This window comes from Candoia aspera, chromosome 1 (assembly GCF_035149785.1).
Source record: "Candoia aspera isolate rCanAsp1 chromosome 1, rCanAsp1.hap2, whole genome shotgun sequence".
In the NCBI taxonomy this organism is placed as follows: Eukaryota; Metazoa; Chordata; class Lepidosauria; order Squamata; family Boidae; genus Candoia; species Candoia aspera.
Window position 1 is genome coordinate 182,504,966 of NC_086153.1, and position 72,089 is coordinate 182,577,054.

At 41.3% G+C, this 72,089-nt stretch overlaps 1 protein-coding gene across 1 annotated transcript; it reads right to left on the minus strand.

Annotated features, from left to right (window-relative positions):
• Positions 1-20,564: 20,564 nt before the first annotated feature.
• On the minus strand, positions 20,565-56,371 carry NAB1 (NGFI-A binding protein 1). Its single transcript, XM_063318063.1, has 7 exons — positions 55,543-56,371; positions 47,735-47,868; positions 46,623-46,674; positions 32,635-32,751; positions 24,872-25,013; positions 24,060-24,209; positions 20,565-23,464 (listed from the first exon to the last, which is right to left on the minus strand). Exons 1-7 carry the CDS (start codon positions 56,359-56,361, stop codon positions 23,373-23,375), a joined length of 1,506 nt encoding a protein of 501 aa, XP_063174133.1. The 5' UTR covers positions 56,362-56,371; the 3' UTR covers positions 20,565-23,372.
• Between the last annotated feature and the right edge of the window lie 15,718 nt (positions 56,372-72,089).

The window sequence follows — 72,089 nt, forward strand, 5'->3', positions numbered from 1 at the left end:
ATAAATTGCACGGCGCCCCTCCCATTTGGTGATGGATAGGGGCACACAATTCACATCCAAATTCTGGAAGGCATTTTTAAAATTAATTGGAACCAAGCAAGCACTGTCCACGGCTTGGCACCCCCACACAGATGGCTCTACGGAGATTCTTAACTCCACCCTGGAGCAATTCTTACGCTCATTTATAAATGATCAACAGGACAACTGGGTAGACCTACTACCCTTTGCCAAGGTGGCCTACAACAACGCAGTGCACCAGAGCACAGGTCACACCCCCTTCAAGGTCGTATATGGTAGAGACTTTGTTCCAATCCCGGAACTGCCCCAGCCAGACTCCCCGCCCTGTTCCCCAGACGACTGGGCGGCACAACTGGCCACGGTTTGGCCCGACATCCAGCTGGCTCTCTCAGATGCCCAAGCAACATACAAAATGTTCGCGGACAACCACAGGGTGGCGCAGCCAAACTTCAAGGTGGGAGATAGGGTCTACCTCTCCACCAAGTTCATCAAGTCTCCGCAGCCCTCGAAGAAACTGGCACCCAAATTCATTGCCCTGTTCCCAATCACGGAAATCATCAACCCAGTGACTTTCAAATTGGACCTACCACACAACTTAAGACGCATACACCCAGTGTTCCACTGTGCCCTACTGAAACCGGTCACCTCTTCAAAGTGGCACAATGAACCCCCCCCCCGCCCCCACCCATCATGATAGATGGACAACAACATTTCGAAATTAAGGAGGTACTAGACTCCAGAAGACTAAGGGGCACCTTACAGTACCTCGTCCATTGGAAGCATTTCCCCCACCCGGAGTGGGTGCAAGCAAGAGAGTTATCAGCACAGCGGCTTGTCAAACGCTTCCACGAAGCATACCCTGACAAACTGGCACCCTAGAGTTTTTTGGGGGGGGCAGTATGTCATGTTCCCCGTTGCAAGGCATCCATGCATCACAACGGGGAACATGCCTTTCAGGAAGGAGGAAGGGATAGCCCTAATCCTTTAAGCACTCAACCACCAAAAGCAATCAAGGGACAAAGGAGGCACACCTTTGCCAGAACCAGAAGGGCCATCAAACAGATCGGCGGAACTTCCACACATTACCCCGGGGCATGCACCTGCAACGGATAAGGAAGAAGAGACAGAAGAAACCAGCGGTGATCACCCTAATCACCCATCAGCAGACCGGTATCGCTTGCAGATTGCCCATCAGGGATCCGGATCCAACTTGTGGGACAATAGAGGGTGGAGGGAGACAAGGTCTGCCACGTGGGTATAAACGGGGCACCCCGCTGCCACGCCTGCATTCCCGGCTTTTTGCGCGTATGCACTCTGTATTCAATAAACGGAAATCCTTAGCCCGTCTGAGTGAGTCCGTGCCTTATTGGGTAACAAGGCAACCGTTACATCCCAAGGATTAAGCGTCTTCTGATTTCCTGACTGCAGTCAGCATCTGCAGTAATCTTCGCACCTAGAAATACAAAGTCTTTCACTGCTTCTACATTTTCTCCCTCTATTTGCCAGTTATCAATCAAGCTGGTTGCCATAATCTTGGTTTTTTTGAGGTTTAGCTGCAAGCCAGCTTTTGCACTTTCTTCTTTCACCTTCATCATAAGGCTCCTCAGTTCCTCTTCACTTTCAGCCATCAAAGTGGTATCATCTGCATATCTGAGATTGTTAATGTTTCCTCCAGCGATTTTAACTCCAGCCTTGGATTCCTCAAGCCCAGCATGTCGCGTGATGTATTCTGCATACAAGTTGAATAGGTAGGGTGAGAGTATACAGCCCTACCGTACTCCTTTCCCAATCTTAAACCAGTCCGTTGTTCCGTGGTCTGTTCTTACTGTTGCTGCTTGGTCATTATACAGATACTTCAGGAGGCAGACAAGATGACTTGGTATCCCCATACCACTAAGAACTTGCCACAATTTGTTATGGTCCACACAGTCAAAGGCTTTAGAATAGTCAATAAAACAGAAATAGATGTTTTTCTGAAACTCCCTGGCTTTTTCCATTATCCATCGGATATTGGCAATTTGGTCCCTAGTTCCTCTGCCTTTTCTAAACCCAGCTTGTACATCTGGCAATTCTCGCTCCATGAATTGCTGAAGTCTACCTTGCAGGATCTTGAGCATTACCTTACTGGCATGTGAAATGAGTGCCACTGTTCGATAGTTTGAACATTCTTTAGTGTTTCCCTTTTTTGGTATGGGGATATAAGTTGATTTTTTCCAATCTGATGGCCATTCTTGTGTTTTCCAAATTTGCTGGCATATAGCGTGCATTACCTTGACAGCATCACCTTGCAAGATTTTGAACAGTTCAGCTGGGATGCCGTCGTCTCCTGCTGCCTTGTTATTAGCAATGCTTCTTAAGGCCCATTCAACCTCACTCTTCAGGATGTCTGGCTCTAGCTCACTGACCACACCATCAAAGCTATCCCCGATATTGTTATTCTTCCTGTACAGGTCTTCTGTATATTCTTGCCACCTTTTCTTGATCCCTTCTTCTTCTGTTAGGTCCTTGCCATCTTTGTTTTTGATCATACCCATTTTGGCCTGGAATTTACCTCCGATGTTTCTAATTTTCTGGAAGAGGTCTCTTGTCCTTCCTATTCTATTGTCTTCTTCCACTTCCGCGCATTGCTTGTTTAAAAATAATTCCTTATCTCTTCTGGCTAACCTCTGGAATTTTGCATTTAATTGGGCATATTTCCCCCTATCGCTGTTGCCTTTTGCCTTCCTTCTTTCTTCGGCTACTTCTAGTGTCTCAGCAGACAGCCATTTTGCCTTCTTGGTTTTCTCTTTCTTTGGGATGTATTTTGTTGCCGCCTCCTGAACAATGTTGCGGACTTCTGTCCATAGTTCTTCCGGGACCCTATCTATTAAGTCCAGTCCCTTAAATCTATTCTTCACCTCCACTGCATATTCCTTAGGAATATTAGTGAGCTCATATCTAGCTGATCTGTGGGTCTTCCCTAATCTCTTTAGTCTGATCCTAAATTGTGCAAGAAGAAGTTCGTGATCGGAACTACAGTCAGCTCCAGGTCTTGTTTTTATCGACTGTACAGATTTCTGCCACCTTTGGCTGCAAAGGATGTAGTCAATCTGATTTCGGTGTTGTCCATCTGGTGAAGTCCATGTATAAAGGCGTCTCTTAGGTTGTTGGAGATATCTTGCTAGATTCATAAAAATGCTAGCAGAATTATTAGAGTTTCACATATGCTCCAAGTAATAAAAGAAAGGGGGCAATTCATATTTGGCCAAAATTTCTTTCAAGAATTTCCACTGAATCATATCAAAGGCTTGTTCTGCATCCAATAAAACCATCACTGATGATATCAGTTTTTCTGAATCTATATCCAAAAGGTCCATTAATAATCTAATATTATGAACCAGATTGTGCAGGTTGGATAATCAAGACAGAATGATTTGTGATCTACCTGTCAGGACTGCAGTAGTCTTTTGGCATTAACATTTAACAAGAAATCAAACGATAACTTGGACCATTAATAGAATTTTACTAGCCACTGAAACGGCAGTTATATAAGCCTTGCTAGAGGAGGTAAGAAAAACTTTATTCAGAAAAGCAGGATTATAAATCTGTAATAATATTTGGGAAAAATCAGTACATCTCTTAAACCTTGCAATAGGATAATCGTCACGACCACTCTGGGTTCCTGTTTTCACAGGTTTAATAACATTAATTATTTCTTGAAGTGCTAAAAGTGCAGCTAACTAGGCAGCATGATCACATGTAATCAGTGGAACTGCTGTCTTGTATAGAAATCAATTAATTTTCCCCCCAGTAACTTCTGACCTAGAACTTTTGACTCAGAATAAAAATAATAAAATGTTGATTTATGAACTGTTATTTTGTACTTTCCCCTTGGTATCTTTGGTAGTAGAAATAATATTTAATTGTAGACTAGTGCTTTATCAGATCTTTCCCCTTGCTTCCAATATCTTTGTTTTGTACAATTCAATGAACATTCCTTATCAAGTGTGTTCTGTATCAAGAGAATTAGGTTTTTATTTAGCACTCAGTAAAGCTTTATATAACTCTGATGTTATAAAAAGTTCCTTAATGTTTTTCCCCAAATTTTCTTGTCCGAGTTTTTGTTTTTGCTTTTCCTATGAAATCAATATATGCCTTAAAGCCTTCACAAAGAATTGCTAAGTTTAGAGTATGTATTTATAGAATTCATCCTTCAAACTCTTGTTGAATCTGTTTTAGAGAATGTGGATCCTTTAATAATGGTAGATTTAAATACTCTCTCCCCACACCCCCACACAAAAAAGAATGTCTTTTTCTTGTAATAGTGTTCCTGGAACATGCTCAGATATTGCAATCAGTCCTATATTATTGCATTTATCTATCCTTTCAATTAAGAATTGAAAGAAATAACACAGTATATCCTTATTCTGAAGCTTTTAATATTTTGCCAGTATTAGCATTAAATTAAATGTAGATGGAATAGTATTACAATCTAACAAGAAATCTAAAACTTGATTAAAATCTCCAGAAATAGTTATCTGGTCCACAACTAAGATGATATATATGAGAGACAAGAAATTGGATATATGGCAAGGGATATGGAGGGACACAGGGGGATGAGTCATCTGACTCAGAATCCACGTATCAATGGATGTGTAGAAAGCAAGGGGGCATGTGTGGAGCAGGACATATGTGAGTGACCGATGAATGACCCGAACTTTGCCAGGCTAGAAGGCAGAATACATTAGAAAAATAGATTAGGGTGCCTGCCGGATAAGAGGGATGCTGTTTTCCAGTTGGATAGGAAGCCCCCAGGAAATCACGGGGGTTAGGAGTTTACGTTAAGCAGGTGTATGCCTTAATCAAATGAGTGCTATTCATAATCAGGAGTTAAGAGTTCATGCTAAGCAAATGGAGGATGTATGGCATGAGATAACCACTTTAAACTTGTATAAAAGAAGCTGCTTGTCACATGTTCAAGGCTTCTTCTCTCTTCTGTTGCGGAGAAGAAGTCCTCCTTTATATAGACGTCTAAATAAATGAGTTCTCTGGCTCTGCGTGGTGATTGGCTTATTGCGCCAGGCGAACGGACAAACAGCGATTTGCGGCCAACAATTTTGGCACCCCAGATGGCACGGGGCCGGTTCCTAAGGATTCTGGATTGGTGACTGCTGGCAGCACGCACCAGGATGTTTGACCCGGGTCAGACTCGCCAAGACAGAACCGAAGGACCCAACAGCAATAAGTCCTCCAGGAGAATCATTAATAGGGGCTTAAAGGGGAACACACATCTTGGGACCACTGGAAGATCTCCACAAGGGTAATCATAAGGGTTCTCTGCTTCCTGGGGAGGGGTCCTGGGAATACTTGGTCCACAAGGGACTGGGCAAACATTAGGGGCTGGCCCTAGGAGAAGCCCATAACCTGGGATTTAAAGCGGGGAGTGGCCCCACCAGGTCCTTACCCCCCTCCATCACTGATTCAAAGAGAATCAGCATTTAAGTGAGGAGGGACCTCACTAGGCGTTTTAGGTCTCCACCTTTCCTGATGCTGAATTCCAGCTTCTAAGTGAGGTGGCCTATCGTCCTGACAAGGAGATAGGTGAAGGAGAAAAATGGGGTCTGGCCAGACTAAGGAAACAAGGGGGAAAACCCCCAGTAGTCAATTTTAATGATTTTAATGACTTGAAAAGAAAGGAAGAATGTGAATGTTGATTGGAGGTATGTTTTGCGTGGCATTAGGTCAGTGGATCTGAGTGTGGTAAGCGGATTGAATGAGGTATTGATTGAACAAAAGGAAGTCTGGAGGAAAAAAAGGAATACCTATGTGAATTTGTCCTTTTAGGAGTTGGATGTGAGTTTGTCCCTTTATGGAACTAAATTTCTCCACAGTAAGGCAATGCTTCAAGTTTTTGGAGATCCACAGCTCTGGCCAGGCTGTGAGTCTTCCGATTTTTTGGCTATGCAACCCTTTCTGTTAATTACTGTGAATGGTTGGACATGGGAGTTGATTATACCATGTGTCATTTGCACTTCCTGTAGTTGAGTAAGTTTTGTGTATGTTTTGTAAGCTGAGTACATACAAGAAGAAAGTTGAGGGTTTTGTTGTTCGTTGTTTATATGTATATGCCCTCTTGAATGTTTGCCACCCTTGGAAAGGGAAAGGGGGAGGAAAGAAAAAAAGATTTCCTGTGAAAGGTTGTGTGTGTATACATGAGAAGCTCTTTCTATTTGTGTGTTTATTGGGAGCCTGGCCAAGGTACACACAGGGAAATTGGCCATCGTTAGGATCCTTAAAAGGAAGCACCATCAGAGATCTGTATGAGACCTTAGGAAGACAAGTGCTGTGTGAAGGATCAACAATACTTAACACTGTTTGCAATGCTAGCAGAAAATGGATTGCTGCAATTAGACTGTCTGCAGAGCCAGAGGTTGTTAGAAAGGCATGGGTAAATTGACCCCCCTTACCAGAAGTCACTGAAACTGTCAGCATCAGCACTGCCTGAGGGGAGACAGATAAGGGAGATGGAAATACAGAAATGAATTTGTGATGTTGAGATGGCTTGAAAGAAAGTTGGAGTGTATCACAGGGAAAGAAGAGAGAAGGGAAGAAGAAATGAAGAGAGAGGGATAGAGATTTTAGGCGGAAGAGGAGGCGAGGAGGGCTTAGTGAAAGAGATGGAGTCCTTTGGATGAGGGAAGGACAGGCTTAGGAAGAAACCAGTGCAGAATTTGCAAGAGAGGATGATGGGAAGGTGAGCGCCTGCAGCATGCAGTAGGGGGGCACTCTCAATTCCTGACAGAGATTGGGTGGTACCTGGAAATTTTAAAAGTTGCATCAGTAAAAGCTGACAGGTGAATGCTAGTTGCTGGGACTGGATGGCTTTTGCTGAGAGGTCCTTAAAGGGGAAGGTGATGAAAATCACAGCCTGAAGAAAAAGAAGTAAGAAACTTCAGGAGATTAAATTGTTGTTGGTTTTGAAATGTGTGTAAAAAAAAATCTGGTTTATTACTGTTGTTTTTGTTTTTGTCTTGTTCTTAGAAATGCATTTGAGGGTATTGAAATGGTTTGAAATGCTTTTGTTTTATAATTCAGTGTGTGCATTTGGAATTCCTTGCCATTGCAAAGGGAATGGCAGGTTGTCAAATGGGGATGGCAGATTGTCAAATGTGTGTACTTCATTCTTTTCTTTCTTTTGAAGCCAGGGAAGGGAAAGGCTTCTTACTTTACTGTAAAAATAATTGTAGTAAATGGGCTGGACTTTAAGCCCATTTATCAGAATAACATCTGAATTTTACGTTTTCTTGTCTTTTCCTACAGCTGCTGCTGTTAGGGACATTCCTCCTTTTGAGGAGACTGAGGCAGCCTCGGAGAAGCAATGATTTGCTTATTCCCATTGCTTATCTGTTATGCTCCCTTCAACAATGCTTTGCATTTTTTTACCAGCAATCTCACCCCTTGTCTTGCAGCAAGAGTCCAACATTGACTCTAATGCTGGCTCTCAGAAGAGAGAGAGAAAAAGGAGGGGTGATGACTTCATATGTTTTAGCTTTTAAATTTCATTTGTCCCTCAACATAGCACATGATGATAAAAGGAGGAAAATATATATATATATATATTAGGGCAATTTTTGCTACAGCCTCCATGGACTGGTATGGTCTATCTCCAATTCTACTTTTGGGAAGTTACGGGACATTAATTGGCATTGAAGTTTTTTTTTTCTGTAATTGAATTGTATAATGCTGTCTGTACCTGGGCAGGAAATGTCTTGGAGCCTTTTCTTTGTGTATGCATGGGGTTGGAGGCCTGATTGTGGGAGTTTTAACTCAATTTCCAGAATCTTGGAGAAGACCTATTGCCTGCTTCTCTAAGCAACTGGAAAAAAAAATCAAATGGCAGTATCAGGCCACCCTTTCCCAGTAGTCATACTTTGGGAAACAGTTGAAGCTGGTGCATTGTGTGCAAACACTTCTGCTCAGAAGGTTGAGGTAATTGCCTTAACCAAGGCATTGGAATAGGCCATGGATAAAAGAGTCCGTGTTTAATTGCCTTTGAAATTTTAATTTTATTTAATTTAGCATTGTGGGAAAAGCAAGATCTCTTGAATTTAAAAGGAACAAAATTAAGTATGGGTTAGAAATCAGTTGCCTATTAGAGGCAGGGTAAACAGAGGTTTCTGCTATGCATGTTAAAACTCACTCATCAGAAGACACGGGTGTGGTGAGAAGAAACATGAGAGCACGCACAGGGAGAGGAAACACATTGGGAGACTGTAGTGCAGAGATTTGTGAGCCCAGTCATCTATCAGGATGCCTGGGGAGTGGTTCAAGGGTGCACAATCACCCCCACAGTGGCAAGAAGCCCTCATCAGGATGCTTGGGGATGGGTGTAAACCCTGGAAGTTTTGGGGAGGTGGATTTCACAAAGCTACTTCGAAAGGGGGGTTTCAATGTCTGCTAAGTGCTTATGGATAGCCTTTCAGGCTGGGTAGAGGCTTTCCTGTGCCAGACTAACAAGGCAGGGGAAGTAACAAAGGCCCTACCCCTGTCACCAGCCTCAGCTCACCTTTCACCCTTACGTGTTAGGGGACAGATCAATGTGCCAATATATACAACAGTTATCTGCAGTAGTCTCTTCTCTTTCCAAATATTTGCAGGTGTGTCAACTGATTCCCTTGGAATACCCAGTGCATCCCTTTCCTCCCTGGAGACCAGACATTGGTGAAAGCCTGGGACCCAGGTGCTGGACCATTGGGAATCAAGACGAAGGGACCGTATCCTGTACTTCTATCCACCAACACAGCTGTGAAGCTCAAGAGGATCAAGGTGTGGATCCACCACAACAGAGTAAAAAGGGCGCCAGCTGAAGAGTGGACTGTTGAGCAACCACAAGGGGATGACCTCGGTCTTAGGCTGCCTGCTAATTGATACGGGACTCAGACGCCCTTTTTGGGTTGGAGCAAAGATTTGTCACCCAGCATTAGAATGATTAATTTTAGGGGAAGAAATGAGAGGCTTCCCTTGCAACTGGGACAGCATCAGGGTTGCTTTCTGTTAAGATTCACTTGCATGCAGTTAATGTTCTTTGTTTTGTTTTGTTTTAGAACGTTCTTTGTTTCATTCTGTTTTATATGAATGGGAGGTAACCCCTAAACACCTTCCCTTGGGGTTAGACTGGACCACATCCAGCGTATGGGACTTACAACCGGGTGGGAGTAACTACTAGGATAAAAAGGGACACATATATTTTTAACCCAGTAATTTTCAAAGGCACTCTTGATCCAGCCCTGTATGATTCGGTGAACCTACAGGTGGTTCAGGTTAGAGGACTAGATGGACAATCCTGCCCTGTTTGGTAGACAGTAAAGGTAGGTCTGGTAGCAAGAGAGCCTTAAAATGAGTGCCTTATGGTTCATGTTATCCTTCTTAGTCACCATTGGGGAGAGATAAGCCTTGCTCTCTTAAGCGGCAGATTTGCCTTTATAGATGGTGCCGTGGTGGGACAGCACTACCTCAGGAAAAACTCTCCTTGCAATTATCCCATATCAAGGATCACTAACTGGTTGTATTACAGGGAGCAGCCTGGCTGTTCACATTAAGAAAGTATTGGCACAAGGTATGAATGGGAAGCAGTACAGGTGACTCAATGTGCCTGGACCTATAATGCCCCAGAATGCCAACAACCTAGGGTGGTTCCACTGCCTGAATGGTTTTGGTTGTGTGGACCCTTGGGGCTCTGGTACCAGCTGTGAGCATGCAGCCTTTCTCCCAATTGCAGGGATGGCATTGCAATCACCCTATTTGCCTCCCTCGATCTAACTGCAACCCTTTCGTGGAATGGCAATCCCCCTCCACACTTTGATAGTTCAATTGGCGAATTGGAGTTTGCCATTCTTAACATCTCAGCATCCCTTGAATGCTACGCTAATGCAACTGCTGATGCACTAGCAGGGTTGCAGGAGGAAATTGATTCCGTTGCATACGTGGCAATACAAAACCGCATGGCATTAGATTTCCTGTTGGCGAGCCAAGGGTGTGTGTGTGCCCTGATTAATTCCACATACTGCACATATGTGGATCGGAGTAGTAGGGTACTGACTGATGTACATGAAATCATGAAACAATCGGCCACTTTTCATAAAGTTGCCCAAGCTGACCCAGCAGCTCCCTTTTTCCACATATGGGAGGTCCTCACCTCTTGGCTACCCAGTTTTGGGTGGCTTAAATCTTTGTTTTTGCTAGTTATCTTTATCACTTCTGTAATAAATTACTTCTGTAATTACATAGCGCTATACTATGTTTGCCCATGATCTTTCAATGTTTCTGGAGCCTGGCCCTATGATCCAAAGTCACCTGCCAGATTGGTCCTGTCCAATTTCACTTCTCCAAATTATGATGATGCTTATCCCAGTAAATGGTCAAAGCATCAAAGGGGGGGGGGAATGAGAGACAAGAAATTGGATATATGGCAAGGGATATGGAGGGACACAGGGGGATGAGTCATCTGACTCAGAATCCATGTATCAATGGATGTGTAGAAAGCAAGGGGGCATGTGTGGAGCAGGACATATGTGAGTGACCGATGAATGACCCGAACTTTGCCAGGCTAGAAGGCAGAATACATTAGAAAAATAGATTAGGGTGCCTGCCGGATAAGAGGGATGCTGTTTTCCAGTTGGATAGGAAGCCCCCAGGAAATCACGGGGGTTAGGAGTTTACGTTAAGCAGGTGTATGCCTTAATCAAATGAGTGCTATTCATAATCAGGGGTTAAGAGTTCATGCTAAGCAAATGGAGGATGTATGGCATGAGATAACCACTTTAAACTTGTATAAAAGAAGCTGCTTGTCTCATGTTCAGGGCTTCTTCTCTCTTCTGTTGCGGAGAAGAAGTCCTCCTTTATATAGACGTCTAAATAAATGAGTTTGATTCTCTGGCTCTGTGTGGTAACTGGCTTATTGCGCCAGGCAAACGGACAAACCACAATTTGCGGCCAACAGATAGATAGATGATGGATAGAAAGATAGAGATGGATAGATGATAGAATTGTAACTGGATAATCTCTAGTGGGATCATAATAATTAATACATGCAGTATGTTAATTGAAACAGTTAATCACCATTATTAGAAAAATATCCTTTTAGATTATTTACTTTCTGTTTCAAGCCAAACTTCTGTTAATGAAAATAATTACACTCCTAGAAGATTTGAATTCCCACTGATAAATGCTTGATGAACCTACTTCCTAGATACAAGATGATTCTCTTGTAAAGAATGCGAGTTTCTTAAAAAAAAACCCAAAAAACTTAAAACTTCAGATTTTAAATGGCCAGATTTAGTAAATATCTGTTTCCTTTGAAAGGACATCTAAGGTCTTTTACATTACTTGAAACAAGTAAGTCATGATGCACTAAAACTCACATGCAAAGACCAATATTTCTGTAGGGCAAGAAAAAAAAGAAAGAAAGAAATATTGGGGACTGACATACAATCAGAAAAACCAAAAACTCTCCCAAAATTGCTCATGGAAGAGTGGAAATTATATCTTTAACTGGTCCCACAGAATGAGACATTACATAAGCATAAACATAAGTGAACATCCAGACAATTTAAGTTACTGTTCATCTCCTTTTGTGCTATTTCTTTCTAGAAACAGAAAACATTTAAAATAAATGAAAAAAAGTGTTAAAACACATTTAAAAACCTGTGAACACTGACAGTACCAGGCTGGGTGTGGGTAAGATGAACAGTTCAGGAGGAGAGTTACAATTATATGATACTACTGTATCATGGTTGTGCCTCTGGGAGAGAGAAAAAAGATTGCTCCAAGATAGATATCTAATAATATGCTTCCTCTTTCTGAGAATTGCAAGCTAAAGCTGGAATCTGTAATAAAAATCTAAAGCCCGGGTTACTTGCATCCACTAGAAAACTGGTGAAATCAGATAAAATAAATATTTAAGAGAAAGATAGGTGGAACTGAATTACTGTACTGTTGTTAGAAATAAATACTTCCATTCCAAAACTACTGATGTTTCTTTTTATTTTTAATCAGACTTGTTTTTGAATAACTCAGATGACATGAAAAATATTCTTAGAACCCTATGGGCTGGGATGATGGGAACTATAATCCAGTAAATTTGTGAGAACTGTCATTTGCAATAAATGGCAAATTATGGAGCAGCAGGCAAGGAGAAGGAGCTCTGGAAAAGCCACTCAGCATTCAGTACCTTCTTTTATCAGATCATGCAGTTTGGACTGAGGCTCGTCAGTGTTTAAGATTTTAAACTTTTTTGAATTCTGCGTTTGACCTGCGCTTACCAATACTTACATCCTATTTATATCAGGAATCCCAGCGTAGCAGACCTAGCAGGCACAGGGAGAGTTTCATGATGGCTTGGCTTGGATTTCTATATGGGCGCAGCCAAACTCTACAGTTTTGGGGGTAAGGATATTTTGGATTTTAAAAAACACTCCAAGGAGAATTTTCAGCTCTGAAGTAGCTGTTGAAAAGAAAATACAGTTTTGTATTTAAACTAAAGTGATGCCAGCTCTGAAACAAGTCTCACATATTTTAAAGAAACACATGATTTTTTTGTGAATAGGGTTTCCCTCATTTATTTAAAATAAAAGACTAATTTTGGTAGACAGTCTCATTCACTTCAAGATATGATCAAGCCCTCTCAAATTTCCAGGAAAATCACCAGCTGCATCTCACGTCTTATGGAGCTCATGAGGAAGGGATTCTGTTATATCCTACCCCCTCAACCTTTTCTTCCCGTGTTTTTGAAGACTTCTCTGGGGTCCTATGTCAAGGGAGCTTTGCAATTTTGTCAGGGGTAACAAACAAACAAACAAACCTTTACCTTTAACAAACATGTAGATGGATCAAAAGATCCACTCTACATATTTTAATTGTACTTTTGTTTTATAACTCTTTTCAGTTCTCTCTTAGATTCATAGATTTACAAAAGCAGCATTATTATTCCTTTTTTGAGTTTCCATTGAGAACACAGACTTCTCACTTTTATTTCCCTTTTCTTATTCTACCAATATATCCTTCCTTCATAGAACCAGCATGTAATTATTGATAGGAACCATGGGTAGCAATGATCAACCTGTGAAACTATAAAAGCCCCTCACAAATTCTAGCCATTCTCAATGGTGTACACACACACACACATACACACCACACACATACACACTGCTATCTTGTAGGACCCCTGGGAATCATAGATCAGTTCTGGCCAGATCAGGATTTTTGGCATACATGCAGTACAGTATGAGGGAATTCTACATGCAGAAACTTGTCTAAGAGGAGTGAAACAAAATTTACGCATTGGGTTATGATCCTTGTTCATGTGTATTCACTTAATTGTTTCTAGAAGTAGTCACCCAGGGTGCCGGGTTAGCAAATGATCTAGAACAGTCCTCCCTAATGTAATCTGAAATATCCAGCTGGGTGCAGACGTTTCTTCCCAAAAATGCTCCTAGCTTAAACACTGTGAATGAAATTCTAAGTACAGTGAGTTTTAGGCTACATTTATATATTCCTCAAGACAGAAAAACACAATGTACAGTACTGTACTATACAATGCTTAGTATTCTGTACTATGCCAAAAAATGGTTTAACTTCACACTTTTATTTTCTGTCTAAATTCTCTTTATGTCTCAGAATATGAAAAGCTGGATTGGGGGTGGGGCAGGTATCTAGTGGTGGTGTTAATTCAAAAAAGGTTTTCCACTTGATTTGCAGTCCACCTAGCATATTGACTCTTTGCAAACGGATACTATTGTCCATAGAGCTAGCTGGCCTCTTCTGTTACGATCTTGCTGTGATCTTAACACGAAAAGAAAAGCAATTCCCCTATGGTAGCAAAATGTTCAGAGCAAATGTTAATGAAATATTTCTTTAATGGGAGGTTTACAATAAATGCATAAATAGTCACCATCCTATAAGAGTGCAGCAGAGTGGTGAACAGTGGGAAGGTATATAGCTTTGAGAAGGAACCACAGTTCTTAAACTTCTTTTCCTCTGAAAGGAATAAAGACACAAACAGGCAGCACAACAGACAAGGAGCTGCTACTGTTCTATCACTAGCACAGACAATGTTTCCCAATTCTTTTTCTGGCTGTGCTCCTGGGTGTTTAACAGCTGTCTGAGAGATAAAAATCTGGCAGTGGAACCTTTCCCCACCTATTCACCAGTGTGCAGGAAGCTGCTTCCACGTCTGTTGTTAGGCGGCTGTCAGGCCACCATTAGAGGCACAGGAGTCCTATCAGAGAGAGAACCCACTTTAGGCCAAAGGACTCAGACCTTCCTTCGCTGTAATCAAAATGTCCACCTTGTGCGCTCTCGTTCTGTCTCTTGGTCTGTCATGGGCCTAGCCACATCTTTCAAACAGAGTAACAGTGTCAATGGAAAACTTTCCCCCTGGATTTTTCATTTTAAGCAAACCCTATCTCTTGTCCAAAAGAGATGTATACCTATGACTAAACAAACAAAACTAAACACTAATTCATGAACATACATCCAACCAGCCTTCATCCCTGTCCTGGTGGGACCTTTACGTGAAGATCTCAAAACATGAAATGTAGCACTCCTCGGCTCTGAAACATGCCAGTCATGCCACTGGACTGTCAGTCTTCCTGGGAACAGGGCAGAGCTTGAAGTGGGGACCCTTTGCAGGTCATCTGTTGCAGATAATCTCTCTGTACTCACTGTTCATTGACATCACAGTGTGTCTTTGAGACAGGACAGAGGATGCCCAATGAGACTTGAATCTGGACTGCTACTTGCAAATCCATGGCCTCAGCAGAGCTTGGACCTGGAGAAACACTGCTTTTCCCAGTGCTCCAGACGTTCCTGACAGCATCAAAGGTCTGTCAGCACATGTCAAGACATGCAGTCAGTCTTGACTTCTCATTGCTGCCAATTCAGCAAGAAACAAAAAAGGAAGAAGAAATAAAAGAGGAATGCAAGAAAAAGATTTTTGTTTCTATTATGCATGCTAAAGAAATGGCTATAAAGTAAAATTGAACTCCATCTTCAAGTAATCAAAGTAAATGTTTGTACACACGGACATAATAAATGCATCCAACTCACTCATAATCTCCCCCCTCAAAGGAGGACAGCCAAATAAAAAAGGGAAACACTGAGGGATATTTAGCTTTTTCAAATAAGAAAACAATCGGAAATTAAATATAAAGAGTATTTGCTGAAAAAGGTATCTTAAAAAGCTAAACAAAAGAGATAATCAGGTTTTCATCATAAGACGTAGACAGACAACAGAGACAAAGGAGAGGCCTATAACCCCCTGAAAACCAATGAATTTCTTACCATATTATATTAATACATTACACACTGTATCAACCCATCACCAGTCATCTTTTCAGGCACCAGATACTATTCTTTAATGGTGCTGGCGTTATAATTTGTGTGCGTTTGTGTGTGTAGTCATAATTTCACAGGATTATCAAATTTCACAAGAAATTCTTGTGTGAAATCTTGTGAGCTGTTGGCATTCTTGTTCAAAACTTTGCAAAAGTTTTTAAAAATATGTTAAATTTGTTTCTATTTCATTCTGAAGCTCTGGGGATTTTTTCTGGGTTTCCTAATCCCTTCCTTGCCCCTTGCTTTTCCACTGCAAATTCTTCTTTCTTGTAATTCCTGTCATTCTGCCCTATTTTGATAAAGTTTATTTTTAAAGACAAATGTCTAAGAAACGTGAATTTGCTAAAGAGATGATGCAAACTGTTTTGGAAATTTGGTACTGGACTGGACAAAATGATACCCAATCAAATACTGCCTGTTATATATTCTACTACATAGTAGCTCACTTCCTTTTTGTGTTACTTTCAGAGTGGCAACCCATCCAAAATTCAGCCCCAAATCTAGTTATGGTTGTGCTGTGTTGCTGAGAAAACTGAAGCTTGCTTTGTGGCTTAATGTCCACATATTGATTGGTTAATGGAACACAATGTACAAATCTATCCTCAAGGATGTTCCACAACAGCCCAGCCTTTAGTAATGTTGGACTGCAATCCCCATCATCACTGCCAAAATGTTCATGTTGGACACAGTCTCTAGTGTGATTGTTATTGCAGCAGAAACAGGTTGGCCAAAGTATTGCGTCTCTTCCTATATTCAAACTTCCTTCACTTTATTGTGGTTAGTAGCTATGTGGGGCCTCACAAATGACCATCCAGATCGACTGTGGGTAGCAGTGAGATTCCACCTACAGGCGTATCACTCAGTTTGGTCCTATGCACTTATTCCTGAGTGAGCGATCAGTCAGGCAATACAACAAGAGAATACAAGACTGGGCCTGCCTTCCTAGGATCCCGTGGGTGTAACACGGCATTTTTGAAGCAGTTGAACTCCAAATGCATGAAGTGTACACTTTTCAAAGCACATAAATGAGTCACTGCAGGATTTCAAAATGTGTCAATATGATGCATATATTAACTCAACTTGCCTCTGATGCTTCAGTGCTAATTTGTTGGGAGGTATTCTGTGTGTATAGTCCAAGAAGGCCTTTGAGATTACGGTGCTGTAGAATATCTTGCTTTTTGAAAAACCAAGATTTCTCTGACTTCCTGAAGTGGCATAGGAACAGTTAAGAGATTTGGGTAGGTTTTGGAAAGCTGACCATTTACTGCTAAAATGATGACTTGCTGAAGAAAAGAGAGAAAAATTAAAATGACTACTTTTTCTCTCCCCCACCACATTATTTCAGTGAGGCAATTATCTCTAATTTTTTAAGTAGCAGAAAGAATGACGCTTCTCTGAAATTGCAGAAGTTATGAAAATTAAAATATACATTTTGAAGACATAATAGGCTAAGAAATAAATGTTTGATATCAGCAACCACAATTCAATTAGTGATGAGAGAGAAAAAGTCTGAATGTTGAGTTTGGTTGGTTTAATTGGCTTTGGTTTCCAGCCTAGCTCAGACACTGGATTACAGAAGATGGACAATTCCCAAGTGACTTCTACTTCTGCTGAGTATTTTGAATGGTTGGACCATTCTTCTTCTTGGACTATTTCAGCAGGCCATACAAAAGGTCCATAACATGCATCTATAGATAATTATTATCCCCACCTTGCAGCCAAGGAACTGAGGCTCAGAGACAGCAGATGCCTTAGGCCCTATTAGGCTTCCATGGTGATTTGATCTTCCTTTTCGAAGCCAATTTAGTGGCCTGCTAGAACCACTGAAATGGAGCAGGGCTTATAACCCAGCTGAGAAGCTGGCACAGAAAAAGAATTATCTTAAAATAGCTTCAATAAGCATGCCAGAGAAACACAGGTTATTGCTCTTACACATTCAGCTCTCCCAAGCATAAAGAATCACATGCTTAGACACATTAGGTTGAGATAAGTAAAATAATTTCTTACTGACTTTAATGTTGCTTCTGCTACATCCATCTTGGTGGAAAAGATGGAGTTCCTTTGTTCTTCTTTTCTTTCTAAATACTTAGTTTTGCCCTAAACTCTCAGCCCTACAGCTGCCAAGAGCTGTGTGGAAGAAAGGGGAATTCCAGGCCCACCACACGGTGCCCAGAATGGAGGAAAGTAGCACACATCCGTGTGCTTGCTTCTGGTGGAGAAGAAGGAAGAGAGAAAGAGGAAGTGGGAGTGGCAACAAACAGCTTCCTCAGAGTTGCATTGTGGGACAACTTAATTTACATGTTAATTCACATGCAAATGAGGCATGCTGGATTTGCCAGAACTTCCAACACTTTTCTTAACCATTGCCTAACATTATGGACCCTCTAGAGTCCATTGGAGTTGGGCAGCTAATAAATTCAAATGAATAAGCAAAAGAAAAACAATAATATTCATTCATTGATATGAAACATTTATATAGCTGCCCAAATTGTTGTGGGCGGTTCACAACCAAAAGATAAAACATCTATATTCAATAAAAAAATATTAAAACCACAAGTATTAAAACCAAAACCAAACCAAACCAAAACCCCTGGCACCATAATTAAACTTTCACATGCCGCCCACAAGTTCATCTCATCAATCTCACCCTATCCCAGCGCTTGGGGGAAAAACCAGGTCTGAAGGGCTTTTTGGAAGGTTAAAAGGGTTGGGGCCTGCTGAACTTCAGGGCGAAGGGTATTCCATAGGGCAGGGGCTGCCAAGGAAAAGGCATGCTTCCTAGGCCTGTAAGAGGCAGCATTTAAAGGAGGGGAGTAGGAGTGCGCCCACTCTATCCAATCTGGTAGGATTGACAAATGTCCTTAGGGAGAGGCAGTGCCGCAGATAACCTGGTCCCGTGCCATATAGGACTTTAAAGGTAATAACCAGCACCTTGAATTGCATCCAGAAGGAAACTGGGAGCCAGTGCAGCTTGCGCAACAAGGGTGTAACGTGGGTAAACCTAAGGGCCCTCATCATGGCATGCACCACCGCATTCTGGACCAGTTGTAACTTCCAGGTGGTCTTCAAGGGCAGCCCCATGTAAAGCATGTAGCAGCAATCCCACAACAATAATAATCAGGCACTGTAAGGCAGCTTCCTCAAACAGCAGATATTGGGGATGATAGCAAGCCAAGAGAGGATTGGTAGATGTGCCAGAACCCCTACTCTTGCCTCCTCTAAACTGTGGTTCTGTCTTCAGGTATAGTTGAAATGTCTTTCTTTTGAATAATATTTGAGTGAGTTACCAAAATGTCTTAAAGCAGCTATATGGACAATTCCATAAAATGCTAGTGGGCATTGTAGCATCAGTATCTGGAATGGGGACCATGGCACTGCAGAAATCTATGGGAGGATCAAAGGGGAACAGATAGCGAAAGCAACACCACACTACAAGCTCTCCCCTTTCAGACACACTTTGTGATGTTGCATAGGTGAAAGGAGTGGACTTTGTATTGCACTGGCCTGATGCTACTCTCATTTTGATGAAACTATTGGAGTGTGCTGACGTCTCTGCCTGGCTCATGAGACGTTGCTGATGGACAGTCCCTGTCATTGTCACTCAGAAAGCATGCAAATGGCAGAAATTTGCATGTAGGCAAACCTACATTTGTGCATTCTTTTTGCACAAATGCCTAAACAGGGAGCAAACCCCACACTCACTAGAACTGATGATGTTACCTAGTTGGGTAATGAAACATAATACATAATGCATTATGAAGCATCAGAATAACTTCAAAGGAACAAAGAAAATTAAATCCAATTGAGATGTGTTCATTTCTGCAGATATGACCCTTTGTATTATTCCAGGAAGAACATCATCTAACAAAACTTATACAGTCTAATCTGTAATGTTAGACTTGAAAATGGTTTTCAGGGAACCCTTTGTCAGTAAAATATATGTATAATGCTAAATGAGAGCTTGCTGTAAATCAAGCAATGGCAATTTAACATGTTGTATCTGTATCAAAGGGCATTAATTTAAATTATACCACTCACATACTTTATGGAACTTTTCATTACTTCAAGCTACCATTAAGAGATGGTTGTGGACTGGATGTTGGAAATGTGGGTGTATATACTGTATGTGCATGTTAGAAACAGCCAGGGAGGTCTCTTAGTAATGTGTTGTTAATTCTTCTGTTTAATTTCAGTTCTATCAAAGCTGCATTATATATACCAATATGGAAACAAACAGCTCAATTTACCAGAAAATGTAACTTCCAAGGTTTATATGCCAGTTACATCACTCTGGATATTGTAAGCAAATCCATGTTCACTGGGAAAAATATCATTTTGCAATTTAGAATAAACTTTTATTGTCATTCCACTATACACCAGGGGATGAAACTATTGCCTGATCTAGCTGTTCTACATCGAATGCAGCAGAACCTTTTCCCAGAGGGTAACAAGGAGAACAAGCCATACTGGGGATGGAAAGGGTCACTAACCATGTTTCGGGCTCTGGACAGACAGCATGTATGTGCTATATCCTGAATGGGAGGAAGTGAGATCCCAATTATCCTCTCTGCTGCCCTCACCACCCTCTGCACAGACTTCCCATCCGAGGCACTGCAGCCTCCAAACCAAAGAGAAATAGAGTTGGTCGGTACACTCTCTATGGCACCTCCATAGAAAGTGAGGAGGATGGGAGGTGGAAGATGGGCTTTCCTCATCCGGCGCAGAAAATGCAAACGCTGCTGTGCCTGTTTTACCAGGGATGCAGTATTAAGAGACCAAGTCAGACTATTTGTTATCTGCACCCTCAGGAACCTAATGCTACTGACTGACTCCACAGCTATGTCGTTAATAAAGAGTGGTGTATGGCTGAGCTGGTTCTTTCTAAAATCGATTTAAGCCTCAAAACTAAGAAACCCCATAAAATAGCATTCAAAACTATACTACGTGATGAAGGAAATCAATTGTGTTGAATGATAATCTGCAATTTCTGAAACATATGCCACTAATTGGTTTGTTTAACCTTAAAAAAAATAGACAAGGAAAAAGTTCACCAAAGTGATTTTTATTTTATAATCAACAAGGCACAGAAATTCAAAAAACAAGAGTACAAATGCAGACAAACATATATCACACTTTGGTTACAATCCCCCCCCCCCATTTCTTTAATACACCACCACCACCACCACCACCAAAAAGTTCAGAAACAAGACATCTGGCTCTATTGCCATCAACTGGTCTCTTCGTTTAGCTTTCTACAAAGAACCTATCAACTGGCTTCAAGGGGACTTTTAAAACAAAATTACAATCAAGTACCTTCTAGAGGGTGCAACTATCATTCTCATCACCTCCAATCAGCTTGCTCAGGTGGAGAAGGAGTTCTAGTCCAACTCATCTGGAGGGCATTAGGATGGGGAAGGCTGACTCAGAGCCTGTTCAGAAAAGTGCATGCTGAAGTTAAAACTACTCTGAACACACAGTTCTTCCTCGAAGGTAATTTTTTCCTGTATGAGGAGTGGGGTTTGAGGGAGGTGAACCTGCAAACAATTCTCCATGTGCTTTCTGACATCATAGGCTTGAGTGGAGGGTTCTGAGTATTTTAATCAAGCTCTTATTTCTATAATAGTATACATCAAGTAGTTGAGTGTTGGATTCCTACGTTGCACTAAATCACAATATTGTTAGCTATGATTGGTTGAATAAACCACAAATGCCTGTTTCACAGATCACACGTTGCCATAATCCATGGTTTACAAACTACAAAGGCTGTTTTCACAGACCACATGAAGACATAAATAAGCAAATCATGTAATAGTGTAAAACAATGTGTGCACACAGTCACCATATTGAACTGCTTCAGCCTGCTTTCATAGAAATAAACATGGCTCTATTCAACATACTGCAAATTAAAGAAAAAGAAAAGTAAAAAGTCTATGTTTGGGGCCTGAAATGGTTTGCTGGACTGTATTAAAAAAAAGCAAATACCTCATTGCTTATATCATAGCTAAATTAGGTCGTACAACTAAAAAGAAAAAAAGGTATCTATTACATCACATTATATTGGCTTTTATTAAACAAATGTTGTATTGATAGTTATGTGTGCTTATTCTCCTGTAATTACTGCTATACCTTGTGATATCACTAATATCAAGCAGCACAACATTTGGAAACATGGACATATATTAATGTTATTAATTTACGCAACAATGAAACTGGCCATCTTAAGTCAAATATCATGTTGTTTTGATCCACTAAGTTGCACATTCTTCTCATTGGAATATATTTTGTTACCAAATGGTACAATGCAATTCAAGAAACATCTGCTTTAAAAAAAGCTTTCTTGCTGCAAAATAAAAACATGCACTGGTGTTTCTACTATGAAACCTTTCCCCACAATCAAGTTATATAATTATTAAAACATGTTTTACATTGATCCCAATTGAAGCATGACAAAGTTCACCTCACACAACATTAATAGCTTCAATATGGTATGTGGAATGATTCTGTAATTGCTATTATGTAGACCACAATCTTCAGATATGAGGAGCAATATTGCATTATGCAAAATTAACGAGAATATGCAGCATTTCCATTATCAACCATCACAATCACCCCCTGCAAGACAAATCTACTGTAGGCAAATTCAGCTTTTTATAAACCCAGGTAGCCTTTCCAACTCAGTGCCCTCCAGAAATACTGCATTGCAACTCCTATCACACACCAGGTTGGGGAAGGTTGAACAAAGGTATTAAAACCTTATTTAATTGCACTAATATAACTACAGAATTTATGTGCACAGAATAAAGGGATCTTCTTATGCAAAATGTCATACCGGTATTATGCATAATGTGCAGGAGCCTGGAAGAGAAACAGACATCTCTTCGTTACTGTAAACCAAATGGGGCTAAGTTATTCACACAAATGAAACCCTCCAATAAATAAATAATGACTACAATTCTTCATTCATACAAAACAAAATATATTGGTATATGATAGGCAGGATATATGAATGAAATCAACAAGGTTGGTAAATCCCACGTCCTCCTCTACTAGTGGCATATCCATCCACTATTCCTCTTTTACTGATTGTTACCCAGCATGTAAATTCCTTGGATTGCTTTTCCACTGCTACTTTTATCTGAAGTATTCCAACTTTTAAGGAAAAAACCCCCCACAATTCTAAGGAATGTTCCAGACTGGTGACAGCACTTCAGCTGCTCTGCCAGTCTTAAGCTGAATGTCTACTCAGTCAATTTCCATGGGATGAATTTTTGTTTCTTTATTTATTCCTTCTCTGCTTAATTTATAGTATGAAACAATTTTTCTTCCTCTCCCCTTCAGTCCCTAAATAGCAGACAAGAGTACAGTGTAAATAAATACATTACAGATAAGTCTCTGAGAATGTTACACACTGAGCATAAAAATGCCTGTTATAATACAGTCAGCTGTTTTAAATGCTATATTCCTATAACATTTTACAGAATTGCTTATTTTTTTCACTTTAAAAAATAAACACTGCAAACCTGCTCTTTAAGTGCCTTACACTATGTTCCCTCCCCCCACCTTTCTCTACCCATGTCCCAAACTAAGATTTTTTTTAAAAAATTGGACTCGTAACTATTGAAAGTAGATACTGACATTTCAAGTAAAAATAATGGCAGCCACCTCTGCTGTAATCGATATTGTGACACTTGGATTTGTTTAGAAACATTACGTTGCTCAAACATATAATACATTCTTAAATAAGAAGGCCCCACAGTATTACTTTGTGAGCCTTTCCCATTTTCGGAATCCCCTTCCTCAGGTTCGCACCTGCTTGTGCTGCAGATTCGCTTGTCTCTCAGCTGCTTGCTGTGACTGTTCCAGTTCTTAGGCTTTGGCTATGGGATCCCCTTTTCCCATGAGGCAACACTGGTTATTAAGGCTTGATTTGTTTTCCATTCGAAGCTTTATTTGGACAGTACCCTTTTCCAACAGCAGCATGTCTATCTTGTATCTTCTGGCTCAGTCTTTATGACCTTCCGATCAAGGTTGTTGAAAGCCGAGTGAGGAAAATCTTTCAAAATACCAAGACCTTCTGCAACAACAACAACAAAAGAAAAGAAAAGTAGTACTGTTGAAAAACAGTGCAAATGGACAGACATCTGTAATATCCAACGTAGCCAATGGCTAGCATACAAAATCCTGGTAGCACCATATTGGTTGTGCTACACTGTACTACTGAAAAGATGGAAACCCATCAAAACTACCATGGTGGGGATATTATGAAGAAAAGGAGCAGGCACATCCGTGATCAAGGAGGTCATAGCACACTCTTAGAAGCAGTGACCCTCAGAACTTAGGTTTCACCGGGGCCACTGATGCAAGTCTGGGATGTAATCTCACAGTTCTGCCATTCCATGCATTTTCCTGTTAAAATGCTGCCTCTGTGCATGCTAAGTATCAGTGGATGTGGCATGACTTACGTATTATAAATTGGGTACAACACTTCATTAAGCTAAAGATGCTTGGAAAGAGAACTCTCCCACCTTTGTGGATAGCAGTTATGGGAGTTGCAGACCCAATCCAACCTACCTACCTACCTACTGACCTGTAGGCTAATTGTGGGCTTTTTTTTCAACAGAAATTTCTTAGTATATTCCAGATACAGCACAAAGAAAAAAAATCCTTACCTGGCAATTGTGATTTTGCCTCACTGCTGGCATATTGTCGGCTCAGGTCAGTGCAAAGGGGCTTCACTCCAGGAGGTTCTCCATCTAATGAAATGTGTGGCATGTGTCTGTTTGATACACCTGATATGCGGAGATTTAAAGGCCTTTCACCTAAAAGATATCAGCACATGCATGTTCAACAGAACGGGAACCACTCTAGCTTCCAAGAGACAAGTCCATTATAAATAGTATCACTTGGATGTTATTTACAGGAGTCCTTCTTTTCTGGTTGGTTCTCCATAGTACAAGCCTTCCATCCATGCAGTTGGTTTGGCTCCAAACTGCATTTTCAACCATTTCTTGACTCGACAGCCATCAGAAGCATGATCTGGGGCTCACAAATCACCTGAAGCACTTGGGAGGAGAATGTGTGTATGAACACATAAAGTAGGGACAACTGCAATCACTTTGCCTCTACAGCAGTTTTAGTAAATCAAAGCACAGGCTTCAGACAACTTGTTGTTCACAAGGCAAAGGCTACACATTTGAAAATCACTTGTGTCCTTAGAGTCCTTCTAAGAACTCCTTAAAACTCAGCAAATTTAATTATATAGAGAGAGGTATTACTATATAATACAACACAGGGTTGTTGTTGTTGTTGGGAAGATAGGAGGCAGGAATATTAGGTATGTTCGCTGCCTTGAGTTATATATAAAAAAGGTGGGATAATAATAATAATAGCTATTATTATTAACATGCTGCATCAATATCAAAAATACTAACTATAAAAGAAATGTATTATGGCAAATACATGCCTGAAAAAGCAACAATACCTTGACCATCAGCAGGATCTGGAGTCAGTCCATTGGGGCTGTTTTCTTCTGAACTTTGCCTGTAAAGACCTGTAGAAAGTCGTCTTTCCAAACCAGCTTGGTTGCAAAGGAACTCCATTTGCTTGGCCATCATCTTTTCAGGCTGAAATGAACACAAGAGATATATGCACACAGCATGATTATTAACTATTTTGCACCACCAGCCAGGTGCTAACAGCAATACATAGTCCAGAAATGGCACACTCCCTACCAAGCACTTTATAATTTATAGAGAAGTGAAAAACAGAGGGGGTGATTGACAAGTAGCACTAGAGACAGAATCTCTGCTGAGTATCTCCAATAGCAAGAAGAATCAAGGAGTAAGCTACAAAAGTTAGAACATTCAAATACCCTCACACTTCCCTTCTGGCATTTCATAACCCTGTCGAAACAGTGCTATTTCACCATGCTTTTAACTAGGATTAAATGATTCTAGTGGCCTGGGGAATTTAATTAGTTGAATATTAGTTGAATTTATTTTCTGTTCCTATTCTTTACTATTACTCTGTTGCGTGTGTGTGTGCATGCATCTCCAAGTCAGTGTTGACTCCTGGCGACTGCCTGGATTAGTCCCTGACGTTTTCTTGCCAAGATTTTCAGAAGTGGCTTGCCCTTGCCTGATTCCCAGGGCTGAGAGAGAGTGACTGGCCCAAGGTCACCCAGCTGGCTTTGTGTCTAAGGCAGGACTAGAACTCACAGTATCCTGGTTGCTAGCGTGGTGCCTTAACCACTACACAAACTGGCTCGCTTTGGGAAATTATGAAAGCCAAAATCCAAAACATATTGAACACATAAGATAATTGTATGTAAATTGTTAACTGCTGCTGTGTACTATTTTCCCAGTGCTGACTGAATTGTACTTTTGTCCATCTTGAAGCCATTCTGCTCTCCTTTTAAAGTAAGCCTATGTAAACACTGATTAGCCATCCCTTTTGTAAGACAAAGAGCCAGACTTACTTCCCTGAATAGTTTAAATACATAATTTGAAATGCACGTGAAAGGAAAAGTTTAGGAATTTGGAATCTTTGGTGTTTTTTTTAAAAATGCTGAGAATAGATGAAGAAAAATAGAATTGAGGTGATTCATTTGTATCAGTTTGTTCATCATCTTGTTGGCAGCATTAAATAAATATGAATCTCGATTTATATAAAATGTAAACAAAGACAACATCCAACTAATACTAGTTTTAAGCACTAAACTGCATGTTCAGATTAACATGCTAGATCCTTAAAGAAGGGAAGAAAGGATAACTGAAGAATGTGCAAACTCTAAGATGTAATGCGTATTCGGTCCACATATTACATGCTATAAAATCTATGGGATTGTGAGCAAGAAAACACACTCTTCAAGGACCAACGCAGGCCACACAGAAACTATGATAAAAGTGGCTCCACAAACAAAACTGCATCTTAGTTAAGTGTTGATAATGTAGTCTTGTTTTTCCCACAATCCATTTGGCACTGTTATCCATTAAAAAAATGGAATTACCTGAATCATTCTGCTTGAAGAAAGGCTGTTTTAAAGCAATTGCTCATCAAAAGGAGGTTGGGGGCACAGGGACATCTATCTAGCTGGGCATTAGTGCAATCTGTTCTTGCCCATGGCAATGTAGGGAGTTCTCAATCATTTGGCGACATTAATACTGTGACTTTAATAAAGTGCAAAATCCATCCTCACACTTCAAACAAATCCATCATTAAGCATCACTATTCTTCTAAATAGCTACATTTATCCTAAAACACCTGAGCTTTATCTAAACTTGGATAGTTTTGTTTCTAAAAATATGGCTGGCATGAACTCTTGGCATAATTTTTCTGTTTTTTTAAATAATTATTTTAACTAGATATTTGTCATTGCTCTTGAGCTATTCTTTGTGTGCATATATGTGTGTGTATACACATGAGCATTTCAAAAGGATCACTGGATTTTGATAATTAATGTTTAAAATTCACTACCACCACCACAGGAAAAATGTCAACATTTCACTCATGCTTTATTTCTGGTTACAGTACTATCCAAGTTTAAAAAAAAAACCCAACAATCTGTCATTCTGAAAAGTGTAGGATGACAGTTTACTTGTGGATAATAATAAAGTGCAAAATTTGCCTGAATAAAGAAGGAGGCCTTATGGACTACAAGAGAAATATAATTAAGAGGCCACAGAACTTGTTAGAATATAGTCTAAATGAACAGAGCTGAGAGAACACTAAATTCTAAATATGTTATTTTTAATTACAGGAACAGTTCATCAGCTGGAAAACAGCCAGTGTGTGCCTATTTAAATGAGACATACAATGTTTGAAGGAAAATGGATAGAAAACAAATACATAGTAATGGGATGAAAAAAAGTATTTCCAGTTTCTAACCACTGAACGTAGTGGGCTGAATCAACACATTCCTGGCACCACAGAATTTCTGCAGCCCTAAATGGGGAACTCCTCACCCCTGGGATATTTTCTGTGCATTCTAAAGCTAGAATGCAGTGGCACTTGAATTGCTCCCTGCCAGATGTTTTGAACAACTCTAATAAGGCTTTGTGAGCACAATCCTTCATGAGATCTGGAAACTGTAAACCCAAATATCTGGAAGGCAGTAGTTCTGTTTCTAATTTAAAGAATGTGAGAAATATATGTTTGCATTAAAGAGCCAGGAGTAATTGATTCTATGACAGCATTTGTATAACTCTGGTATATTAGATGCTCACCTCATCTCCCTTATCAAGGTATGTTAGAAGCATATATTATAAACTCTTCTGTAATGAACACTGATACTGCTTGATATAAACATTCCTTATATTGTCCTATTCTATATCAGTGTGTAAACCATCTTCATTGGTCTCTGCTCACTTTATGTAGAAGAACAAAGGATACAACACAGGATTAACCAAGGACAGTTACTGAATTTTTTTATAAGAATTCAATAGGATAATTTGTTGCTAATTCATTAGTAATAAATAAAGTAGGATAAGGGAATAAATAAAGTAGGGATAGGAAGAGTATTGACGCTTTTTAAATTTGGTGTTAGAGAAGACTCCTGAGAATACTGTGGACAGCTAAGAAAACAAGCCAATGGACAATCAAACAAACCAATCCAGAGTTCTCACTCGAGGCACAAATGACCAGGCTCAAATTATCCTACTTTGGACACATTATGCGAAGACCCAGCTCTCTGGAGAAGGCTCTAATGCTGGGAAAGGTGGAAGCAGGGCCGCAAATGGGTGGGGCATGTGCCCCGGGTGCTGTGCTGGGGGGGCGCCAAAATGAGCACGGGGGGGGGGCGCCAAAATGGGTGTGGAATCCATGTTTGGCCCGGGGTGACACAGACCCTCCCTGGGTGGAAGGAAAGCAAAGAAGAGGAAACCAGCAGAATGGTGGATGGACTCAGTTACAGTGGCACTGGGTGCACCATTGGGAGACCTAGTTAAAGACTAGGTTAGGGGCAGATTGTCATGAAGAAAATCTATCTACGTGGGTGCTAGGAGTAAAAAAAAACCCCTTGATGGCACATAATCAATCGAAGTAGGATACAGCGAGCTACCTCCAACTTTGCTTTTTCTACTGAATGAATATTCAGGCCCTCTCTCAGAATTAAGATCCTCCTTCACCTACAACGCAGGGAAGTAAAGCTGTAACAACATGGCCTGAGAGTAAACACCCACATTAGGTCAAAATCTCTCAAACTGCATGCAGGCAGAAAGACCTGGCATGCTTTTCTTCTTCACAAAAGCAGCGCTCTAGGATTATTCCAGCTCCTCGTAATGTCATAGACATGTCCACCTATTTTGGCGACAACACAGTAGTTTGCTAATCCCTTTTCCCGGAGTTTTATTTTTCCTTCAAATTCCCAATCTAGCTTAGAAAAAATCTGTGATTTTTTAATGGTCTCCCATCCTAGTACAAACCAAGTCCAGTCCAGTGTCAGACAAGGTTGGCTAAATGCCGTCACATAGCTGGGTATTAAGAAGTGCAGTGGCTGTTTGTTTATCTCTTGTTTCTATCCCTCTCTCAGACCCTACAGGGTTCCAGATTATCTAGCCAGTGTACCTGTGAGGGGCATGGAACACATTTCTGTTTAAAACCATTCTTTTTCAGTGGGCCCTTTGTCCAAGGAAGAAGATTACCAGAAGAAGATAGCTTTTTCTGCTTATGTTGTTTTGTTTGTTAATTATTTCATATACCACCCAGAATCTGAAGATTGGGGTGGCATGTGAATATTGTAAATAAACAAACAAACAAATGTGCCAAGGATAACACCAGGCCCCCTCCCAGTTTGTGCCATTCAAAATGATACATCTGTGGCGAGGGCCACAAGTCAGCGACAGGTCGACATACGATCTTCTCTCAGTTACTGTAAATTGCAGCTGATTCATCTGAGATGGTTAGACTGGAATGGTGGAAAGAATGTGGGGCAGCAGTGCAAAGAAAGATCTCCAGAGGACTGCAATCACTTGATATTAAACTAGAGAGATCAGCTGGACATTTTCACATAGCATCACAAGCAAGCATCTGTTTTTACATCTCAAAAATCCAGAAAGGAGGGTTACAGCACAATCAGTTCTTTCCCTTTCTATGTATTTTCATTTGGACTGGGGTGGGTATAAATGTAACAAACAAAGAAAAAACAAATTTCTCTCCATATTTATTCAGACATAAGCCCCATTATATTAAATGGGACTCAGTATGTTAACTGCCATATTAGGCTCTCATTGTATCCATCCCTCCCCTAGGATTGCACTTTATTTAATGTTTTGTATTTCTGAGAAGTCAAGGCTAGGATACACTCAAAAAGCGAATAGGGTATAAAGGAAACTGGGTGGGGCCAGAGGAGGAAAAAGGGCAAGCGATAACAGTTTAATAAATTAATGTAGGAATAAATAAAAATACATCAGTGATCTAGCAGATGCTTCAAGGAGGTGCAGAAAAATGAAAGCCTTAGAAGACTCAACAATATTTTTATTTTGATACCATTACCCTTCAAATTACAGATAAATAAATTAAACACATTTAATCTACTTTGTCATCAAATGAGGCATTTAAAAAAGAAAAAATATCCAGGAACATTACAAATGCAAACAGTTTCAAAGTATTATTAATGCATTTTATATGAAGTTCCACTTATTTTTCATTTAACTTTTTTCTAATCATGTTATAGTCAGCTGGAAGCTGTTTCCAAGTAGTTTGTTACCAACATTTGGAGGTGATGGTGTTGCCAAATTAAGGTGGTAAATGACAAAGTGGTCCTGCAGGCAGAAAAGCAGCCAGGGAGATGTCCCCAGATTAGATGGCTGGACCTCAAGTGTGTGTCTCTGATCTTCTCCAGCTCTCTCCCCTCTGGAGTTAGGAGTGTTAGGAAAGTTATTTTCAGCTACACTGATTTTCAGGGAACCCCCAAAGCCCCAAATAAACTATTTGGACAACTATCCCTCACTGCAGCTCCATACCTGAATTATCAGCAGAGAACAGAGGCTTCTTTGGTATTTGGTAGCCAAGGAAATTCCAAGCACTCACAACCTGCACGAGCCCAAGGAGGGCCCAGCAGGAGGGCCCAGCCCTCCTCTCCATGCACTGCTACCTGGCTGGTGGGGAGGACTGTTCTCCTGCTGCAGCGTTTGTTTGCTTGTTCTGTCTCTGCATCACTGTATGCCACCCCTGTCTTGACTGAAGCCTCCTGCTGCCCCCCAGCCCCAAGCCTGGAGGGCTCATGAAGCTGGAGTGAAGGAAGGCAGCAACAAATCAGTGGTACCAGGTCCTACAGGGGAGATGGGGAGTGGAAAGGGTGTGGCTTCAGCTGTGTGGGCAGGTGGGCTCTCAGATCAGGGTGAACTTGGCCACAGAGGAACCCCCAGGACAGACCCAACCAGGCAGCCTTTGTATTTTGGGAGGGCCCTCGGTACTTCTCTCATCGTGGTGCCATGGGCAGAAGGGCCAGCTAGGTGGGCAGCAGCCAATTTGCAACCAGGATCAAAGCGCTGCTTTCTTTCCTCCTCTCTGCAGTCACTGTTCTTGATCCCCTACATGCCCTGCCCTTGAAACTTCAGAGTAGAACAGATGCATGATGGTGTTAAATCATTCAACACTGGGGCAGGCAGAACATCTGGCAGCTGACAACTTGGTCTGTTTCCCAACTCTGATTTGGTTAAGTAATGACGAACCTAAATCTCTATAAGGATTTGCAGGAATCATTTCCAATTTATAGAAAGAGTTTGATTTTAAGGCACTTAAACCACAATTTCAGCTTTCTGCACCATTTGCTATGGAAACTGACAATGCTGGACAGGAAATACAGAAAAAGCTTCAGTATTACACCACTTTGAGGCAGAAGTACTGTGGATGTTGGAACTCCAGATATTTAGAATACTGGAATTCCAGGTTTTCACAAGTTTGCTTCCCAAAAAGATTCCTCAAATTACTCACTGCTTCCCTAAGGATACCAGCAAGTAAAGTACTTTTATTTAATACGTTTATGTTTAATGGCATACTGCAATGCTCATTACAGGTAGTCCTCAGTTAACTATGGTAACTGGGACTGGGAACTCCACTGCTAAGCGACGCAATCACAAAGCATGTCACATGACCGCACCAACTTACGACGGCAGTTCCGGCAGTTCCAGTTGCGGTCATAAGCCGAATCCCACGGGGTCCTTAGGCACAACATCACATGATTGCCATTTGCAACCTCCCCATTTACTCTGCTTGTCAGAAGCCAGCAGGGAAGGTTACAAATGGTGATCATGTGACCACAGGATGCTGCGACCATAGTAAGTGCGAGCTGGTTGCCAAGCACCTGAATCATGATCATGTGACTGCAGGGATGCTGTGATGGCCACAACTTCAAGGACCAGCCGTAAGTCTCCTCCATCATAATTTTAAATGGTCACTGAACAAATGGTTGTTAGTCAAGGACCTGAGGACTACCTGTATTTTTTCTTTTTTATCTCACTACAGATTTTTGTATCACCGCAAGAAAAAGCTAATGAGCCAGTCCTCATTTGCACTCATGACAATTTATTGAGACCTGCTTTAATAAACCAGGAGGAGTCTGGTAGCAGCTTTTCCGACTAACAAATTTCATTAAAAAGGCAAAAGCTTTTGTGAGCTGTAGCTCGCTTCTTCAGATGCACTGTGAGCTGCAATGCATGACAGCTTTTGCCTTTTAATAAAATGTGTTAGTTGGAAAAGGTGATACCAAACTCCTTCAGATTTTTTGCCACCATCGACTAAAACGGTTTTCCTCCTACAGTGTCTGTTTTAATAGGTTTCCTTTTTCTCCAAATGTAACATGAAAGGCATTTAAACATTCCCTCAGCTTCAGTAGATGGATATTGCCTCCCCCATCCTTCAGTTTAGAAGTGAACATCTTTTTAAAAAGGTAGAATAATTTCATGAGTTATATGCTTACATTGGGAATAATAACCTCTAGCCTGATCTTAAGGATTTTTTTAAACTGTAGGCTTAGGGCAGCATAGGGATGTGCAAAAACCAAAATGTCCTGTTTTAAGTTCAAAGCAGCTGTTATTATTTTATCAGAAATGTCCTGATGCCATTGTGACTACACTGTAGATGTTCTGAGTCAAAACAGCTCTGTCTGAGCTATTTCGAACTTGAACTGCTTTGAATTTGAAATCTTTTGCACACCACTATAACAGAATATCCTGTTAAAGAAAGAAGTGTGCCCGTTAAGGAACGAACATTAATCGGATGCCCGTTGGCACGTAATTTGTTTACCTGGGAACCAAGTGCTGCTAGATCTTCACACTTCCCTTTTGACAATGCTTGCTGTAGTTTAACTGGATCTTCTTGATAAAAACTCTGGATGGCATCTTGGAAATCAGGAAAGCCAACCTATCAACATGGAAGATGGAGAAAAGAAGCAATCAGTACAGCAGAATTTTCTATTTGTAACACAGAAAAAAAAAGTTATTACTATTAACTATTGTTGATAGGAAGAAATGCCTCTTCAACCAATACTGTGTTCCAAAAATCGTGGGGAACTTTAATGGCCAATGAACTGGAGAAACATATGCTTTCTCACTGTTATGATGTCTGCATTTGCAGCTTTCTGGAAAATCCGAATGATTATAAACACAATTTAAGACAATTCAATTTAGATAACACAGTCTTATTGACTCCAAAAAAAAGACAGTTTCACAAATTATAGATTTTCAGAAAACCAAATACCATGCAATAAAAACATAAGATCCTCTTAGTTATAAAGCTCATAAGATTGGGGGGGGCGGGGCGGGGGAAGGGGGATAGAGAAAGACTGTGACTAGCAATATCACTGAGTTATTGCAAAGATTAAAAAAATAAGATGATCCCTTCTATATCTCTCTCCTTAAACTCTTTGGGAGGCATACCATAGCCATGTAGATATACATTTATAATGAACAATCCAGAAAGAGCTGGGTACATTTCTGAAAACACCAAGGAATCTAGAAAAGGGGAAACAAGCATACCAATTAAGCTAAAAACAAAAGTATAAGAACTAAAAACTCTCTCTTCAAGGCTGTAGGTAGACTAATAAGAGCCTAGAGAAAAAACTGTGGCTTCACTCTACGAGCCAAGCAGCCTTTCAAAATTGATCTGATTGTTGGAATTTGAAGAAGGGCCTTGAAGCAGCTATAATGAGTTTGCACTAATCAGCCTCTTCAAACTGATACCAAGTACGACTCTCAAGTGAACGCTATGCTGATTATATCTTGCAGTATTGCACTTGTGATGACAATGCCGTTGACAACAACTGGTATAACACCCAATATGTTCTCAGCTGGGAAAACTGCAGGCATTCCACCTTTGGAGACAAGTCAGTGTGGATAAAAATAAAACAGCTGTGAAGAAGGGTTGGTCTACAGAATGGACTGAAGCCTTGGAAGAAATCACAGATGGCCAAGAGCCTGGAGCCAATGAAACTTCAAAGAAGAGTCCAAACCAAACAATGCACGGAGAAACCAGAGCAGAGTACAGTAAGAGCAGGAGGTGGACTTTTGAAGAAAAACAACCAGGTGCTTTTGGCAAGAGGTACAAACTGGCAAGGAGAAGATCTATTTGGAGGACAGAGGACAAAAAAATAGAAAATGGCTAGAATTAAAAATAGATAGGATTGCTGCAGTACCTTTAAAGGGGCACAGAGGAGAAATTCTGTTAGGCTCTGTTCTACTCTCACTGAATCCTGTTCAAAAACCTAGTAACTGAAGCAACGTTTCAAAAAAAAAAAAAAAACCCCAACAACCCAACCCTAAAAGGGCATGAAAAGAGCTACTGTGTATTTTGCACATTGGTCTAAACTAATCAGCCAAATAATTGCCTGCAGGTTTGTAATTTAGTTGTAAAGTACTTTTGTCCACCATTATTCAAAAAGGCCACTGTGATTTTCCCTCTTAACTAAATGAAGGTAAAAGAAGAAAACTGAAGTCCAACATAGCCTTAACATCAAACAACTATGGGCACCATTCTAAAATGTGGACTCTATGGAAATCCTGCTCTCATCCTTTTCCATAAACTTTTCAGGTCATAATCCATCTGCAAACTCTACTGCAATTTTTCTATTCAAAATATTAGATGGCTTAGGCAGAAGTAGTCATGAACGCCGTCTGTCTGAAATTGCTCCAGTCCAACAAAAACGGTGGCCACGTCCAGCAAATGGCTAATTGCACTAAAACATAAACCTGGTTTTGTTTGTTTTGGACTTAGTGCATGTGTGCACCCACCATTTAAGACCTGCCCGTCTTGTTCAACAAAACACGACTGAAAATTTGGAGATTAGTGTTATGTGTGAATGCAGATGATGTGTAATTCCTGACCGACTTCAAACCCTCATGAAATGTGCCAAGCTAGAAAAGTGCAGCAATGAATGAATGTGGCTGATTGACGGGGGAGCTGCCTTGCAACTACTAGCCGCAGCATCACTCCTGTTCTCTTGGCTGCCTTGGGATCACGCAGCAAACATCTGGGGGCTTCTCCCTCAGAAATACAACGGATGCAGGCCTAGCTGCAGGTAGCAGGTATTTATCAGGCTTTTGCTGCACACCACCTTCTTCCTGAGGTGCTAACCGAAATGAACAAAGGTCATGAAAGTCTCTCTGAGCGGAGAGAACCTGCGAGCCCACCATTCCTTTCTCCTCGCCGGTGCCTGTGGTCTGCTCGGTGAAAACACCCGCACACATGCCATACTTCCTTCCAACTTGGCTGTTCTTAGTGATTTCTTAGCACAGATGTTCTCAGTCCCACAGGCCTTTTCTTCCCCTCCGCCAACCCTGCTCTCTCTCTCTCTCTCTCTCTCTCTCTCTCTCTCTCACACACACACACACACACACACACACACACACACACACACACACGAGACTATGGGGTTTCTGGGATGCTGCTTCTTTTCAAATCTTCAGGGAGTGAAAGAAATCCCACTCTCCCCCTTTTCAACCTCACTTGACAGTGGCGTGGGCAGGTTCATACCTTCTTTTTCCTTTCTCTCCCATCCTATCTAGTGCTGACATTAATGCTGCACTTCTCCCGCCGCCCCCCCCCCGCTCCTCCACTTTTCCATTTCCCTGTAGGCCTCTTATTCCCACTGAGCTTTTCAAGCGTTGAACTTTGCATTAGATCCCCTCCACCGCAGCTAGGTCTGGTTTCACAATGCCTTTGTACTGCTAGTCCACAGGAGGGCAAGCCTGCAGAAGTCCCCACCCCCGCAAAGCATGCTTACACACACGCACACGCACACACTTTTCCACCTCTTCCCAGCTGCCAACACTAAATTTGGAAAGGAAACCTCTACCCACACAGCAGATACACAAATGAATAAAGCTGATCAAAGTTAGCCTGTTGTTCCTCCCCCAATAACGCATTCTACTTTCTCACAACTTCCCCACCCCAACAGCTCGCACACAGGTGGGGAGGTCTTGAGAGGTGTCCCCTGTTCACGTGGAGAGGCTGGGGGTCACCTCCAAAAGACAGGCAGAGCCCCCCTTGGGAAGGAAGTAGCTGCGTGGAGGAAAGGGGACAGCTTCTGTGTGGAATGCCGGCACTGACAGTTCGAGGGGGAGCCAGGGATCCAAAGGCATCTCAAGGCTTCCTTGCATTCCTTCCCCCGCCCCCTCTGCTCCCAGGGTTTGTTGTTTTACTGGATTGCCACCCCCTCTTCTCCCTGCACGCCTTCCTCCTACGCCACACCTACCCTCTCCGATCAACAAAAGGGGAGGCATGGCACGGGGGAAGCACAAGAGGCTTTCACGGGTAATTGGCGAGCTCCCACCGCATGTGTGCATTTGTGCAGCCTCTGCAGAGCTCTTGGCTCTTGCGGAGGAGATGGTGACAATGGTGGCTAGCTGAAGCGCAGCATTCGGAGCTTTGCCCACACAGTTCTGCTAAGGCACCCCACTCTTGAGCCGTGTGTGCGTGCGTGTGCTAAAATAATGAAAAATCATTTCACGTTGTGCCTCAGACATTCATTTCCACCTATGGAAAAGAGGTACTAAAATGCCCCTGCAAGATCGAAGTGGCAGCTTTTTACACCCACCTACCCACCCATGTGGACGAGCAGAAAGCAGAATCCAAAGTGGTAACAGCCTGGATTCCTGCGTTTCACACCTCTTACCTAAGGAAAGGATTTCCTGCAGGCAGAGAAAAATAGCTCAGTGCTTATCTAAGCTTTAGGCAGCTACTTACTCCTCCTAGAACACTAGTATTTAAAAAGACACCTGCCACAGAATGGCACATTTCCCCCAAGACTGTTTGCAGAATAAGCCCTTGCACAGGCTGAAATGCCCAAGTTACCAGCTCTCAGTGAGAAACATGTCATTTTTTTTGGTTCTCCTTAAAAACAACAGAAAATAAGCCACTTGGCGTCAATTGCTGCGGCTCTGTCAGAAGGCGGAAAATTAAAAGCATGGAAGTTCAGTCTCTCAAGAAAGGGCTTTGGGGCCTCTTCTGCCCCCCCCTCCGTTATTTCTGTTTATCTCAGATATAAAATAAAGATACATAAAAGTTAGATATTACTGTAAATCACATCCTCACGAACAATCGGACAGAGTATTTTATTTTTGAAACTTAAAAAATAAATAAATAGCCGAGTACAGCAAGCTAACATCTTCCCCCATTTTTCGCAGGCTTCCCTTTCCACCCATGCCAACTCCAGTACTCTTCTCTTCTTCTCATTTTCCTTCCAAGGCTTTTCCGAATACATACATCCCTTCCAGGACTCTTGGCTTATGCAAACCATACTATTATGCCCTGCAAGACATACCAGATTCCGCATTTTTATTCTTTCCAACATAACATTAGAAAGAAATGATGCCTGTCCAAGATCAGAGAAAGAAGGAAAGCACACACACACTTCATTTTGTTGCACAGATGAAAATAGATGCCCGTTATGGCCACTGCAGGTAAAGAGACTGCAAAGAATTTCAAAAGCCGCACTCTGCCTGCTTCCTACCTTGTTTAATTTCAGGAATGTCTTTTAAGACAAGTCCAGCTCCTCAAGGCAAATACCACAGACAACTCTTTCTTAGACACATATACAACCCTCATTTTATGCACAGGGCACATTGCTCAGACCCTATCTTACAGCAACACGGGTTTCTTAATCAACACCCCAATGGCCTCCCTACAAAGGTGGTATCTTCAAAATATGGGCGTGCCTCTTTCAAAAGCATGTGGGTTGATTCCATCAAGAGCCATCTGAAGTTACCAGCTTGGCAAGTTATCTTGTACGGCACATCAACTCTACTTGGGTCAGCAGTCTATAATGTCTAGGTTGATCCCACTATGGGAAATGCATATGCTATCTCAGCACTGGTTGGACTGATGTTTAATAAGTTAAGTAAGCTTTATTTACAGCCAAAAGACCCAAGTAGCAAATTACAAATATAATCTAAAATTTGGCATTAGATAAAACAATTTAACAAATAAATTATTGGATAAAGACTACATAAAACATTTCAAACTCTAGCTTACTGATGTGTTACTAAAAACCTTGTTTTTATAGCTATAGTTAAAACTTTGGCTGTTGACTCTGTAATTTTAGGATTTTCACTTGCAAGTAAAATTTTAAGATACTCAGAAATATCTCTTCCTGGTCCTCTTAAAATAGACCAGATAATATCCTGCCAAAAACTCTTGTAAAATTCACAATCCAATAAAATATGATCCACCATTTCAAGATCAATACCATTACAGGTACAAAATCTTTGAGATGGAGATCTTTTGAAATCTACCATATAGCATATTCGATGGTAACACATTTTTTTAATGGTAACTGTATTAAGTTTTAAAATAGAGAGATAAAATCGAACAGAACATTTTATCTGGCTTTTGAAAAAGCTATTCTGTATTTATTTAAATGTAAACTAGTAACATATATTGGGACCTGAAAGTATATCTGCAATTTCAAAATTTACAAGTGAACACAATATTCTGGCTTTTGCCATTAATTCCTGTACTGAATTACCCATAATCTTTGTTTAATGCAATAAAATGCTGATGTCATACCCTTGGAAAACAAATAATCAGGATCAATGCCAACTGACTAACCTTTTGGGTCACCTGCTTATACCATGCATCTACAAAAGAATCATTTGAGATTTCAGGAAGCAATTCTTCCTTATTTTTAAAAACATACAGTATATTTGCTAGCAAAACTTAATACAGGTAAGTCCTCAGTTAACAATCACTCATTCAGTGACCATTCAGTGACCATAACTGTTGGGGAGAGATGGGCAGTGAATAAATTTATAAATAAATAAATAAATAATGACAGCACTGAACAAGTGGTACATATGACTGGTCCTCAAAATCCTGGCTGTCCCAGCACCCCCCCGTCACATGATCACAATTTGAGCACTTGGCAATCAGCTTGTACTTACGACAGTTGCAGTGCCCCACAGTCACATGATTGCCATTTGCAACCTTTCCTGCCAGCTTCCCACAAGCAAAGTCAATGGGGAAGCCAGCAGGGAAGGTCACAAGTAGCTTGTGTAAGCTGCTTCCACCACTTTCCCGTGCGCCTTCCCACCCACTGGAGCCCTGTTCTGTGCCCAGTCATGTTCATGCCAGGCCACAGCGGCCACCTACACGCCATCCTGCCTTCCAGAGGACCCACTCTGCAGCTGGCCAACCTTGCACCAGGCCACAGCAGTCACTTGCGTGCCCTCCCACCCTCCGGAGCACCCACCCCATGCCAATCCAAATTGGAGCTCCATATAAAATTTAAGATGCAATTTTTGCATTAAAAACCTGCCCTGCAATGCTTAATAAGAACATCTACCATTATAAAGAACAACATCAGGGGCAACAGATTACAATAGTAATATCTCACCATCATTAGAGCAGTCAGTTCCCACTAATAATACAGCAAATAGAATCCTATGAAAGAATAGACAGTGCCATCAATAAATGTATGAAATTAACGGGTACAACATTAAAACACAGGTCTATGCACTGAACAGTATTTACTCTGATAGGCAAAGCCTCTACTGGCTATCATGCAAAGTATTTTCTGAAACCAGTTACATTGGCTATTTTAAAATTAAATGCAAAGAAAAAAAGATAACTACCACAATGGTGGCATCCAAGTCCTTGACCCATGGTGGGGTCAATAATAAATCTGAAGAAACAGCTTAACAGTCCAGATGCTTGTTGGTGGGTAGCTTGAAATGGCAACAAGAAACATTAGGCTGAACATTACTCTGACATTAGGCTACTAAAAATCTCAGAGCAGAGATGAGGTGTTTTAAATACGGCACTCCAAAATATCCAGTTGGCCAGCTGCTGTGGCACATCTGCATGACTTCTCAAGTAAGGAGAAGTACCTTCAGCTGTTGTGATACAGTCCTCCCGGTTCCCAAGAAAATGTGGAGAAGACAAGGAGGACTCAAGATCATCATCTATCCTCGCCTATTTGGGTTCTGCTCTGGTTGTACAGATTTGATCAGATAGGGAAGAAGTCTCCCTTCTGGTCCCAAGAGTCTCATAGGGTTAGCCAAGTATTGTGGGGGGCAGAAAGTTTTCTGGAAAAAGAATGTAGACAGAAGGAGGGTTGTAGAATAAAAACTGTTCTGGTTTATAGGAAAAAGTATCTGCCTGCTTCTTCTCTCAGCTAGATATTTAAGGGATAGGACCATAAAACAAGGAAATAATTGTGTCCACCTGACCTGGCAATGTGCAACTCTGTAAAAGTTTGTAAATGTTCCAAACAATGTTCTGCCTTTCTGAGTATATGGTGCCAATGCCAAAAGGTTTCTTTGATGGTCAAATGCTCTTATTAAAAATATTGTAATTTGTTTTATTGGAAAGAGCTGCCTGGAAATAGTACTGGGGAACTGGCATACAGTATTGTGAAAGTACAGCTCCCAAGGTGATCATCATATTGTGCAACAAAGGGCCGTGTCAGATCTGGAGGATGGGCTGAGAAGTGAGTGAGTGTTTTAGAAGGAGAAATTTAGTAGAGTTGTGCATCAGAATCTGACTTAAAAGGAACCCCTTGCTTGGTAAGACGAATCAGTGATGTTGTCAGTGCCGCAAAAGTAGGAACAAATTTACTATTAAAAACGGCAAAGCTCAGAAAATGCTGTATGTCCTTCATAGTGCATGGGTGGAGAGTAAGATCCTCCCAAAACAGAAGAGACTGTACTTTAGCTGGATCCATCTGAATTCCTTTCAGAAAAGATGATAGCCAAATAGACCAGTATGGGCAGGTAAAGGCATATTTCTCTAACTTAGCCTAGAGATTGTTTAGTGGCACACAAGGAGTGCCCGAACTTGTTTAGTGCAGAGAGCAGGATGCTTATAATAAATGAACAAATAGTCCAAATAAACAACCAAAACATCACCCCAAAGGTCATTAAATGTTTCATAAATTGTATGAAAATTGAGGGACTAGTTCCTGATCTGAACAGCATTACCATATATCTATATGTTTCTTAATGAAAGTAATCCAATATATAATGCAATCCAGTATACTATACATGCCCCTGCTTTGTATGAATCAGATTATAATATTCTCTGAGATCTAATTAGATAAATATGCATGCCTTCTGCAGCTGTTCCAAGAGCTCAGAAACAAGGGGTAGAGATTCCTAATGAGGACAGTAAACTTTTCTCTTTAAGAAAAGACAGAAGCACTGGTAGGGGATAAGGAGAGGAATTTATGGGAGGCCAACTCTGCATGTCCCCTTCTCCAAACACATCACCATAGCCCATATATTTCACACCCAAGGTAGGATTGATTTTTTACTGCCGGACAATAAACTTAAGGCCCTACAGGCTGTGAGGTTTGCATGTCAGAGAATCCAAAGGTTGTGTTATCCCATGAGTATCCAGATTGTGAGTGTGAAGCCATTCCACTCCCAAAACTACTGGAAAATGACAAGGAAAAGCTAAATAAAGTTGTTGGGACTCTTGACCATTGCTGACGGTGAGAGGGAGAGATTCAGGGAAGTCTCAAACCCAAAGAGGAGTTTAGATAAAGTAAGAAGAGAAAGCATGTCTGATTGTGTTAGAGGATTTAGTGAAGTCATCAAAGGTGCCAGATTCTATCTGGACTTGCAGTTGTATTTTCAAACCTATCTGGATCTGTAGGGTAACAGGAATGATTAAATGTTGACATGAGACTCTGCACAGCTGGGGTCCATTTAATTTCTGGGTGCCTTTGAACCCCTGGAAACTGGGACAAACCTTTTTATCAATAGGCCAGATCTAGAGCATATGGGGCATCTACTTGCGAAATGCCCCCCTTTCTGTCAGCCCCACTAGGTAGACCAGATCCAGGAAGTCTATTCCACAGGAGGGTTAAAACTACTTGTTAAATCTTATTGTGCTGCACCTCCTCCCCTTCCTTATACTCCTGTGAATTAGGGAGGTGTCTCTTTGGGCCTCTTCTGAATATTTTCTGTCTGTTAATAGATTTAAGAGAGTTTCACCCCTCGTCGCTTTGGTAACAGAGCTTGCTTATCTCCATCAAAGTCATCTTCCTTACTTTCTACACTTCCCCACAAGTATGACACTTAATTGATGCTTCAGAAAGGGAGTGTCATTGTCCAGGGCTCAGACTCTGAAGAAGCTGCTCCAGCTGAACCTGTGTAATGTCAGCCTCACGAGAGGCTGCTCAAATACAGGCACTATCAGAACAGCTGGATCAGTCAGATGATGAGGCACGGCCCCCAAGCCCTCATACTCAGTGAGTAAAGCAGAGAGCAGAACAAAGACCTCAATGAGGCTCCTTGCCAAGCAAGGGAGTAACTAACCTAATTAAAGTTAGCCTGATTTTAGAGGCAGCCCTGACCTATGTTCCTCGTCAGAAACAACCATCTGATCTCCAGCTCTGAACCCTGAAACTCTGACCTTTGGACTGGCTGACAAATCTGACTTGGCTCTCTGAACTTCAGACTGGATTTTGACTTCTTTTCTGCTTGTTCCTGCTGAAAGGGAAACTACCCAGGTAAGCTTTCTTTACCAGAGGCTCTTGTTTTGATTTACGTTCCTTTCCTTGTCTGCTGGTTATCTACTTAGGTAAAGGTAAAGGTTTCCCTTGACATTAAGTCCAATCGTGTCCGACTCTAGGGGGCGGTGCTCATCTCCGTTTCAAAGCCGAAGAGCCGGCGTTTGTCCGTAGACAGTTCCGTGGTCATGTGGCCGGCATGACTACACGGAACGCCGTTACCTGCCCGCTGAAGCGGTACCTATTAATCTACTCACATTTGCATGTTTTCGGACTGCTAGGTTGGCAGGAGCTGGGACTAGCAACAGGAGCTCACCCAGTCACGCGGATTCAAACCGCCGACCTTCCGATCAGCAAGCTTAACAGCTCAGCGGTTTAACCCGCAGCGCCACCGCATCCCTTGGTTATCTACTTAGCCTTGAGTAAATTGCTATTCTCATCTAGCAACTATGTGTGTGTGAATTTGACACCTGAAACAGGACAGGGAGGGCTTAACATGGTACTGGTGCAAAGTGGCCAAATTCTCCTTAATATAAACACAGGCCTTGTCAGACTGCTGCGACTTTCCTCCAATAGATACATGGGTTCAACTTTTGATGAGCAGGGTGGGGAGGCAAGAAGGCAATTGAAAAGGGCAATGATATCTGGTGTCTTCCCTTCCCACCCATATTTTGCTGCAATTCCTCAAGTCTCCCACTGATACCTGAGCAGACCTGCAGATAAAATCTCTGGGACCCCCGAGTTTGTTCCATATTTCATCTGATGGTCCTGCTTTGAACTGGTCAATTAAGCTTCATTCATTCCAGCAAAATCCTGAGCTGTATACTCCTGCACCAAATGTTTATCTCATTGGAGCTTTTACTGCAGACTGACAAACACAAAACAAGAATCAACTCTGGTTTGTGTGGGTGGGTGGGTGTCAGCAGCAATGTTTAAATCCCAGGCCTTTTCTGCCTCCTTTTCAAGTCAACAGAATTTCAGCCATTTTTTCCCCAGCCTGAAAGTTGGAGCTCCTTGCTCCAGATTTATGTTGCATGTTTACATAACAGTTCTGCCTGGCCTGAGAATTGGTGATTCCTGCCTTACCAGTTTCAATCCTTATGCTAATAAACAAATTTTGAGGTAAGAAAATAATACATGCAAAGTCCATTTATCCCTGTGAAATTCAAATACTGGGGGGGATGAGGGATGTATCTGAATTAACACATGTGGCCAGCTGCCAGGCATCAGGAGCCTGAAAAATTGAAGTATGTCTATTTGGATCTATTTCAAGCTTGTATAAAGAATTATAAGCTGCTGAAAAACATGAGTCAAAATACATCCAGCAAATGTAAAGTGGGGCAATATGCTTATGTTACTGTCAACATTTGTTATTTGTGATCATAAGAAATACAAAAAAGGAACAGTGGAAATGTGTTTGGAAAGAAATGTGGTACTCAGCACTACTGAACACTTTACTTAGGTAAATCTTACACTTAAGACTTTCTGTTCAGTGCAATATTGGAGTAAGTCCTTCAAGTGAGTACAAAAACAAAGAAAACTACCAAAGTGCTGTTGAAAAATAGTCATTGGCCTTGATAGATAGAAATAAATAAGTTCCTATATATTTCCTTCATCCCAACTCCCTTCTTTTAGCCCATTTTAAAAAATCCACCCAGAGCAAAGCAATCAAATTAAAATTTGTCTTCCCAAAAAGCAGAAACAGAACAAAAAATGCTGAACCTGTGTATTATTATTTTTAACTATAACATATTCATTCCCAGAACACTGTATATCCCTCTCCATAACACAAGCAAAACAATGACAGATTTTTTCAAGGCCAATTCATAATACAGTATAAGAGTTATTCAAAAGAATGTCATTTAATGTGAATACTCAGTATGTCCAAACTATTCTGAATTTAATTCATAAAACCAGCTCAGCGACAGAAGTAGCTACCAACAGAAATTCTTGTCTGTATTTAAAAAAAAAAAAACTTAACAGGACAAACAGCTAGTGAAACTTTAGCTGTGGGTTACTTTATGCTCGCTTGTTTGTCTAATTGATGCACATGTGACACACATCAAAAACGGGACAAGCTTCAACTGCACAGTCACAGCCACTATCTTGACATGTTTGACATCCCACCCACCCACCCATCATGCATTTGGTCCATACAAGCTGATATACAGGACAGGGGCAAGCCTAACATTTTGAAGCTTTGCTGAAAATAAAAGAATATTCTCTACACTCGGTGCAGTCTGGTCTCTAGAACTTAACATCAACAGTTTTATTTAAAAGAAAATCTTAAAGGAAAGCTCCCTTAGCTTGCTATATTTAGTCAATATCCTGAAGAGAGAAAAAGATTTCTTCAGACACTCAGGAAATACTCCCCCCAAAGTAGTCTAAAATATTTCCTAAAACCCAGAAGATCTGAATGAGGAAATACAGTTCATTGAATTATCTGAACAGAAGCAAGGTTGTTCCATCTACATTAAAAAATAAACAACCCTAATTCCATTTATGCCATGATTATAGAGCAAGACTTCAACTCAGTCCATGATTCAGCACAGCTTCCCCAATCTGTCACCCTCTGGGAATGGCAGTCACAACACACTGGCAAAGGCCCCTGTTGGGGAAAACCGATTTAGCTTAACAGTCCTGTTCATATGTACTGGTAAGTCAAAACTGCCAACTTAACCGCATTTAATTAAAGCTTAATTGCAAACTGTGGTTTGCTTTAACCCTAGTTCCAGGTTTGTACACAGGCAAAGAAATGGATTACTACGGCATTGTGGCTTGTTTCTGTAACAGCACAAAAGATGTAACCAAGCAGAAATTAAGCAGTTGTAACCGTTAAAGTTATGGGCAAACACTGCTGATTATGAAATGCCAGGAAATATTTGTGAAGTCCAACTTTCAAATAAACAATACTGGATAGGGTCTTGTAGCAAATAAAAAAAAAAGTTAGAATAATGTTTACTTCATGTAGAATTAATTCACATTACTGCAACTGAAGCTAGATAGGATGCTTATGATAAAGAGATTAAATTTAATAGCATGTGTCCCAATTTCATTTCTAAAAAAGATTTTCCAATAAAATTAGTTACATATGAAAGTACATCATCATCGTGATGTACATCATTTGCATTAAAACGTCAGGCAATTGATGCAGATTAGTGTTATTTGGCAATAACGTCATTACACAAATGATATAAATTATGTAATCTGTGGCATTTGCATAACTGCAGACAACATTCTGCAAATTACATATATCATAAAATGATGATGAAATGAATGTAAATATAACTGCTTCATCCAGATTATTCTGGATGCAAAGGACTTCTCTGGTATTTGGGGGGATGTACAGACAGAAATTTGGTATATTGTATCCCAAGCCTGCTAAATGGAGGTTCATTAAACTAAGGTTTTACTGTCTTTGCCTTCACACTTCAAAAAGCCAGTTTGGTGTAGTAGTTACGGTGCCAGACTAGAAACTGAGAGACCGTCCGTTCTAGGCCTCCCTTAGGCATGAAAGCTGGCTGGCTTACTTGGAACCAATCATTCTCTCTTAGCCCAATCCACCTCACAGGATTGTTGCGGGGAAAATAGGAGCTGGGAGCATTATATTTGCCTCCTTGAGTTGTTCAAAATAACGACTGGATATAAAATCAATAAATTGATGCTTTCTCTCAGGTCTTGCCACAAATAATGTGTAGATTTCATTTTGTCAAGGAAAAAAACTACTGTTTTGCTTGAAGACCTCAATTTAGCCATAGTGCAGAAGGGTTCTCACTTCCTCTTTTTCAAAACTCTGTTTCTATATGTAACAAAGGGCCAGCTATGCATATATGATTACAAACAGAAAACAAAGATTGATTTGTATAGGCATTTTTTGGAATTGCCATAAAAACAATTAACAGCCATTTTAAACCTATTTTATTTATTTATTTTTATTGAGAAGCAACTGCAATCTATTTCCGTTTTAAAAACCTTACACCACCTTTTAAGGTACTTTACAAGACCATTTTTATAAATAAAGTAAAAAGCAACGTTATCTTAATCCATTTTCTTTCTCCAATGGACTCTACAAACTTCTTTCCATTACTTGTGATGATGTGCAATGTCTACAGAACCCAGCCTTAGGAATATTGGATTCTATTTAATTCAGAATGTTTCTGGGAATCTTTTAGGGAAACAGGTCTCTTGGTTAAGTGGTCTGTTTGACTGTTTGTTTGTTTGCTTCCTATTACACAAGTCAGTTTCAGCAGCCACAGCTAAACAGAACAAGTTAAAAGTACGATACCTCTATCTTAATTCTCTTTGGTGACAGCTCATCCCTTTCTCCACATTTAGACCTAGGAGATGAAAACATGTTTTTTTTCAATGGAACGTATACACTATGTTCAGAAAAATGTTTGGAAGAACACTTGTCTTGGAAATTACACTTCTCTGAACTTCTCTTCATTTATTAATTCATTCGCTTGTTTGTTCATTTGCAGACATTTCCTACTGTCCCAATCTGAGACTCTTGATTTTAAGGCAGCTTCACAAAGAACAGTCAGATAGACAATGTACATGTAGTGGGCCAAGGGACAAGAGGAAGAACTGCTACCAAGACAAGTCAGATAAAAGAAATCTGAGTCCAGTGCTGAACTGTAACTTGAGAAAACATCTTAGACAAAACCCTTCCTAGTTCTCACAAAGAGGGAGGGAGGGAGGGAGGGGGAAGCACACTGAGACTTGCAAGACTGATGTCAGCCCTTCAAGGTAGACCAGAGTAGGGAGGGTCTTGTCTGAGACATTTTCTCAGATTTCAGTTCTGCCCCAGACTGTTTCTTTTATTTGACCGTTGTCTTGGTAGCAGTTCTTCTTCCTATCCCTCAAGGCCATTCCCTCCTCCCACTACAGTACATGGTCAATACAGGAGGTTCACTAACACTAGACTGGACCATGTATGGTGAGGGGAGAGAAAGTGGGGTTTTACAAACAACACTCCCTGTATAAAAAAGTCTAATCGCGTGAGGGATGGGAAAGATTTTTAGCCTGAGTACACCATAGTAGTTTACTGATTTTAAAAATGCAACTTTCCACAACGCTAGCAAAAAAGTGCTGTGGATATGTGAATTTTTCCATGTTCGCAACAGAGACCATAAGATGCAGCTGTCTACAGTTAACTTGTTCAATCCTCTTTGCTCAAAATGGCTGATATATGACACAGAATGGGGTCAAAGGTCTAGCGTTCTCGGTATGGCAAGAATGTACCAACATTTACACCTCCCACCTGGTTCATTTATCTGGTTCAGGCTGGTGAGAGCCATAACCCGACCATAGGGCAAGAAGATTGCAAACTGATTTCTAATTCTTCACCATGTACCCATTTAAAGTTAAGTTACTTTTTTAAAAAATGTAGCTTACTTGGAAGTCCGGTAAGTATACTTGTATGTAACTTCTCGAGAGATCTGCCGTGCCAGAGCAAAGAGTTCATCCCTCCGGGTTAATAGTGCATTATCCTTGACACATAACTGAGCAGCTGCTTCATTTACCGTGAGCTAAAAAAACATACAAAAAAAATATCATTGCCTCATTAGCACATCAGTCCTGGAAAAGAGAACTAACCTCTTCCCCTGTAACCACATGTAGCACTGCTCAAAACATTAGGGGCATCTGTGGGAAGCTGGATGACTATCTCCAGCTTTGTTACAATTCTATAACAACTTTTCATGGGAGGAAACAGTCCTTCCACCCACCCATCCCAACATCCAACAGGTCTTAAAGTTTTTTTTTTAAAAGAAAATCTATATAATATCTAGATTTATAGTATCTAGATTCCTACTGAAACAATTGTATACCAACAAAACCTAGTTCTCACTGAGAGACTATTTTTTTTTTTTTAAAAAAAGGGTTCCAGACTTACTTGACATTAATTATGTACAGTGTGTGAGAAAGCAGTGATGGGAAGTAATCAGATTTTTTAGGTTCATTTTTTGTTAGAATCATGTCTATTCTGCACTTTGAAGCCAAGTGCAAAATAGTAGCTGAGACTTACAGTCAATTAATGATTGCATTTGCACAGGAATCCTCTGCAGACACAGGCACAAATCTATACTGTACTTGTGAACTACCAATAAGACAGTCCACCATCCCAGTTTAAAAAGTAAAAGATCATCTGTGGTCTGTCACTATTAAATCTGCTGTCCTCAATATAAAGTCCTTGGGCATGAAGGACAAAAACACCACATTAGGTTAGCTCTGTCTACTTTTAATGTTCTCTTAATGTTCAAAAAAATATAATCAGGAAGTTAGAATGCTGAAAAATAAAGTGCCCACTTCAAGCATAATCTTTAATACAAGAATGCCTCTGACATTCATATAAGATCTAAAGGCATTCCTTAGAAAATGAAAACAGCAGGCTTCACTGGCTGTGCAGCCATTTTGTGGGAGATGCCGTTAACATTCTAAGTGGACTCACTGTCCAAAAAATGTTGGGCCCCCCGAAGTTAAGCAAGTCAGGAATCAGAAAATCTGTTCAGTCTACAACAAATTACACAGCAAGCAACTATACAGTAAGTCCTGCCCAGAGGTGGACAGAATAGAGCATGTCTGTTGACTCCTTTGGGTAGATGTAAAACTATTTGATAGCTGAAAATCTGTAGCTGGAGTGTTGTGCAAAAAAAAAAAAAGGGCGGGGGGCAAATCAGAGAAACTCTACAGATTGAACAACCTCTTTCTAAAAATAATGTATGGGACAGTGCATGTCAAAAATCAGCTCTCACACACAAACCAACCCGTGCCTTGTTTAAATATGGTTTAAGATTTGTCTATTGGTCTGATGACCACAAATGAACAGGTTTGTACCTGACACTAAGCAGAAATCTATCAAATCACATTATGGTTTAGCACAGTATAGAAAGTATGTCAGTCTCTCTGCTTTACTCTTGATGATCTTTAGCAGTGCAAATATACCACAGCCTTCACCTGAGTGCAAGTGAAGGGGAAGGGCATGAAATGACCATGGCAAAGGTCTGAACCCACTATTTAATCTCTCTTCCAAACTTCCAAGCAGCTTCACTTTAGATAAATATTCATGAGCTCATCTCCAAAAATCTCAACAAGCAAGCCTAATGTGAGTGAACCGCTGAATCGCTAAAAACCTCTGCTTAGTCTCCTAGCAGTCTGCAATACCCCCTGGACCATCTGCAAGGGCTGGATTTGGGGTGGGATGGGGAAGGACTGTTCTCAGTGGTTCTCCTCCATCCAAAGCATGTGGATCCAATCAGGAGTAATGCGGGCATGAGAGGTCAAGCCCTCCACTGTGGAATGCCCCAAAAGTTGACACTTTTCCACCTCTTATTTAGTATCTACATGGAACTATGGGGAAGGTCATCCACTGGCATGGAGTCAGGTGTATCATCAATATGCAGCTGATGCTCAGTTGTATATCTTAACTCTGGGCCAAACAAGTGATGTGATGGCGGATCTGTCACTATGTCTGGAGTTTGTGAGGGTTTGGATGGGAAAGGACAGGCTTAGATTTAATTCCAACAAAACAGAGCTTTCGGTACAGAAGCCCACTGATTCTAATCTGTGGATCTGGATGGTGATCACAACCCCCATTCAGAGCTGGTTTGTAATCTGTGGGTCCTCCTGGATTCACAGTTCCTGCTTGAAGGGCAGGTGGCAGCTGTGGCTAGGAGGACCTTATGCACCAGTAACAGCCTTACCTGCACTGGGAGGCTTTGCACATGGTTACTCAGGCTTGATCACTTCCTGTTTAGACTACTGCAATGGGTTCTATATGAAGCTACCCTCCAAGACTTTGAAATTGAGAGTGATCTGGAATGCGGTGGCTGGACAGTTATGGGCACAAGGCAAAGTATCCATGTGACATCTCTGCTGTGAGAGCTACCCTGGTTACCAGTTTGCTTCCAGGTGTAATAAAAGGCTCTACTTGTCACTTGAAAAGCCCTTCATGGCTCATGACCTGGATATCAGTGAGACCTCCCTCTGGGTCCTTACCCTCATGGAATGTCATCCCTTGCAGGGATTCCTGGGTCATGCTTCCTCAACTGTAGCTCCCCTTCTCTGGAACAGCATTCTCCCTGATATCAAAAGGCCCTTGAACTGGTTAAGGTTTCATCATTACTGTTTTGGAGATCAGTCAGACATGATTGGAGCAACATATAAACCAAATCAATAAATAAGAGCCAATGCACTGGTTTTAAGCTAGAATTTTTAAACTCTCACTTTGTATTGTTCAGTCTATCTGAAACAAGATAGCAGAATATGGGAAATTTAATATTGATAAGGAAAGCCAGTTTGGTGCAGTGGTTAAGGCACCAGGCTAGAAACCAGGAGACTGAGAGTTCTAGTCCTGCCTTTGGCACAAAGCCAGCCAAGTGACCTTGAGCCAGTCACTTTCTCTCAGCCCTAGGAAGGAGGCAATGGCAAACCACTTCTGAAAACTTTGCCAAGAAAACTGCAGGGACTTGTCCAGGCAGTCTCTGAGAATCAGGCATGACTGAACAGATAAAAGAAAAAAAAAAAGAAATTCACATTCTCTGGGCATCAGCAAATAGCTGATGGCCTAGAACAAATGATTATGTTGGCAAGGATGAAGGAAAAAGAAGTAGGGATAAGGTGAATGGATAGAATCAAGATTACAGGACTATCTTTCAAAGAATGACAGTTTATTAGTAAAGACAGGATGCAATTATGAACAATCTGTTTTGTCACCACCCAAGAAACTAGAAATATGTCATATCTGTACAAATTCAAAGATAATTGTATTTAATTTTTTAATCTTTATTCCAACATGTTCAAGTACTCATTCCTTTTCAAAAACAGTATTTCATCAGAACACTAATCCATATAACAACAGAGAAGAGAAGAAGAAACTGGAAGCAATAACATCTGTCTCACACTTATCTCTGTTACTGGACATGGTCTACAGAATTTAAGTGCTGCCAGAAATGTATAAAATAAGCATGAACAAAAGAATCATTCAAACTGCAGATTTGACTCAATCTATTAAGAGCTAATAAAATGAAAGAGATGGCTAAAATGCCTTTATATTAAGCCCGCCAAAACAGTGAATGTGCTTAAACTCCTGTTTAACTGAAGTTAAGTGCATAAATTTCTTTTTTGTGAAAGAAAGTTGTAGGAATGTTAAACTCTTAATGTTAACTGGTGCATCTAACCAGGAATGGAAATGACAGTCAGACTGTACTACCTGTTTTAGACCTTCAATGCCCCAATAATTTAATTTTGTAACGAACAAATCAGATCACCTAATAATGAAACACACCATAATTTGGGGAAGTTTTTTTCCTAAATAGAATGTGAACAAGCTAAATTAATTTCACTGATCCTACGAAGAAAAACCTGTGCCTCACAACTGGATAACAAAGAAATGGTTCATTTACTGAAAATATTGTGGAGACTTTTAAAAGAGTTGGAGCAAGCAGAAAATAATTTCCAAATCAGGAAATACCTTTCTCTAGAAGAAATAGAAAGTACCCTCTGCTCGGTTCTAAATAGGCTTACATGAAGAATCCCCTGGAGTTCAAGATTTTCAGACAGTAGGCTTAAGAATATTTTGAAGAGCTTTTGGGGGTGGGGACGGTACTTTTTTTTAAAGGAGAATAGGTGGTAAAACACATTGGCAAAGTGTATATATGATACTAATCCATACAATGGTTTATATGGTTTTGGCTTAGCATGTATAGACCATGGTTTATGGATGAATATGGAGCTAAACTGTCATTTATTCAGTAAGGCATAATTGAACAAACCATGGCTTAATATGTGTGAACCAAGTCAATATATGGTCACAGAGTAGTTTGTGTTTAAATCCTTTAAGAGTGAGTTCCACCAATTCTTACCAGTGCAAGCAACAGAGCGTTTATTTAATGAACAATTAAATTTCCAATTAGCTGAAATCTTAAACGGAAGCCTGAGATCTACCAATAATCACCAAAACCCAGTCCCAGCCAGCCAATTCCCTCTAAAACTCTAAAACTGTCAACAATTGACCAAATTAGCACCATTAGTCCAACTGTTATTCCATCCTCCAAGACTAAAACAGATGCTGTGGTTGTCACGAAGATGGAAATAATTACTGTGTCTTAGCTCACTTAATTCTCTTGCAAATGAGAAAGAAATCTTTCAAAATTACACTTTCTGTTTACATTCTACCTCTTTTAATAAGAGGGTGGATTAAAATGTATTCATTAATGCACACAGGTATAAAAAATTCTTATTCCATTTTGCTCCCAAATAATACTTAGCGTAATATTTTTATTATTAAATGTTTAATGGTTCATTAATATAAAATACAGAAACGTGTGGGCTTGTATGTCATATTCTTCAGTGAAGAATTTTTATGGTAACTGACAGAGTTTGTGGCAGCCAACTCCTTTGGAACTCCTTTTTTGCACATGTCCTACATTTAGAAGGAGACAGATTTTTCCGAACAGTCAAATGGACAGAAATTTAGGCTATCAGCTCAAAAATATCTATATGCTCAAATCAGTCTAGTTTACTCAACATCAGACAAGCATATGTTTATAAAGAGAGGTAATCTGGATTGTAAAAACTGTACACAGCCTGGAAGTTGCTTAAATAGATTTTGATTATATATCCACAAATTATAAACCGCTTTCCACAATAACAGGATTTTGTTCTTCTGAGTAAGCAAATATATGATTGTGGAGGAAGACATTCCTTTCTTATCCTACAAGTAAACACCAGATATCCCATCCATGTCTCTATGTTCCTAAAGACAAAGGTTAGGCAAGAAAAACCGAACAACCAATATCTGACACAACACTGTATCTTTGAAGACATGGGCACGATATTTAACACACAATGACCCTAAACTGCAGAAAGATGGGTTCTCTTCAACAATCTACGGAGAAGCCATTACTGGTGACACAAACCAAGTAATGGTTGGAAGTCAGAGAAAATGGAAGAGGAAGAAGTGGCTTTGTCAAAAGCCACTTAGAGGAACTTATTCCAAGATGAATTCTTCACTCTCTATACTAACTAAAATTAAATTACTGGATTATTTAGATAACAAATTTGTGGAGAAAGCCAACAAAATAACTAGAGAAAGCCCATTAATACTGGGAGTAAGGAAAGACGGTGCCAGATGTAGGGGAGAAATCCGTGTTGGAGCTCTTCCATATCAACATTAGAATGGAGTTCAGATGGGAGGAAGGAACCTAAAATCCAGCATTCTCTGTATTACTTCCATAGCCACTCTTATTTACCTATAGTAAATAAGGAAGAATCGCAAGTCTATGCTTTTCAAATCTATGCAATATTGTAAATCATCTTAAATTCTGATAGGCTTATTGCTCAGAAGTGAAGTGGTGGAAGGCGAATATGTAACAAGTAGAACAGGGCACATTTTTCAAGCTTTATGATCCATCAAAAATACAGACTACAAAAACAAATGTTTGCTGGCTCTGAATTGTTATTTCACTGCAGGAAGCTATACCTGTTCTGAGGATCCCATGAAAGAAATAAAGCCTTTGGTTTAGCCCATCAACTAGAAACTGCTGCTCACTAGCAATGACATAACTGCAGAAAACCATCCCTTGGACAAAACAAAGCCATGAAAGGTCTACTGATGACCTTTCTTTAACACCAATCATTTGTTACAAATCCAAGCAATAAAATTTCCAACATTCAAGAACCCCATATATGCAAATCCACAGGTGTTTTCTCTGGTTTCATGCACATAAAATATATATTCATCAAAATGTCCAGCAGCGGTCTATATCAACCGGGCCATACCTATTTTTTATAAAAGGAAGAACTGTTATAATAAATTTGACTAGGGATGGACAGGAAGACATCAAAAGATCTGGAGAACTGTTCTGTCACTTACCCAAAAATGAGCAAATATTTTTAACAGTGCAACACTATATATGCCTACTCAGAAGTTAAGCTCCGCTTAGTTTAGTGATCCAAGCAATAAAACTTGGCTCCCAGGAAAATGCGTAAGGAATTGTATAATTAACTATTAAATTTGTTACAGCTGAGAATAAACTATTTATGCTAATTAATAAATGAATGTACTGCTAATGAAAAATAATCAAAGTGCTACAATTGTATACTATAATCTATGAAAAAAATTAACAAAAGTCAGTCAAAGTCAGTTTTTGAAAGCCAATTATGCTAAGTGGGCATAGGCAAAGTATCAAAACCTTAAGGGCTTTAACATACACCACAAGGTGCCTGGAGAGTTAACCTCCAAGGCAGAAAGAGAAACTACATTTTTATGTAGAACAGTTTACAGTTTTGTTCACAATCCAACAATGTCTTGAACATGTTCAAAACCAGCAATGTCATTAGACCTAGACATATTTAACTCTACTGGACAGGTACAATTCTTTGTTTTCTTGCTTTTTCCAAAGGAAATATTTAGTTCTTATCCTCAAACAGAAATAAAATGTATAGTTGTTAAGATTACGCTTATACAGTTTGACACATACATTTACTCAATTGTTTTACTGTTCAACAACATCCAAACAGAAATGGACATTTCAAAGTGTAATCATCTTGAGCTTGGGTTTAAATGCTGCAACACAACATACAGACATATGATTTCACAGAGTTGCAGCTGAAATGAATGAAAGCTTTAAAAAAAATATATGTCCCTGAATTGTTGATCATCTTATTAGGAGTACAACAGTTCTCTGGAGAGAAATCAAAACTCTTGAACATCCTTTCTTCAATTACCAACATTTTTTATTGCTGTAAATGCATAAAAAAAACTTTAGAGCAGACTTGAAAACAGATAATAATTAATAATTAAGTTCCTTATATTGAGCTCTCTTTAAAGAAGGATATTGTAAAATAACCTAATGTGAATTTACTCTAAAGGTTTCCAAAAGGAACGAACAGAAAAAGGATTTTAAAAGATGTGTTTGTCAATTCCAAGTTCTGGAATGACACAGGACGGTGGCTTTCCATTTCAAGTACTATTTTATTTAAAGTGTCCTCCAGAAAAGTACCTAATGTATTACATTTAGTTAAAAATGAATATTTTTACAATACATCTATAAAAATAATTTATTAAAAGTACTTCCTGACTACAAAATTCTTATTACTCTGACACAGAACAACATACCAATGTTCCCCTAGCAAATTTGATTTGGGGGTGAAAAAAAGTCAGAGAAGGAGTTCAAAAAAACAGCCAGCAGTCCCCATTTTACCTCATGAAGGGTGAGATGTTTGCCATCTTTTCTCTTCGAGTCAAACCTGCCATAGATTGCGCTGTACTTCCTAATCTCCTCTTCTTTGTGAGGGTCCTCGTCATTCATTTCAAAGATGTGACCAACCATCTTGGCCAGTTTTTTATTGATTTTCAGCATTTCCTTCACTTCATTCAAGTCACTTTTGGGGAGGGTAGAAACCATGCGTTCCACACACTCGGTGACGGACAGAGCTGCTGCTGCATCCAAAGTTTCTGTGTTATCCTTTGGTGAGGGTGGAGAACCAATGTCAGCAGGAGAAAGGCTATGCTCACTCTCCGATGCGTGGTGTCCTTGCCACAGTCTCTGTTCACTACTGTTTTGCAGCACTAAATTCCCCACTCCATCAGATTTGCCAGGACCCACACTCTGAACACATGTTGTGGCGGCACATTTTGGAATCTTCACGTGAGGCTCCCGGGTATTACTATTCCGTTCATAACTACTGCAAGATATTCCCAGCCAAGTTGGTGATCCTTCGGGTAACTTATATATTGGAATGCTACTGACTGGTAAGGATGTAAGAGGCTGGTTAAAAAGACCTGGATTTGTGACCCAGTCTCTCAAAGCCTTCTGAAGCCTTCGAACATGAAGAGGTTTGCTAGCCATGCCAACCAAGGCCATGATCTCAAGGAACTCCTCTTCACCTGCCTCACATAACTGCTGAACATCATCCCCTCCCTGCTGAATGAAGGCATCGAAGTAGAACAAGAGATTGGCTTTCTGCAGGATGCGATAAAGCTGCAATTCACCAAGGGTTCTGGGCAAAGCTGTGGCCATTGTGAACCCAATACCTGCAAAAGAAGTAGAAGAGCAACCAAATTAATACCGATTTCCAGATATGCTTTTTTGTCCAACATAAATGCATTCTTTACGGGATCTTGCAGAGTATAACAGAAAGAGGACTGGATTGAGATCTGGTTAAAATTCTGCTGAACTCATCAGGTAGTATTAGGCAAACTGATGTCTCAATTTCCCATCTATGAATGGAACTCATAATACAGCAGTTGTAAAAATAACAAGGTGAAGCCTAATCTTAAGAATGTTTTAGAGGTGGTAGCCAACAGTGCTGTGCAAGTCTTTCAAAAGTGGTGAAGCACCTCACTGAAGCAGGTATGTCTTTTTCCAGGCTCCAGCAGCCACTTCATGCATTGTTCTCAGCTGTATTTGCATACTTGTTCATGTAGTGGCTATGTGTGCACACACCTGCAGAGCCAGCTAACAGCTGCTTTCCAGCACAATCCTGGAAAATAACACAGCCACTTTAGTGATTTAAAGGGAGATGCTTTGCACGCACTCTTATGCAGTGCAAAGCACCTCTTTCAAAGGGTTTGCACAGCCCTAATATCTAACAGTTAAGTATGGTCCCTGAGTATCCTGTTAAGGCTATTATTATGGAAAAGGACAGCTCTCGGGCTGGGATCTAAAGGGTTTTCTTTTTTTCACTTGTAGCTATGATCTATTGTCTGTAAAATGTAAACAGCCTGCCAAAATAAATCAGGTAAAGGTAATAAAAGTTATATATAAACCTAACTTCAAGGCAACGGTGATCTCCTAAAATGGCTCCACTGTTCAGAACATCTAATGCTCTTGCTTAGCCTTCTTTATAATTACATCAATGTTTTTAATGGCATTCTGTTTTATTTTATAGTTATATTGTACACCACCCAGAGTCACCTTCTGTGAGATGGGTGGCCATATAAATATGATTTATAAATAAAATTAAATAAGTAAATAAACTTTCTAGAACCCAAGAGCATCTTTCCCTTACATTCACTAGATCTCCAACTATGATACAGCTCTAGTTTGTAACCCTATAAAACTGAATGAAAGAAAAGAGTCCTCAGTAATCTACAAATATTACCTCCAGCCTTCCAAAGAGCTATTCCACTGCCTATAACCAACCTTTGAAAAGCTTTATTTAAATGCTCGACCCCTCTGATCAGCAATTACATGTGTTCTACTTGCAGCTCTATATGTCTTTCCACATCTGGATATGGAACTAAGCGAACCACTACTTCACCCACTTCCCCCTGTAAACATGTTGCCACTTAGAGATAAGGAAAGAGGTGAAAATTTGAGGGATAAAAATTTACCTTTTTATAAACTCATTGAAGAGAAACAGTTGTAAAAGATTAGTCTTTCCCTATCCATTTCTTCTGACCAGCTAATTATACAAAGCTTTATCTAAATATAGAAATACAAAGAATTCCAAAAAGCCTTCAAAACCAAGTACAATATGTTAATGAAACCAAGTAAATTTAAGAGACATTAAAACCAGATTCAACTCTGTCAGATGGATTAAGAGCATAGTTCTAAGTGCCACATTACAGTACTTAAATGCTAGTAGATTAAATCTAAATACATATACATATAAAAATAAGGCTTTAATCTGGTAATAAATTCAATTTAATTAAATAGGCCTTGACACAAGAAATGCATAACCCTAAGCTGTAATGTGAGTGTGTGTGTGTGTGTGTTTGGTTTTAAATACAGAAGGAAATCGCTCAGATTATAAAGAGCAGATTATACCTTTGTTCTAACCCCCATCCCTGCATTTTGTAAAGAGAAATATAATAGTCTAACACAGAGAACTGTTGTATATTAAGATACAGCATGGAAAACTTTTATCATTAGAGCAAAGTTTAGCTTTGTCAGACATTCATTGAAAATGGATCAAAATGTCTGATTTCATGTGTCCTACTGTTGAAAAAAAAGGACCATGGTTGTCATCCACATTCATGGGACTTACTTTCAAATATGAATTAAGGTGGAGGGCTAAAATCTGGTCAAACGTAAGCCCATTTAAACCAGTCTTAATTCAAAATCACCCACTGTTCCTATTTTAGGCTGTTCACTATGACCCTATACTTTCTTTACACAAGGCAAATGCAAACCCAACTACAGAAAAGAAAATTTGGAAAATTTGGCCTTTTATAGATGTAATTATAAAACTGTGCAGCAATATTTGCACGTTTCTCTTGGCTGAATGCCTTTAAAAGACTGAAGGCTACTGAAGAAGTAAATACATGAGTGGAATATTCTGGCTTTTTGCTATTGCTGACAGTACAATAAATGTACATGAAAGGTAGATTATTTACATTCAGGAGGAAAAATGCTGCAAATGGGAGAGACTCAGTCATGTGTGTAATTTTCCTGCTGAAATCAATGAAACTTTTAAAATGCTCTAACATACAACCCCATATGAGTCTATTCAAATTCTAAGTAGATTGAATGATGCTTTCTCCCAATGAAGCAAATATAGGATTTTCTGATCAAAGATATCGCTGTGCTAAACTTGACCAAGAGCATAAACCAAATAACCTATATCAACTTTATTTTATTCCTTTTTAAAATTACATTCTAAACTGTCTTTCTTTTTGGAGCTCAAAGGCATAGACTCCTCTCATTTATCCTCATAACTACAATGCTATGAAGTAGGTTGGCTGAGAAAAAGTCATTGGGCCAACATTACCTAGTGAGTACCATGTTAAAGAATTTTCCCAGTCCCAAACCAGTTATCTTAACCAGTACACCAGACTGCTCAACTGTAACTGATCTTGGCCATTGGCCATGCTGATTAATGGATGAGGGATTTGCAAGATGGTAAGGGCTTAAAAAACCAATCAAACCATATTTGCTCATCTCATGAAATTTGGGCTACACGTAGTCCTTGGTTTACGACGGCAATTGGGACCAAAACTGACATCGCTAAGCAATGCAGTTGTAATGTCACGTGACCGCACCACTTAGCAATGGCAGTTCCAGCAGTCCCAGTTGCCATTGTAAAGTGAGGACCCAGCAGGTCATTAAGTGAGGACCTCATGTGACTGCAATGTCCAACTTCCTGCTGGCTTCCTCATTAATTTTGCTTGGGGGAAGCTAGCAGGGAACATCAGAAATTGCAATTATGTGACTGTGGCTTGCTGCGACATCATAATCATGAGCCATGACTGCAGGGATGCTGCAACGGCCAGAACTCTGAGGACTGGTCATAACTATCATAATTCAGCACCGTCATAAGTTTGAATGGTCACTGAACGAGTGATTGTTAAATGAGGACCACCTGCACCTGAACATAACTGAAATAAGCTGTTACTTTAAAATTAATTTCTATTAATTTGGGAGTGCAGCAGATACCAGGGAGGTGTTTTGTAGGCCTCATGCTGGCTGTGGCTATTGTATTGCAAGATCCCTTATATGCATTGTAGAGTTGCTGTTCTCTCTTTTCTACCTTCAGTCCTTCCTCCAGTATGTAAAACATAGTTAAGCAGTATTTTTTGGCAATGAGGGCTAATAAACCCAAAGCTAACAAAGCTGTTGTTCCAATTCAGAATTTCAAATAGAGAAAAGAGTAGAACAGATACCCTTTATGAGCTTGGAAGATTAACCACCTGAAGGCCCACTTTCCTTATTTAACACACATCAAACAATCATTTACCTCGTTTCCTGATGCCACCAGCCTACCTCTGTGATTCACCCAAAGTGCTTGATGGAAAAGGAGGAAGGTATACAATAAATGGGGGGAGGGGGGAATGACTCCAGGGATGTCAAGCTGTGCCATGCCAGGGCCACAGTCATCATGGGAATCAACTCTCTCTATCAGTGGCTGACTCAGAGCAGATGGGACTCCCAAGACACCACGGAAGGAGCTATGCCAAGATGCCTTGCATAACTATTGATAGCTGCACTGAAGACAGTGCACGGCTGCATCATCCTTGTCAGATGTCTAGCTTATCAGATACAGCGCTGACAATGGAAACCCCGTGGTGAACCACACATCTTCTGCTCAGAAGCACAAAAGCATTCTTTGAACATACGCATTATTCCACAGTTGTGCTCTAAACTGCAAAAAGCTTTAAAAAAAAACCTACATCTACGAGCTCAGTGGACCCACATGTTCATCTCAAGAGCAACACCTGTCAACCAAAGACACTGACAGGATTCAGTGAGAATCAGCTGCTGTTGAACAATCAAGTAACTTACATGTATGTGTGAATCAGCTGTCATCTAAATTCTTTTCAAGCATTACTGCATGAAAGAAAAAAGCACGTTCAAAACAGTAGCAGGTACCTACGTTTAGCGGCTGCCCTGATGTGGAACAGTTTCTGCTGGTCCAAAGGAAGGCAACTACATGTAAATTTCTAGGCACAAAGGTTTAGCCTGATACTAGAAATGATTATACAAAGAGTCCCCCTTTTGGGGGGAGATGGGAGGTGATAAAATTTGATAGATAGATATACATACAGATTTCCAAATTCCTAATAAGTGTCCACATGCAAAACTCTATACTCCAGGCTTCCCCATTTAAGACATCCTTGTAGAACAAAGGTAGGACAGAGCCAGGAAAAGCTGTAACATAAGAGGGGTATGAATAAAAGCTTGCCCCTGCAGCTTTTCTGGATATCCTCTGACTCATAGAAAATGCAAAACAAATCTAACAGCTATACATTCTCATGATCTCAAGCACCATTTTATACTCCTGCAAATAGCTTTTAAAAAATCACTTGAACCCTTAGAGACAGTAAAAATGATAGACAAATTCGCTTACACACATGCTTATTCTGCTGATGAACCAGCCTTTAGAAAAAACTAACACACGGGCACACACAAAAGTAGGAACAACAAGTCTTTTGAGATATTTTTAGTAGGCAGTTTCTTCCAGATGGAAAGATACACACCAGGCCCTACTTCTATCCAATTTATATGACCTTTTATGACTTCCATTTTACTGTTAATTATGTTGTCTTTCTACTGATTTTGAGAGGTAACAGCAAAAATAAGCTTAAGAGCAAGAAGCTGAAACAAATATTCTAAATTGGACCATCACGTACAAGGGTCATTCAGATGCTTCTCAACTACCTTACAAGGTAACTATTAATTAAACAAAATAATAGACATGCTCTAGTAACATTCTGCCGGTACTGTCCTATACGTGGCTATCCAAAGTTAAATTCGTAAAGTGGGACTTCTTCCCAGGTAGATGGTTACAGAAATACAGGTAGGAGCTACAAACAATAAGTGGTAGAGTCACTTGATCTTTATCAAATGAAAGGAAGAGATCTTCCCACCAATCCTAAGCGAAGGACCTCTAGGATGCCCAATTTTTTAAAAAAAATGTTTACTTTCAACTAAAGATAACTGTGGGAAATAAAGGTTCTTGCAAGTTATGTGTGAAAATTGGAGGGAGGAGGCATTTCTGCTAAGATGTGGCTCATATGGGTGAATTACAGAGAAGGAGAATTCTTGGTGTGGGTTGCTAACAGTGGGATGAATATACATTAATCAGTCTTCTAAGGTTTTCATGGTGGCAAGATATGCTGTTGAAAATTCTAAAAATTTTGCCATCAAACTTCAGAAAGGAAATACAGTTAAAAAGACTTTTTCCTTTGAAAAGGTAAAGTCTGCCCCCAAACTCCACAAATAAAAGCTAACATTAAAATATCAGTCTTTACTGTGTCCCAGCTGCAAACCCTTTGCATCGTTAGTGTGTTTCACATCAGCTTTTCCTCCAATTCATCTGTAATACGAATGACTGAGAGGAGGAAGCAGAACAGAGAAATGTTTTGTATTTTTCCCCACGTTCACACAGATGTTAGTTGACAAATTAAAGTTGCACTTCTATTTTAATTTAGCCACTTCTCTCTCTCTAGCTATGGAACTTACGTTGTATGGAAGAACAAACAAGCAAGACTTAACAGCAATAGATTAAGCAACACAGATTTTTACATAAGTGGGTGCAAAGCGAAGTTTAATATAGGATTGGTGTGGGAAGATTCCACTTGATACCTTTAGGTGTCAAATGTCAGTAAATGCTTCTTGGTTCTACCCCAGAAATGAGAACAAATTCCAAGCTTTAATAATTAAAAATCCTGCCCATTGACTGCTTTCCCAATCCAATACCAATGAGGTTCTACACAAATGGTAATTGCCCATAAAAAGAGCTGAACCTATTTCAGAGGGAAAAGATGCCAAGATCAATGCAGTGCTATCTCCTCATGGCCATTTACTGTCGCTCTACCCTAGTACAAGTTCAGACCTCTCACCTTCATTAAAACAGTATTATTTCCCAAGACAGCATTCCAAAAATATTGATCTAAGCAAATTCAGGTCTCCAAAAGATCTCTTTAAGGTAACTATGATTTGTATAGCTGTTTCTTTTATTCTCCACCACAGTTAGCAGCTGCATATTTTAACCACCCTTCTGCAACCTCATGTTTTTATATGAACTATTGTAAGTGAATGGCTATTAATGTAAGTACTTTTAACATTAAAACTGACAAGAGTCAGTTTTATATATCTCTGGCATCTTGATGCTAAACTCATGCCCTCTCATTCAATCTCAGGATGTAAAGAATGACATGCATATTTAGATATCTTTCCTCTAAATTTACAAAAACCAATAGGATTTATTTCCAAATACGAGGATCAGGATCCTCACCTTCCCCAAAAGCCATCAAACACAGCTTACTTCCAAACAGCCACCTATTTAGACCTGGTTCCCCTCATGGACTAGGAAGCTACTCAGCAGAAAATAAAACATTCTTTCAATAGATGAAACCAATTTGAAGAGAGAAGAGGATGAAGCAATTTTAAGGTTTACTGATATTTCTACACAGAATTTTAAAATTAATTATACTCTGTTTCAGCAATCTACCATAATATTTTATATTTTGGGTAGCAAAATATAGTAATAGCCTTTCTATATTTGTGCATGTATGTGCACGTGCATACAGCTCAAATATCCACTACCTACCCATTTCCTCAAATAATAGACTATGGCTCTAATTTGGTAACATACACAAGAGTCTCTACCTTAAATATTTCAAATGCTCAAAACATCATATCATACAAATGTAAAAGACCACCTAATTTGAAAAGCTGCACTGCGTATATCCAGTTTTCTCTCACTTTTGGTTGTGCTATGGTTCCAGAGACTTAAGGGAGGGGGTGAAAAAATCAGAATCTTCCCATTCAAGAATTCTATATTGGCTTTGTCTTGCAAGAAGACAGATATAGTACCATGCATCTGGAAACATAGCTGAGTATGATACCGATCATCAAAGGAAAGTTTTCAAACTGAAATAAGGATGTTCTTCAAAAGATATACTGGGAAGATAGCCTTAAAAGCCATCTCCACTCCCCAAGTTGTAAATATATAAAAATGTACAGCAAAATTAAGCTTCCTAATTCTTAAGATGTTCGAAGTTATTAAAACATTAAATGTCAATCCAGTCAGCAAATAACTGAGACTGTCTACCTATATCAAATCAAATCAAATCAAATCTTTATTACGGTCATAGACTACCATGCAATTGTATCTTTATACCATATACATAATGTGGTAAAACATTCCCTCTTTTGCAGGGTTTGGATTGTATTCCACCTCTCCCAACTTTTAGTGGAGACAATACAAAGACGTTTCAGTACTTTCCGCCCACGCCCTCACCCTTTTTTGCACTGGATTTCTCTGGGAATCATCCACACGCCACCCACCCACACAAGCATCCTCGTTCTCCTTCCGGCAATCTACGGCGGCAGGAGCTGCAGCGCAGGAGCGATGCACCCTGCTAGCAGAGAAACAGGCAGGGCGCTTCTCGATTCCGTTCACCCTTTTTCCCTCTTACAACGCAATCCTGCTTAACCACCTCTTTAGTTTAGAAGGAAGCCTGCCTGTTACTTACTCTCAGGTAAATGCATAGAGGACTGCGGCCTCATTTCAGGCCGCTATCCCCGTCCGTTTCTCTTCTGAATACGAGCACGGCTGAGCAAAACTCGTACGGATGTTACCTGTGCATGTATACCGCACTAACAGACTATAATTTGTCTAGAACTGCCCTATCCCACCTGTGCCCAAGTTCATTCGTGCATTTTTAACCCGACGCTTACTTCTGAGCGAGTTAGAAGCACGCGCGCAAGTTTACAAGCGCGCAGATCGGGCTGCAGGAGGTGACGCTGAATTTAAGACAGCTCATTGTGCTTAAAACCCGAAGCACACACTTTTTCCGGGCTACAGCGATCAACACGATGCTTACTATAAAGCAAGGATCGCGACTAAAAACAATTAAAACGAGATATGCGGTTTTCATATTATTTCCTTCAGACTAGAATATAATAAACCCAGTGGCAACAATTTCACTACTCCCAGGAACCGCAAGGACAATTTCCGCAATTTCGCTTAGAACAGCTTTTTTATGTTCCTGCAACGCTGTTCCACGAAGTCCCAGCCGAAACCCTCGGTAGCCCATCCCCTCCGCGCACGCAGCGACCCACACGCCCTCGAGGTTAGCGGGCGCCCGGCATCGCAGCCTCTCAATGCCTCTCGAACGCGACGATTCCGCAAGAGAGGAAAGCGCACGCGGCGCAAGAGGGTGCGCCGCGGAGCCTCCGGACTGCGCCGTCCCGCGCTTTCGGAGTGGAGCGAAGCGACGCCACTGCTCCGCCTGGAAACTGCCGTGCGATCACCAGCCCCAAGACGAGAGCCCCGTACTGTACTTACTTCTCCCCAGGACGTCCTCGCAGCCCCCGCTGCTCTGACGGACCGCCCGGGACCTTCCCTACCCGGGGACGGATGTTGGCCAGAAGTTACGGCCAGAGCCCCCCTCGCCTGCGGCCAAGCTTCTCTCTTCCCATCAGTGGGCGTGCTGGCTTCCGCCTCCCAGGCTCCGCTCTGACCCGCAAGCCCCGAACGCGGGAATGGCTGCCGCTCTGGCGGCGGCGGCTGCAAGGCAAGAGGGAGCGGCGGCAGGAGCAGCAGCAGCAGCAGCCTCCGCCTCCTCCACCTCCACCGCTGCCGCCGCCGCCGCCTCCTTCCCTTCTCCTGGGCCCGTGCATCCACGGCCCCCTCCCGCGCCGTCACATGGGGAGATTCCGTTCTTGCTCCCTCCTGCTCTGCGCTCCTGCTCTTCCCTCCCACTCGCGGCCGCGTGACGCAGATCCTGGCGTGGGCAGAGCGGGGGCGGCGGCGGCTCCTGGCTCCGCGGCCCTTGCCTTGCCGCCTGGAACAGAAGGCAGCCGCCTCGAAGGAAGCGCCTGGCAGCCGAGCGAGGGAGGAGGCCCAGGGGAGCGCGCGGCGGTAGCGCGGCAGCCCCTCGGCACTGGCGGGCTTTAGTTCGGAGGAGCAGTGGAGCGAAAGGGAGCCCGGCTTCTGGGAAGAGGCGTCGGCGTGAGCTCCTCTTCCCCGGCCGAGATGTAGAACGGGTCTCACTCAGTACCTTTGCGAGGGGGGCGATTTGAAGTTCGGGCAAGCTCGGGCGCCCGCGTGGCGTCACCCCCCAGCATGCCTGTAGCTTGTCAATGGGGTTTATAGTCAGGTCTTTTATTACTTTTATTATTGTTGTTGTTATTACAGCGAGTTCTTAGCTGCCGCTTTTCTGAGCGTCTGTTTCTCGGCAAGTAAGTCCAGACGTAGCTGGTTCATACAGGTACTGCTGGTTATTCCAGAAAGTAGACATAAGTTAGTGGCTTACTTGAGTAGTCCTGTTCAGGACTGTTCCGAAGTGAATTCTTAAACGATTCTCCTTCCCCAAAACGAGTAGAGGATTGCAGTCCCTCGTTCCTTTCCCCTAGCCACCAGGTCCTGAGATCAGGGACCATGGGGAGTCTTTACTTTTGATTGTAATCACACAATTGAAAAACTGCCACTCCACCATTCTGCTCCCTAGGAGTTCAGATTCAGTCATAAATCCCCCCAAAATTAAATGGAACTTAATTGAGAACGAAAAGAATTGCAATGGTTGACTCCGGAGTCATTTGAAGCTCAGTGAAGGGAGGTTCCATATATGGATTCTATGGTTCCCTTAACTGGTTTATTGAGATGTGAAATTGCAAAGGGAAAAGCGTTTCTCATTCCTATGACTGCCCAGTAACTCTCCCATGCAGTTGTTTGACAACCTTTTTGCTTTTTAGTCTGTTCATTATCTTTCTGTTGGGGGGAAGTCCTTTTCTTGTCTCTTTGTATAAAGTACTTTAAAATGTTTAGAAAAAACTAAGAAACAAAGATACCAGTAGGAGATACCAACAGATCAGCCCAGAGTTCTCACTCAAGGCACAAATGATCAGGCTCAATTTCTCCTACTTCAGACACATTAGAGGAAAACCTAACTCTTTGGAAAAGGTTCTAAGAAAAAGGAAAGGCGGAAGGAAAGTGAAGAAGAGGATGACCAGCAGCCGGGTGAATGGACTCAGTTGCAGTGGTGCTGAGTTAAACAGTTGGAAGATCTGAAAGAGCAGGTTAAGGATAGATTCTCATGGAGAAAATCTGTCTGTGTGGTTGTGTCATGTTCACATTCTAATGTCTGGTTAACATTGTAACGTTTCACATGTCATTCTCTGTTCCGTATCCCTTCACCCGGGGTTTTTCCATCCTGTTGCCCTTCCTTGTTTTGAGGGCTTGGAATGCATGTTTGGGTAGGAGCTCCTGTCCTATTCAGGCTTTGACTTCACTCTTAAATTTATACCAGGCAAGAAAAACTTTTTGGCTGATGCGCTCTCGCGCGGACCCCAAGATGATGGCCCAGGGCCAACGGTCCAAGGCACCGTCTGGACCGACAAACAATTAAGTCTGGCAGCAGTAACTCGCAGCCAGACTCGAGCACAATCGACTCCGCCTCCAGCCGCTCCGCCTTCCAGCAGCTCACCTCCCTTGTCAATTCCCTCCGATTTGCAACAACAGTTGCTCTCCCACCTTAAAACGGATACTTGGTTGCAAGCCAACCGACACATGTTAACTTTCACCGATGATCTTGCCTGGCGCAACGATCGTCTCTATGTACCCGCAGCTATGCGGAAAACCATACTACAACGCTGCCACGATGACAAGCTAGCTGGGCATTTCGGCTACGTGAAAACTTTGCACCTCGTTCGCCGGCAATTCTGGTGGCCAACTTTACTCAAAGACTTAAAAGAATATGTCACTGCGTGCCCTGTTTGTGCAGCGATAAAGCGCAAACCGGGCAAACCCCAGGGTCTCCTTCAACCCGTAGCCACTCCGTCGGTCCCTTGGCAGGATATCTCCATGGATTTTATCGTTGATCTACCCCCTAGTCAACGCAAAACTGTCATTTGGGTCGTCAAAGACTTTTTCTCCAAACAAGCCCACTTTATCCCCTGCGCTTCTATCCCTACCGCGCAACAGCTGGCACGCCTCTTCCTCATCCACGTGTACCGTCTCCACGGTATCCCCGCCCGTTTGGTGAGTGACAGAGGCACACAATTTACGTCACAATTTTGGCGCGCATTTTTGAAACTTCTGGGTACGAAACAATCACTTTCTACTGCTTGGCATCCAGAAACGGACGGATCTACAGAGGCTGTTAATTCTACCTTAGAGCAATACCTCAGAGCTTTTGTTAACTACCAGCAAGACAACTGGGTCGATCTACTCCCATTTGCTGAGGTCGCTTACAACAATTCCATTCATCAAACCACTGGTCAAGTTCCCTTTAAAACAGTTTTTGGACGCGAATTTGTTCCCATTCCTGAACTTCCTCATCCTCAACCGCTCCCAGCCACCCTCGCTGGCTGGGCGGACTCTCTCAAGGACTCATGGTCTAATATTCTACTTGCCCTCCAACATGCCCAAGCTGCCTATAAACGCCATGCTGATGCAAAGCGTTCCCCAGAACCATCCTTTGCAGTCGGGGATAAAGTCTACTTATCAACGAAGTTTATCAAGTCCCCACAACCCTCTAAGAAACTTGGTCCTAAATTTGTCGGTCCTTTTTCAATTGTTGCTCAGCTCAACCCTGTTACGTTTAAACTCGATTTACCTCACAACCTTAAACGTTTACATCCTGTTTTCCATTGCAGCTTACTCAAACCCTGCCTGTCATCCGACCGTTGGCATCCACAACCCACTCCTCCACCTCCCCTCATGATCGACAACCAGCAACACTTCGAGGTGGCATCTATTCTCGATTCCAGACGCCAGCGCTCTACTCTACAATACCTCGTCCGCTGGAAACATTTCCCTCATCCTGAATGGGTTGCTGCTCCAGACGTGCATTCTCCTCGTCTCGTAGCCCAATTTCACTCTGCCTATCCTGACAAACCGGCTCCCTAATTTCTTTTGGGGGGGCAATATGTCATGTTCACATTCTAATGTCTGGTTAACATTGTAACGTTTCACATGTCATTCTCTGTTCCGTATCCCTTCACCCGGGGTTTTTCCATCCTGTTGCCCTTCCTTGTTTTGAGGGCTTGGAATGCATGTTTGGGTTTGCGCTCCTGTTCAAGGTTACTTTCCCAGGCGCATCTAACGGCATTCAGCACCTGGGAGGGGGAGCGTCCTGACGGGCGATCGGGCGGGACCTGCCCACAAGCAAGGCTTTTAAGTTTGTATTTGGCGCGCTTTTGCTCATTCTCAGCTTTCTCTGTATTTGCATACTATTCCTTTAATAAATCAGTTATCTTTAAGCCCGAGCTTGTGAGACTGAGTATTTGGGTTTAGGCAATCGTTACAGGTTGCTATGAGTTGACTGTGTGGTCGCTATGACTCGATGGCACATAATCATCAAACTTACTTATGTACCTCACTCCGAACCATTGGATGACCTAGCCCAGTGGTTTCATGTACTGTGGAGAGGAGAGAGTACTAAACCCTGCAGCACCCCACAAAGAGGGGCCATGGGCTGGATCTTTCCCCTCTGTCAACACCAGTTGGAAACAGTCCTGGAAGAAGGAGGAGAATCAGCACAACACAATGCTGCCAATCCTCTGGAGCCGGTCCAGAAGGATATCATGATCAATGGTACCAAAGGCTGCTGAGAGGTAAAGTAGAGCAAAGATGGGTGTACCACCCCATTCCACTCCTACCAGAGTTCATCTAAAAGTATGATCTCAGACCCATACCTGGGTCTGAATCCTGACTGAAAGGGGTCCAGGTAATCTGCTTCTTCCAGAGTTCCCTGGAGCTGCTGTTCAACCACCTTCTCCACAACTTTCCCCAAAAAGAGAAGGTTAGAAACTGGACAAAAATTGTCTAGAATAGTTGGGGCCAGCGATGGCCTCTCTCAAAGGAGAATTTACCACCACCAGGACCCAACCACACATCACTTCTTGGGAGGCCTTAGCCAACCAGGAGGGACATGGATCTAAAACAGGTGCCTGAGCTAACAGTCACAAGAACCCTATCCTCTTCCTCATGACCAACAAGATCAAACTCCTCTTAGATAACCAAGCCAGACTGAGCCTCAGTCACCTCCATAGAACCTACTCCAAGGCCAGAGTCCAACCCAGTGTGAATCCAAGCAACTTTAACAATCAGATGCGGAGCATTTTCCTCACAATAATCTTGTAGGTGAACTTTTAAATCACCACAGGAGATTCCCCCACAATAAGGCCACTGGACAGCTATCCGCAGGTGTGATAAGAGCAGAGAAATACTGATGTATTGCCATGAAGTAGGCCCTAATTGTGGTTGTAATCCGTGCTCGGTCAGATTCACTCTGTGTTACTATCCAGCAGCATTCCAGGTGTCTCTTTACCTGCTTCATCTCCCTCAACTCTGTAAACCAAGGAGAGTTGCAGGATCCCTCAGAGAGGAGAGCCTGCATGGACACAATCCGATCCAAAGCCCCGACCACCCACTCATTACAGGTGGCCATCAGGACTTCAGTTGGACCATGTGGCAGACCCTTGGGAACAATCCCAAGTTCCCTTTGGAACCCAATTTGATGGGTCCAGCCTCCCTGCAGTGAAGGGCAGCATCAAAGAAGTAGAGAGCTACAGGGAGTGATGTGACCATGATGGGAGAAATAAAAGTCTCTCCCAATTCTAGATTGCATTGCCACTGCTTTGACACCCAGATCACGTGTAGGCATCAGGCCCTGGATGGCCTGGGACAGGCTCAAGGCTGTCATGGTCGCCATGAACTCTCAAGCTTCCTCAGATCTTGCACCCAGAGAAGGCAAGTTAAGTCCCCCAGGAACACAGAGCTAGGGAACTCCACCGCCAACCTGGCCACAGAATCAAGGAGCTCAAGCAGGGAAGTCGATATGCAGCTTGGAGATTAGTACAATAGCAGCAATCCCAGCTGTACCCTAGAGGCCAGCCTAACAAACAGGGTCTTGCACCTGACAATCAGTGGAGCAGTGCCTCTGGAAGTATCATGGATGATGATCACCACATCTCTGTCCATGCCCAGGGATGAGGACTGATGCCATGCCCAAAACCCAGCTAGGCATATCTCTGAAGGGGGGAATACCCCCCTCCAGGCCCAGCCATTTCAGTACTACGTGCCAGGTTGGCTCTTCTATCCCTGATCAAATCGCGGATGAGGACAGCCTTACTAGAGACCAACAACTGAAAATCCAGGCCCTCAAAGACCTCTGACTGGACATAGAGTTGGGACCAGGGGCTGGAATGCACCCTTGGAACACCATATCTGGGGTGTATTCCACAAGAGTGACCTGCCCCCGTCCCCTGTTGCTCTGTTACTCCTTTTTCCTGGAGCAATTTTCTTGGTAACTACCACTGACTGAAAAAAGGAGGAGGAGTAAGCCTCAAAGGTGGCGTAGATAATTATCTGCTCTATTCTTTAAAGCTCTCTAAAGTACAGCTGTGCGTGTAATATAATTTCTAGAGAAGCTGTCTTCATTAGAGACCATTGTATCTTCCTTGTCTTCTGAATACCAAGTTCCTCTGTCTTTTGGCAGCACAGAAGAAGCACAGAAGGGGCTCGTCTTCCCATTAATTTTGGCTATACTGTATTTGAAAACGCTGTAACACTTTTAGGAAGAACAGTTGCTGTACTTGAGTTTCTTCTTCATTTTCCTTCTCGGTTTTTTTTAAAAAGGCCTTGCATGTTGCCTGTTTCCTTGCCATTATATCTTTTATCCCCATGAAACTCCTTGCAAATTTTTCATAGTATTTTCAATCCTGGAATTCCTGGTTCTCTTTCTGAACAACATCATATGAGACAGCACAAGCCTTGGCATATGTTGGAAACTGGCTGCTACTCATAGTTTAGAATCTCCTTTGAGTCAAGTTGAAGTCAGTATAGAAGCGCTTCGCCACTGCCTTTTGGGTGTTGTTCTGCTTTCCCTGTCTAGTCTGCTCTCCTAGCATTTCTTGATGCTGTTCCTTCCCAGCTTTTACCCAGCACACATCACAAAATACTATTCATAACTAAATAGTTTAAGGCAGGCAATTCTCAATTCTACTGCACTTCCTGTCCAACAAACTGAAAACATTTTTCAAAGGTCAGAGTGGTGTTCAGGAGAATTTACTGTATGATTGGCCCAGAAGAAAAATCAACAGAATCCCATTTGCTTATTACAGTTCACAGGTAAAACTTAGCTTGAAGTTTTACCTGTGAACTGTATATCCCATGGAGTTCAAGACAGAACTGTCCACAAGGGGTTAACAGCATCAAAGTTGTGGGTGACCGAAGCTCCATCCCCTTTTAATGTGCATTGCTTTGATCACCCCTGTCATGCCTGCCATTTTGTTGGACACTGTTGGACATCCTCCACCCCTGTGGATGCCCCTGGTTCAAGGACTAGAAT

Bases quoted from the DNA above. Each gene is read 5' to 3' on its own strand.
- NAB1 (XM_063318063.1), bottom strand. From the start codon at position 56,361: ATGGCCACAGCTTTGCCCAGAACCCTTGGTGAATTGCAGCTTTATCGC. The intron at 46,675-47,734 runs GTAAGCTACATT...TTCATCTCCTAG, and splicing joins TATACTTACCGGACTTCCAA to GTCTAAATGTGGAGAAAGGG. The intron at 32,752-46,622 runs GTATCGTACTTT...CCATGTTGATAG, and splicing joins CAAAGAGAATTAAGATAGAG to GTTGGCTTTCCTGATTTCCA.